Below are 72089 nucleotides of genomic sequence, written 5' to 3'. Positions count from 1 at the left end.
AAAACATCTTCCAGTGGGGACCCACAGAAAAGGGTCACAAACAACCAGACAAGCCCGGAAGGAAAAGAGCAAAATCAACATCAAGATAAAAGCTGCCATGGTCACCTCCCCACGGGTCTCACCCACATCTGTGTCACCCAGTCCACGACCAAAAGACAAGCGCAGTTTCTTCACGTGTCTCTAGGCTCCATGCGCCTCTTCCAGGTCTCCTGGCTCCATCCTGCTTCCTTCCTCAGTCTCTTCCTGCAGCTTCTTCTCTTGCTGCTCAGCTCCACCCTCCCTTGGGTGGGGCAGGGAACCTCCCCCTTTCCTGGGACCACCCTGTTACACCACCAGGGGAGGCCCTCCAAATAGCTTTTGTCTGCACAATATGAATTTTTAAAAGAAAAGGTACGTTTATAAATACCTCCCAACATTTAAAGTTTCTGAAAATAACCTAGTTGATTTTGATACCAAATGCCAGCCTCAGTTTCCCTCAGACATTAAAAAGAAACAGAGTTTGGGACGATGGAAAGTAATTTGATTTGTCAACAGACTGAGGAGGGCAGCAGACTTATGTCTGAAAGACTACGGTCCTTCTCTTTGGCAGAAGGCAGGGGTATTTATACAAAGGAGTGGAGAAAAAGGGAAGATGGGCAAATGTCGCTTGTCCTTTTGATGCGGGTGATGTCGTTTTTGGAGTTGTTGGGTTTGGAGAGCGGGGTCCTTGGGTTTACTCTGGGAAAGCTTTCACCAGAGCTCCCCTTTCACCAGCATTGGTGAGTTCCCAGGCAAGTTTCTCCACGACACAGAGACGTTCGGTATATTCAAAAGGGCAGGTTTATTATGAAAGGGGAGAAAAGAATAAAGGACACTTACATAGACACAAACAAAAAGGGCTGCCCCTAAAGGGACAGGTTTACTAAGGGAGATGCCTGCATGGTCACAGGTGGGCGGCCTTGAGGAGAGCTGCCTCTGCTGAGGGGGTGGTCAGTGAGGAGAAGCCGCAGCATGGTACACAGGTCATGGGCAGGCAGGAAGGCTGCTGCCCTGCAGAGGGACAGAGTTGGTAAAAAGAAGCACCTGCATAGGCACAGGCGGGCAGAGGACTGCTGCCCTTGGCAGAGATTGCACTGATATAGCCTTCTCTTTGGGAGGGGCTCACTCCTTCCAGGAGTGATTTGTTTGTTGTTGACTTTGAATAAACTATGTAGAGTTTGAAAGGGGCCAGATTTCTACAATGGCCCTCAATCTCCATGTCTTCACCTTTAGATCTGTGCTCCTGACACCTCCTACAGCAGTCTGACACCTGCTTGGGTCTTGTGCTTTGTGATCTAGGCACTGGCACCTAAGGATCTTAGTTCCTGTAACTGGGTTAATGGTTATGTTAATCCCTTCTACCCCTACCTCCAGCTCTTGGCATTGTGTGAGCCAGGTTTCTGACCCTGTGGCGCCTCCTTTCCAGTTTTTCTATCCTTATCCTCCATCACAGGCTTCCGGGGTATATGGAGATTGCAGGTGGGCCCGTTTGCTTTGTTAACACCTGCTGTTGAAGATAAACTTGTTAAATGCAAAAGATAGGAATGCATATCTGGTGGTGCAGGAGGAGAGACCTGTCCTGTTGTCACTGCATCAACTTATGAAATTATCATAAACTACTACCAAAATCTTAAAACAACAATAACAAACATTTTACTAGTTCCCTTTATAAGTAAAGCTATAAAACTTCAAATAAAATGTTCACAAATCATGTGCATTGATGTACAAGTTCTTTGAGTCATGACAGAATCAAGTTAATTCTAGGAATATAAATAGTATTGTTAGGGGGAAAAGGATGTCCTAAAGCTAATTCCATGCAGGCTTTGTGGACTCCACCCCCACCCCAGGCTAAAGCCAAAGACACTGGGAACTGCAAATCCTATCACCACCAAAGGGAAGGTGGCTGGGACCTGAGGGTGTGGTTAAGCAGTCAAGTGAGTATAAAGACAGATACGTGGGCTTTGGGGGGGGTCCCCCATTTTGGCTCTCCACCAGCTAGAAGCGTCCGGCCAGCTCTAAGAGTGCCTTTGGGTTTCCAGATCGGCGGATCGGGTAGGACGCATCAAAGACTTTATTTCCCTATTTTCTCCCTGAGTTGTACATTTTCCTTATTTCCTTTTCCCTTGTAAATAAACCTTTCATTAACCTTTTGTGTGTGTCTGTAGTGGAGTAGTAATAAGTCCCTTTTAAGCGCGCGGGTGAGGACCCACAGCCAGGCAACCTGTTCAATATCAGGGCTGTCCTATAACAGCATTACTATTAAGAATCCACTGATAAAAAAAATGACACAGACCGATGGAAAGCATTTGCTTACGTCAACATACTTTGAAATTGGCTAGTAAGTTTTTTAAACTTACTATGATCGAAACTTTTAGAAAACAAGATTAGGAGGATGCTTCCTGAATATTATAAAGATAATGTATCTTGAATCAAGAACCAAGTCAGAGTTAAACATTAAACCCTGAAGGCATTCAACTTAAAGGGGGTGGTGAGGGGAGGACTCAGTGAGTTCTGGAAGTTCTGGACAATTTAATTAGAATTAAATAGGCTTGGGCCTCCCCAGTGGCGCAGCGGTTGAGCGCTGGGTTGTGAAGCTGCCCGCGGCCTCCGCGGTACCGGTTCGATCCCCGGCTGCTCCCCGGCCACCAGAGGAGGGTCCCACATGGCGCGCAGACCTCTCCTGCAGCCCGCTGCTCCCCTCAGCAGTGTACTTCGGTCCTTCTGTAACAGGGTGGTCCCCAGGAAAGGGGGAGGTTCCCTACCCCTCCCAAGGGAGGGTGGAGCTGAGCAGGAAGAGGAGAAGCTGCAGAAGAGACTGAGGAAGGAAGGAAGCAGGATGGAGCCAGGAGACCTGGAGGAGGCGCATGGAGCCTAGAGACACGTGAAGAAACTGCACTTGTCTTTTGGTCGTGGACTGGGTGACACAGATGTGGGTGAGACCCATGGGGAGGTGACAATGGCAGTTTTTATCTTGATGTTGATTTTGCTCTTTTCCTTCCGGGCTTGTCTGGTTATTTCTGACCCTTTGCTGTGGGTCCCCACTGGAAGATGCTTTAGACTTGTGGCAGGCTTTGGGGCTTTGCTCTGGGCCAATCCCATTTGGATGGACTTTTACCCACGAGGGGACGGGTAACTTTGGGTGCTTCATTTAGAAACTACACTTGATCTTAGCCAAAAGGCCGAGAAGCGATTCATTTAGAAACTAGACTCTTTGCCTTACCTGTATTGTTTCCTAGTTTTATTAAAGTTCCTTCCCATTAAAGTCTTATATGTTTTGTGTTGATGCGGCGGATGGCAGAACCCATTTAGAATAGGCAGGTTTGCGGGGCTTGGGCTACCACTCTCCCTGTCCTATAACACTTCTGCCTGCTCCGCTCCCCGCTCTGGCTCTGGTGAATTCTCTCACCCTCCTGCGCTTCTGACTGTACCCAGTGCATGTATAAACAAAAACAAACAAACAAACAAACAGACAAATAAATAAATAAAACATGCCTCTATGAAAAAAAAATTATAAAAAAAAAGAATTAAATAGGCTTTTAGTCTTTTCTTCAGTTGATACAATAGAATATTTTCTGTATGTATTAATACATCACAGGTATTTTCATTTTAAATTTTCAGTATTTTTTTCTACTACTTAATGTCATCATTTTTTTATCACACAAAATTCTTTTTCTTTTTTTATTCCAGCAATGGTACTGCATACAGAACTACAAATTCAGAGAAATTCATGAGGTGCTAAGTTCATACGGTACAATTCTGTTAAATGACCTATTTGCAAACATTAACTCTATGGCTCATGGTTCAAATTTGAGTTTCAGAGGGCCTCCCTGGTGGCTTAGGGGTTAAGTCTCAGTGCCACTGTTATAGGGCAGGGAGAACTGTTACAGGGCACTGTTATAGGGCACCCCAGAACCCCCAAACCTCCCTGCTCTAAATAGCTCTAAATAGGTCCAGCCATCTGCCACATCAAGACAAAACGTATAAGACCTTTAATGGAAAGGAACTTTAGTACAATTAGTAAACAGTACAGAAAAGACAAAGAATGTAGTTCTAAATCAAGCACCCAAAATTACCCATCCCCTCGTGGGTAAAAGTCCACCCAAATGGGATTGGCTCAGAGCAAGGCCCAAAAGCCTGTCACAGGTCTAAAACAGCTCCCATAGAAAAGGATAAGAATCGGGGCCTCCCCGGTGGCGCAGCGGTTGAGCACTGGGTTGCGAAGCTGCCCGCTGCCTCTGCAGCGCCGGTTCGATCCCCGGCTGCTCCCCGGCCACCAGAGGAGGGTCCCACATGGCGCGCAGACCTCTCCTGCCGCCCGCTGCTCCCCTCAGCAGTGTGCTTCGGTCCTTCTGCCTGCTCTGCTCCCCGCTCTGGCTCTGGTGAATTCTCTCACCCTCCCGCGCTTCTGACTGTACCCAGTGCTTGTATAAATCAATTAATCAATCAACCTTGTATAAATAAATAAATAAATCTTTAAAAAAAAAAAAAAAAAAAGAAAAGGATAAGAATCAGCCAGACAAGTCTGGGAGAAAAAGAGCAGAATCAAAATCAAGATAAAAGCTGCCATTGTTAACCATCCCAAGGGTCTCTCAAATTCACCTAGTCCAGGACCAAGAAGAAAGTGCAGCTTCTTCACATGTCTTTCTGCTCCATGTGCCTCCTTCAGGTCTCCCTCTTGCTTTCCATCCTGCTTCCTTTCTTCTCCAGTTTCCTCTCCAGCTTCTCCTCCCTACTCAGCTCCATCCTCTTTTGAGTGGGGCAGGGAACCTGGAATCTCCCCTTTTCCTGAGCACCACCCTGTGATACTACCACCATCACAGTCTGCCACCATAGCATGAGTTCTGTCCCTGGCCAGGGAGTTAACCCACATGGTGCAGCAGACCTCTCCTGTCTTACGTGCTGCTCCCCTCAACAGTGTATTTCAGCATATCTGCCTGTTCTGCTCTCCACTGTCTCTGGTGAATCCTTCTACCCCCTGCATCTCTGGTCTATACCCAAGTTTTTGTATGCAAAATAAATAAAAATAACACAATAAAGGAATAATTCTTTTTTAAAAATTGGAATTTTAGAAACATTATATGTAGCAATAATTCTTGAATATTTGGTCTATTTTACAGACCATAAATATGAAGAATGTTAAAGAACATCAATACCCATTTTATTATCTTTGTGATCATAAAATAGTAAACATCATTTTAAAATATACTTCTGAATACATTGTATATGTAATAAATATTTACATGTGGATTTTAATTGTCTATGTGTGTTAAAAAAAACTCTGAAAGTCTTCAACAAATTTAAATCTCTGGTCTATCCGGATATCCCCCAAGAAAATCAAGGAGTAGTGTTTAATGAGAATTTTTCCTAGTTACTCAAGACGCTCTTCCCATTACACTTGTGATACAAAATATCTTCTAGTACATCATTTTCTGTAAACCTGCACTTTATGCTAGTCCACTCCTAAGTGTTTAGTATTTAAAGGACCTGAACAGTATCAGTGAAACTAAAATTTTCTACGAAATTCTTCCTAGCTTTGGAAGATACCAAATTATAGAATATAATTCTGCATTCCATTCTTGGCAAAATTCATTCTGGAGTCAACTGCTCATGCAATAGTGGCTTTGCTAAAAAAAATCATGAAATACAATTGCAGACTGTTGATGCATGACGACAGGACCCTCTTGCTGTGCCTGTAGATAAGTGTCCCTATCTTTTGCCTAACAAATTTGTTTGTTGAACAAGTTTGTCTTCCTGCATTCCAAGGAAAAGAAAGGACATCCCTAAAAAGATAATATAGAAATTAAACAGCAGGGCGTTAGCAAAGCAGAGCAGGTGCCCACCTTGCCAATCTCCCCAGATGCCTGCTTCAAAAGGACCTTCAGACCCTTGCCCCGTCTTTCCCCACCCTTTTATTTTTTACTCCCTTGTGTAAATACCCCTGCCCTCTGCCAAAGAGCAGGACAGATAGGAGTCTGCTGCCCTCACATTGTCGACAAATTAAACTACTTTCCTTCTCCTTTTATTGGCTGAGGGAAACGGAGGCTGGCGTTCAGTATCACTATTACATCTCTATTTTCAGATATACATTTTAAATCTTCAAAAGTGTTTGCAAAAAAACTGATTCAATTACTCAGAGTTAGTCAGATGGGATCACTTGTGTATCATGCTTATGTTGGTTTTCTTTTCTACACAATCAGTTCAAGTTTCTCAGCTCAGAAGTTCAGCTTTTATTCACAAGCAAGGACTCTGAATAACAGTCTTTGAGAGTGACATGTAAAAACATTATTCTATTGGTGAGGCAGACCTCTCCTGTCTTGCCCGCTGCTCCCCTCAGCAGTGTATTTCACTCAGACTGTCTATTCTGCTCCCCACTCTGTCTCTGATGAATCCTCCCACCCCCCACCCCGCATCTTTGGCCTGTACCCCAGCTCTTGTATGCATAAATAAATAAATCTTTAAAAAAAATATTATTCTATTGTAAAACATCATGGATTTGGGGAGAAAATGGTCAATTTTAAAAGTTCAAGGGATTCTAATGAGAAAGCAGCCCGACTGATTTCCATTATTTTTATATTACTACTAATAATAGTTAACATTTATTGAAGGCCACCATATCACAAGCATGGAATACCTACCATGTCTGCATGATCTCATTTATTCCTAACCAACACCCCTTTTCTTCAGCTTACAAAAAATCTAAACACAGCTAAATAAATAGCGGAAATAAGCTCTTGATATACAGTAGATATGTCTGGCTTCAACTCAATACACATAACACTGCTATGCCTGAGGCTTATTGAGCAATATTAGTATTGACCTGACTTAAACTGAGTTTGGGTTTTAAAACTAAGCAGTGTATAATCTCTGGCAAATCTCTTTTTTTTTTTATTATTTCACTTTTTCTTCTGGCATGTAAAAATTTATGCTATCATGCTTTCACCATCTAAATTTATGATTTTGATCTTTCCGTCTTGCTTTTGTATAGGGCCAAAAGAGAGACATTGGCTACTTTGACAACCTTAAATCAGACTCCAGGAATGTCTCCAACAGCGTAACTTTCAGCCAAAACTAGCAGCCAGAATGTCATCCTTTTACTCAGAAAAATTCAAACAACCACTACTGGGTACAAAGGCTATGATTTTTCCTGTTCTTGATCAGCTGGACTCTAACACACTCTGGATGGCAGAATTTGGCTGCTTGCCTTCAATTCCAGTTTTCCAGCACAATTCCCTTTGCATGGGAAGCGTCTCCAAAAGGATTGGCTAAATGGGCTTTCTTATACTGTTTTGCAGGCCACTGTTTATTTGTACTATTTATCGGTGGTTTCTGAGCTTCCTGGCAGTAGAAAGACTGTAGTACTTCTGGCAAGTGTCTATCATCACGTCCTCTCCTTCTACAGCAGTTTATTGGAGAGATCAAACCCATGATCCTATAAAAATCTTAGAGAAAATATTTTAAATTAAAACATGGTAAATTATTTAATAAACTTAATCAAATAATCAATTTAACACTTGCTTTATTTTAAATATTGCTTGCTATGTAAATATCTGAAATGATAGCAAAAGTGAAATAATAACCAAGTAACCTTTTCTTTGACAGAAGGAAAAATTAATGACGGTACTTAATTGTCTTGAAAAAGTATAAAAAAATACTATCTTCTTCATGAATAAAATATACATTATCCAGTATAAGTTTCTGTGAGTTTCTTTTTTAATGTTGCTGGGAAAAAGAACTGGAATAATTATTGAAAACAATGAGAGCAAAGAAACAATCTGAACACTACCTGATATTAAAGTGGTAGAAGTTGAATAATAGATGGTGAGCATTTTGAACAGGATCTTAGAGAATCAAATCATAATTTATATAAGAATTAATAAGCAATAAAATGCATTATAAAGCATAAGAGGAGTGTGGATTGTTCACTGTATAACATTGGTGCTTTTAGTTCAGAGTCTGGAGGAAAAAAAGATAAATTTTGACCCACATCACTCACCTAAATCTCATCTGGGTAGCTTTTTTTTTTTACTTAATTACTTTTAAAAGATACAATTTTGGGCCTCCCTGGTGGTGCAGCAGGTTGAGTGCAGCGCTGTGAAGCTGTCTGCAGCCTTTGCAGCACTTGGTTCGATTCCCGGCTGGCCAGGGAGATAACTACATGGCGTGGCAGACCTCACCTGTCTCGCCCACTATTCCCCTCAGCACTGTTTTCGGTCAGTCTACCTGTTCTGCTCCCCACTCTGCTTCTGGTGAATCCTCTGTCCCTCCTGTGCCTCTGGCTTGTATCCCAGCTCTTGTATAAACAAATAAAATCTATAACACAAAAAAATTAAAAAGATAACAATTTTTAAAATCCAGATAAAAGTTAAGTACCGTCCAGCTTATAAACCATAAAAAATAAACACACAAAAGCCAATAATAAGCTGGGATTTAGTCAATATTATAAAAAAGTTAATGCTTTTAATGTATTATGAGGTTATATACATGAAAATTTTAAAAACTAAGGTTCTTCTAGAAAGGAAAAGGGCAAGAAATATTAGTCTCCTCCAGCATAAACAGGCAACCCAGAGAGGTTGCAAAAAGAAGGAATGTTCACAACAGCATTTTTATAATAAAATCAGTGCAAATATAAAAAAATGCTTCATAATAAAGGACTGCCTGAACACTTTGCATAATAAGTAGAACAGAGCTAATATTGAGCTCACAATTGAGGTCTACTCATGAAATACGTAATATGTAATAACTGACAGGCGACATAGGTTGAGCTCAGAATTGAGATCCACGTGAACACCACTGTTAAAACTGTAACAGAATTCACGTTACTTGAGCTCACCGAATTCTATATGAACACCATCAGTATTAACCATTGCAGAGCTGACTGTACTTCAGCTCGCAATTAAGTTCTACAAGAGCACCATGAGTAATAACAGAGTTGATGTTCATGAAGGTCACCGAGTTCTACATGAGCACCATGCATTGTAATAATAATAAAGCGCTGAAGGTACTTGAGCTCACAACTGAGTTCTCCATAGCACCATCGGTAGTAACTATAACACAGTTGACATTCATTGAGATCCCTGAGTTCTACATGAGCATGATGAGTTATAACTATAAGAGAGTTCACATTGAGATCACCAAGTTGTATCTAGCACCATGAGTAATAAGTGTAACAGAAGTAATGCTAAATGAGATGCAATGGAGTTCTACATGAACCCTGCCCTGGGACTAGGTGGGGGCTTCCCTGGCCAAATGGGTGGCCCTACAAGGCATCCCAGGGGCAGTTTCCCCACCCTGGGACTGGATTAAAACCGAATGCTATGAGTAGCAGGTTGCAGGGAGCTGTCAGGTGGGGTCTGATTTCCCTCCATTTGTTCAGTTTGGGAATTGGAAAAGCTGCTCTCTCCTTCCCAGAACCAGTGTTGACTGAGTTCTGTTTTCACAGAACAAGTGCCAAAACTGCTCATAAATAACACTTCCTAGTCATAATACTCTTTTAAAAATAATGTATTCTTCATTGTAGAAACTGATGGGAGGGCCTCCCTGGTGGCGCAAGAGGGTTAAGTCACAACACTGAAATCATAGGCAGCCACTGCAGCACTAGATGGATCCCAGGCCAGGGAGCTACCCACATGGCACAACAGACCTCTCAGACTGTCTCCCCCGCTGCTCGTCTCAGCAGTGCGTATCAGTCAGTCTGCCTGTTCTCCTCACTCTGTCTGGTGAATCTTCTCAACCGCTATGCCTCTGTCTTGCATCCCAGGTCTTCTATGCATAAATAAATGAAATAAATCTTAAAAAAAAGAAACTGATGGGAGATACTCGTACAACAATAAAATAATAGGGATTAGTGAAAAAGAGTAAAAGGAACTTGTGAAATTTCAGTCCTTTTTAATTTTACATGAAATTGACACATTTTCCTGGGAAAATTCAAATTTTCTTTTTTTTTTTTTAAAGATTTATTTATTTATTTATTTATGCAAGCACTGGGTACAGTCAGAAGCACGGGAGGGTGAGAGAATTCACCAGAACCAGAGCGGGGAGCAGAGCAGGCAGAAGGACCGAAGTACACTGCTGAGGGGAGCAGCGGGTGGCAGGAGAGGTCTGCGCGCCAAGTGGGACCCTCCTCCGGTGGCCGGGGAGCAGCCGGGGATCGAACCGGTGCTGCAGAGGCTGCGGGCAGCTTCGCAACCCAGAACTCAACCGCTGCGCCACCAGGGGAGGCCCAAAATTCAAATTTTCTCCTGTAAATTCAGAGAAGCAAGTCTTCTTTACATGCAGTGGACCTTACTGCCTGAGAAGGATTGGGCAGCGCTGCTGGGGAGGAACTGTGGCACCACCATCATTCAAGATAGTCAATGAGTGACATTGGCAACACAGACCTTGGCGACTAAGAAGGTGATTTGCAACAGTGCTTCATCCCCTACTTGATTAAGTCTTTACACCAGCTCCTTCCCCACAGTGACATTTATGCTCCACAGCCACTGAAAGGGGGAAAGAAGAATAGTGGTATATTTTTATTTCAAATGATTACTGAAAGGACAAGAATCCATCATTTTTTGATCTAGACAAGACCTTCAAGCCATGTGCAAACCCGCCTCCACATGCTTGTGTATATATTCTTGTCAGGAAACTGATAACTTAGTGTGGAGATTAATCGCAAGGAATGTTCAATGCTCCTAAGAGAAAGAGATGACTGCATCTAGCAAAATTGCCACCAGATTAAATAATATTCCCGCCTAATGGGGCCTCAAGAAACCTAATCACATTGACGAAAAGTCTTGCTTTTTAGCTTTTCCCTAACCAGCAAAACTGTCCTTCACATATAACACCGATCAAGGTTGTATGCATGTGGATTACTGTAAAAGCACTCTCGGTTGGTGTAGCCACTGTGAACTGAATCTCCTTGTATAAATATGTACAAATATATTTGTAGCTACTAGGACAATGACTAATCCTTTTTATTTATGGAAGCACTGATGGTCTTCGGTCACAGATAAATAGTCACTTTTTTATGCATGGACCTCTTCTGCTCCGGCCCCAAAAGCTGTTTTCTTCCTAAACGAGAAGATATTCACTCTACGGAGAGGAAAGAGCGCCCCCTAGTGAAACAATGCCCTCAACCAGTTTTCATCTGTTTTTCTTGCAAAGAATTTCGTTGGCAGAATGACAGGCTTTGAGAGGTCGAGGCTCAGGATCTAAGACATATGAGCTTTGCAAGGGCCAATATAATTATTTGAGAGCTAAGAAAAATCTATCGGCTCCAATTCGTTTTAATTTCCAAATTGAAGTTGATATTTGATTAAAAGTCTACAAAATGTGATGTAGGAACTAGTCACAAGCAATTCAACTATTACATAAAAATTATATTTAATGTGGGTAGTGGGTTTATTTTAATATAGTCTATGGTAAGGGACAAGGCCTATTAAAATAAGAGTTAAATGCCTATTTCCATAGAATTGACAACTGATAGGCTACACCTAAGTCTTGAGATACATTCTGCTTGGTAACTGTTTACATATATGCCTATTCAACTCATTTAAACTTTACAATAGTAAATCAGGAAAGAATGAATTTAAATTTTTGGATAGGTGGTTTTTCTTCTGTTTTTGTTTTTTTGCCAAAGTTTAAAATATTACAGATTTTGAAGAAAAAACGTTTTTAAATTACCATCAAAATAGATAACAAGAAGAGTTTAAAGGAAAACAAACTAGTTATTAGAAATGGCATATTTAAACCTTTAGTGGGCAATAATGCAAATATGTACCTCCAGAACCAGATACACTGAATACTTGATCTGGAACAAGGTACTTAACCTTTCTGTGCTTCAGTATCCCCAACTATAAAATGGAGGTAAGAGTACTTCCTTCACAGGTCTGTTGTTTAAGTGAGTGCTTCTTTGAATAGTGTTAGGTACATAGCAAGAGTTCAACAACTGCTAGCAATTAACAATTACTCAAACGATATTATTTTTTTTAAAGATTTATTTATTTATTTGTACAAGCACTGGGTACAGTCAGAAGCATGGGAGGGTGAGAGAATTCACCAGAGCCAGAGTGGAGAGCAGAACAGGCAGACTGACGAAGTACACTGCTGAGGGGAGCAGCGGGCGGCAGGAGAGGTCTGCCCTCCATGTGGGACCCTCCTCCGGTGGCAGGGGAGCAGCCGGGGATCGAACCGGCGCTGCAGAGACTGCAGGCAGCTTCGCAATCCAGCGATCAACTGCTGCGCCACTGGGGAGGCCCCGATATTAATTTTTGACTCTCAAAAGTAGAACACTTTGGGATTTGGGACAAGTTAACCCTCCACCAAACAACTTAAAACATCCACAAAAATGGTCACTCATCTTATATTCTGAAACTTTTTTCGGGAAATAAGTTCAAATTTTAAAAAGTTACAAAAATAAAAGTAGCACAAGGAATATTCATGTACTCTTTACTTAAATTTATTTGCTTTTGTTAACACTTCATTCATTTCCTTTATCATTTGCACTGCAAATCAGTGTCCCTACTTAATATTCATAATTTATGATATACTAATTTTCTACTTTTGAGTAACAAATTACCACTAGTGGCTTAGAATAATACCTATTTATAAGATCACAGTTCTATAAGTTGGAAATCTAGACATAATGTGACTGAATTCTCTGCAAGGGCTTACAAGGTTGCAATCAAGGTATTGACCAGGCTGGGTTCCTTTCTGGATGCTTCTGGGAAGAATTCCAACTTTAGTCCTGTTGCTGACTAAATAAATTTTCTTGGAACTATAGGAGTGAGGGCTCACTGTCACACATGAGTTGTTCTCAGCCTCCACGTTACCCACCTTCCTTGCAAAAAGGCTCCATCTATCTCTAAAGCTAGCTATGAAGAATCTCCCCCATAGCACATCCTTCTCAGGCTTTGAATCTTCTTCCAAAGAAAAAGTCCAGTTCCTTTTAAGAGCTCACCTGATGAGGTCAGGCTCACCCAGCCTGACCACTTTTTAAGTCCACTGACTTGGGACCTTAATTTGGCCCACAAATTCCTTCACAGCAGCAGCTGTGTTTGAATAACTGGGTGCGAATGTGTCTACGTCACAGGTTGGAAATTTGGGGGCACCTGAGAATTCCACCTGGCACATATAAGATACTTTGTAAGTCTATGCATTTTTCTGCTAGGGCTGCCATAGCAAAATATCACAAAGTGGGTGACTTATAGAACAGAAATGTATCTCCTTACAGTTCTGAAGCTGCAAATCCAAGATCAAGCGTCAGCAGACTTGGATTCCTGAGGCCTGTCACCTTGGCTTGCAGATGGCCACCTTCTCAGTGCATCTCAAATTGCCTTTTTATCTGTGTACACACGTACTTGGTGTTTCTCTTCTTATAAAGACAATAGTCTTATTAGGACATTGACACCACTTCTCGCAGGCTGTCACTTTACAGAAACCATTAGCTGAGGACCTCCCTGGTGACGCAAGTGGTTAAGAGGCAACCTATGAAGCTGACCGCAGCCACTGCAGCATGAGTTTGATACCTGACCAGGGAGCTACCCACATGGTGCAGCAGACATCTCCTGACTTGCCCATTGCTTCCCTCAGCAGTGTGTTTCAGTCAATCTGCCTGTTCTGTTCCCCACTCTGTCACTGGTGAATCCTCTCACCTCCCACACCTCTGGCCTGTACCCCCGTTCTTGTATGCATAAATAAATGTTTAAAAAAAATTTAAATAATGAAAAAGAAACCACTAGCTGAGGTATCATTATAAACCATTATTATAACTCCACCTTTATCAAAATCTTTCCTATATCATTGGTTAGGTTTCTATTGTGAGTTCTATTCTTAGAGCAATTTGTCTCTATGTTCCCCATGCTGCATTCTGAGGACAGTTGTATTCACCAATCAAGTTTTTTTTTTTTTTTTTTTTAATAGAGGCATGCTTTATTTATTTATTTATTTGTTTGTTTGTTTTGTTTATACATGCACTGGGTACAGTCAGAAGCACGGGAGGGTGAGAGAATTCACCAGAGCCAGAGCGGGGAGCAGAGCAGGCAGAAGGACCAAAGTACACTGCTGAGGGGAGCAGCGGGCGGCAGGAGAGGTCTGCGCGCCATGTGGGACCCTCCTCTGGTGGCCGGGGAGCAGCCAGGGATCGAACCGGCGCCGCAGAGGCTGCGGGCAGCTTCGCAACCCAGCGCTCAACCGCTGCGCCACCAGGGAGACCCTCACCAATCAAGTTTTATTGATCACCTGTGAGCTTGCTATGAAACAGGAAGAGGAGTAATCAAGTTCCCGCTCTCAGTGGATACAGTCTATTAGGAAAGATACATATTGTGTGTCTCTCAATGCACACCTTTACCCAATGTACTTCAGACTGACTCCTCTGTGACTGGAGAAAAACCACCTGGGATTTGAAGCTGGGACATAATCCTAATATAAAAGTACTACACCTGACTAGGTAAGGCACCTCAAATTCTACTCGTTCTGCTTAAGAGAAGGAAAAAAATCCTTTATTTCTTCATTGCCCAACGCGTTCTCTTTTTACGCTTCTAAACTGAAATTTTATTTTGTGGAGGGAAAGCAGGCATTTGCAGATGCTGAAGGAAATCCACAGAGTTGCAAGAGCAGGTTGCTTCTCAGGTGCCCCAGAGCGCGGTGATTGCACCCTAGCAAGGAGCCCTTCTCGCCAGCCTCGTTGCACCCTCTCCTCTCTTCCCCTCACGCTCAGTCCTACTCTTCCTAGTGGCCTGTGGGTTTGCTGTTAATTTTTGCGTGCCCCACCTTGGCTCATCACCTCATCCGCAAGGTCTGCGGGAGCAGGAGTGCGCCAAGGCTGAGGCTCCCGCACCGCCCCCCACCCGTGTCCGGCCTGGGCCCCGCCCCGCCGCGTGCGGCCAGCCTGATAACTGGCTTCAGTGCTCGGCGCGCCCACTCAGGCTTCACAGCAGCTCTACGCAACGCAAGCGCGGACCGCCTTACCCGCTCCCACACCCCCAATAGGCGACCGACTGTCTCCATGAAGGAGGAGGAAAGGTACCTGGAGCTGTACCTGGATCAGTGCACCACCCAGGTGAGCCTGGAAGTCGCAGCCGCAGGCACAGAGCGTCAGGGCCTGCGTCCCAGGGCGCTACCCGTGGCTGAGCGCTAGGACCTGTTCGCTAGGGACTCTGTTTTCGTTATCTCTTGCACAGCTCTGAGTTAAAGAGATGGGTCTGATCAGCCCCGCCTTTCACTTGAAACACAGAAGCTTCGAGAAATGCAATAACTGGCCGAAGGTTGCCAACCAGAACTCGTGACTGGTCTGTGTGAATCCAGAGGCTTTACTCAGTCGCCAGATTAGATAGCCCCGTCCCAGTTCTGAAGACACACTGAAAAGTTGGCTTTTGTGTTTCCTGTAGAGACTTCTGGTGTCACAGCCCCTCTGCTTTGCTGTGCAGGGGTGGTTTGCACTGTCACGGGGTTGCAGCCTTAGATGCCAATGACAGGCCTCAAGACCTGCTAAACCAAGACTCTCTGGTGGCTACAGGTGCAGCTGGAGATCACGGATGGGTGGGAGGCGGGCCTAAAATGTGAATTGGAGACACCTGTGGCTACTTTAGATTTGTAATTCTTTTTTTAAAAAAGATTTATTTATTTATGCATACAAGAGCTGGGGTGTAGGCCAGAGGTGGGGTGGGGTGTGTGTGTGTATAAGAGAGAGAGAGAGAGAGAGAGAGAGAGAGAGGGAGAGAAGGAGAGAATTCACCAGAGACAGAGTGGGGAGCAGAACAGGCAGATTGACTGAAATACACTGCTGGGGGGAGCGTAGCGGTAGGAGAGACAGGAGAGGTCTGCTGTGCCATGTGGGTTAGCTCCCTGGCTGGGGATCGAACTCATGTCGCATGGCTGCCTATAGCTTCATAGTGCTGAGATTTAACCCCTTGTGCCACCAGGGAGGCCCCTCAATTTGTAATTCCTTTTTTTGTAAGATTATGCATACAAGAACTGGGGTACAGGCCAGAGGTGTGGGGGACGAGAGGATTCACCAAAGACAGAGTGGGGAACAGAACAGGCAGATAGACTGAAGTACACTGCTGAGGGGATCAGCGGGTAAGTCAGGAGGGGTCTACCACACCATGTGGATAGCTCCCTGGCCAGGGATCAAACTCGTGCTGCAGAGGCTGCAGACAGCTTCACAGCACTGCACTCAACCTCTTGCGCCACTAGAGAGGCCCCCTCGATTTGTAATTCTTAAAGTTTTTTTTGGTAAGTTTTAGAGTCAAGTATTACAGAAAACAAAGGAATATTTAAAAATAAAAACAAGTGAACAACCTTGAGAGGATGATTTTAAAATAGACAATAGTGCCAAGGTACAAGTGGTGACTCCCATATATGGTTTGAGTAGCAAAGACAGCCCAGCAGGAAAGTTCCTGGGAAACAGGAGTTGACCGCTGGCCCAAGACAGTGTGGCAGCACGTTTCTTCCTAGAAGGCCAAGGATGCAGTGAGTCCACTGTAAGCACTTCCTGCCAGCTGTGTCCTGGCTGGTGAACACAGAAGGGGGCTGTCAGGGCTGCTTTGTCATCAGACAGTTCCTTCAATAGCTTGTTACCATTGCCTTTAATTCCTTAATTCTCACCAGAGCTTTGTCCTCTGCTAAATGCCATGATGAGAAGAGGGAGTTATCTTTGCAGGTATTAGACTGGTGAGATCCCTTCCAGGTAGGACAGGAGGGGGCAAGGAAACAATTGAGGGGAACCAGCTCTCAGTGTCCAACCTCACTTCTCTTAGGGTCAGTCTGTGGGATGAGGGTAGATGGAGCTGAGTGCTAATTACATAAGTCAAAATGAAAGAAAAAGGTCCAAAATCTTACCTTAGGAGAATAACTACGTTCTTTAAGTATTTTCTTTGACTAGTTAGTGGCGCCTGCCCTCTGCTGGACGTTGGCAGTAGAACAAGTCAATAGGATGGAGCCAGACATGTTACCTGAGCTAGAGTAACTGCCAGAGACAGAATGCATTTGAAGGCATTTGTGACTATTCATTTAGAAGTAAGGTCTTCTAAGGGATAAGGCTATACTGCAAGCAGTGTCAAGACCTCGAATCTAAGCCTGCAACTTGGGCAAAGCAGGTGGTAAGATATGTGCCAAAGTAATTGATTTTTTTCTGTAACAAAATCTATGAATTTTACATTACGTGCTTTCCTCAATTTCATACCTCATTCCCTGGGCTGATGGTAATGGGAGTCGAGCAACCTTCCCAGGACTGGAAATACAGTACATTGATTTAAACTATTCTTGCCATTTAAATTTCAATAATTTTTTTCTCTTTCATAAATTCATATAACTAGAATTTTTTTATCGCTCATTTGACTAGAAGGAACAGCAGGAATAATGGGCCTTTAGTGAAGTCTTGATTAGCACTCAAGACTAAATCTTAAGCTTTACGTATTCTTTAAAATAGGAATGAAAAATTCTCAAATTTTTAAATCAACCGAAGCTTATAATCAACTTAGGGCACACAGAAAATCTATTCTCTTCAAAGCATACACAATTTAAAGCCTGGTTGCACAATTGCTTCTATTATAAAATTGGACTAGGGCCTCCCCGGTGGCGCAGCGGTTGAGCGCTGGGTTGCGAAGCTGCCCGCAGCCTCTGCAGCGCCGGTTCGATCCCCAGCTGCTCCCCGGCCACCGGAGGAGGGTCCCACATGGCGCGCAGACCTCTCCTGCCGCCCGCTGCTCCCCTCAGCAGTGTACTTCGGTCCTTCTGCCTGCTCTGCTCCCCGCTCTGGCTCTGGTGAATTCTCTCACCCTCCCGCAATTCTGACTGTACCCAGTGCTTGTATAAACAAAACAAACAAACAAACAAACAAACAAAGAAAACATGCCTCTATATAAAAAAAAAAAAAAATTGGGCTAGAGTAGCAACTTACTATGGAGCTGACTAAAGTAGGAAAAACATTTTATGAAAAATGCTCTTTCTGCACTTTAAGCTATACCTTCACTATACCTTCTTGTTTCTATATAAAAACAGCATATTACTATGCTGTAACCCCATGTTAGAACTCCCATGATACTTTGTGGAAAGAAGCAGAATTTGGACCTAAACTATCTTGAATTGCCTCTCCCACTTAATTAGAGTAAGTTGCATCACCTACCCGCCATGGCACCTTCCTTTTGGTGTGACATGCTTTTCTATTTGTTGTGTTTTCTGTCGGTTTTGGGAACAACCTAGGATGACCTCAACCCACTGGGATCACCCCTGCTCAGCCCTTACGATGTGTACATACCTAGCCCATTCAATCCAGAGACTGTATTTACTTCACATCTCGAAGTTCAGCAAACACCAGGCGATTTCTCATCTGTGGATCTTAGCTTCCTACCAGATGAACTTACCCAAGAAAATAAAGGCCAGTCTGTCATTAGAAGTGAGAATGAAATTGAAGAAAATTGTAAATCTCGAAGTCAGCCAACTGGGGAGCCGTTACTCGGCCAACAGGATGTTGGTTTGGGCTTAAACAGCAACAGTCTGTCAAATTCCCTTGCACATCTGCACCGGGGTCATGCCGACTCAGTGCAGTTCTCTCCTGAGAAACCAAACGCTTTGCCTCTGACGTCCATAACTCCCATGACACCCGTGACCCCTGTTTCAGAATGTTCTGGAATTGTGCCTCAATTACAGTAAGTTGAGGTTTTCTGTTTTGTTTTCTTTTTAAATGGCTAATTCTTATGGGTATACATTCTCTATCTCTGTGTGTGATAACAAATTTCAGGGTACTATTGATAGTATAGGGAAGAGAATTTCAGATTTCATCATTTTTGTTTGTTTTATCAGTTCTTAATAAATTATGACTTGAGTCAGTTTGGTTATTTGTAAAATGAAGCATTAATTCTTGATCTCTACAGATGGAGTTAAGAGTTAGTATACACATTTTTTTTTGAAGATTTATTTATGCACACAGGAGCTGGGATGTAAACAAGAGGTGCAGGGTAGGGTGAGAGGACTCACCAGAGACAGAGTGGAGAGCAGAACAGGCTGAGAGGAGCAGGGGGCCAGACAGGAGAGGTCTGCTGTGTCATGTGGATCAGCTCCCTGGCCAGGGATTGAACTCATGCTTCAGTGGCTGTGGATAGCTTCACAGTGCTCAAACTTAACCCCTTGTACCACCAGGGAGACCCAGTATACACATTTTTGAGTATTGTATTGTTTATACTAAAACACTCTAATTGCTGAAAATTGTGGTTGGGGTTGGATACACACAAAGAATATAAAGATGGAAAATTAAAATCACTTTGCAAATTGATTGGGAATTGTGCTTTCTATTTTAGACATAGTTTTGAAAAAGATTTAAAACTTAATTTTAGTCAGCGAGTCACAAAATTTTAGAAAGTTATTTTAATACTCCACTTTGGGATTTTTACAAGGGACCATTTGTTATGTGTTTCATGTTTAGAATAAATCTCTCCCTGGGAATTTGCTAATACACAATCTACAAAATGAGGAAGGTAATAAATTTTAATTCTTTTTACTTTTTATAGCTGATATAATTTTCTAAGTTGACTTATTTCTTCAGGAATATAGTTTCTACTGTAAACCTGGCCTGTAAATTGGATCTGAAGAAAATAGCATTGCATGCCAAAAATGCAGAATATAACCCAAAGGTGAGATTTCTCAGTATTTCTCTCAACAGTTAGCTTCTATTTAGATTTACCTTGCTTCATGTGATTGTGATATTGACATATTTTTGTTTATAAAAAGAAAAAAAAACTGCAAAAAGCTTTTGGCAACTCAAAAAGTTTATTATGTCATTCTGTTTTGAAGTTATAAAAAAAAAACCCACCTCATTCTCTGTGCTGAATAAAACAGTGGTTAAGTAGTTCCTAAAAGTTAAGGTCTTTCCCTTGTCATTCAAAAAGATTATTTTCAGCCTCATTTTATGGGGTTGCTTTTTTAAAAGGCCATGTTGTTGGAAATAATTTTTTCGAAATGTTTCACCTGACTGACACTGGTGTGTTTTTCTACTTAGAGTTTCTCTTGTTTGAGAAAGCTAAATTGTTTCAAGTATAAAGTTCAAGCTTCTACTTACCAATGTAAGATTCAAGGACTTTCTCTCTCAAGTCTAACAAACTCTTTCCTCTCTGTGTTCTGCCAAGATCAGGCATTCCATTTTCTATGTCCTATTTATACGTAAAGTGGATTTGTTAACTTGACCAACCTTAAATGAGTTGGTAAGCTCTTTACTTAGAGCAAAAATGAGTGTGATCTTATCCTCACTGGGAAAAGTCACTCTATTGCCTGGTGGAGGATTTATGGAGTGAAATGGAAAAGGCCATACTAGTAGGATTCCAGAGGACTTTGCCATCATCAACTCATTCCAGATTAAGCATTTGTTTTCTGTAGCGGCAGTGTTGTTGCTGACACCTGGATGTCACTGTTTCCTAAAGTTAACCCAAATGCAATGTAACTTTTTATATTTCATGTACCTGGCTATAATAAGGACAGAAACATGGTAATGAGCTAAGATCTTGTAGCTGCAGCAATGCAGCAATGATTGACTACCCTGTTGAGCAATCAGCATTTCAAATATTTTTTTAAAGATTTATTTATTTATGCATACAAGAGCTGGGGTGCAGGCAGATCTACTGAAATACACTGCTGAAGGAAGCAGTGGGTGAGTCAGGAGAGGTCTGCTGTGCCATGTGAGTAACCTCCCTGGCCAGGGATTGAATTTGTGCTGCAGTGGATGTGGATAGCTTCATATTGCTGCATCTTAACCGCTTGAGCCACCAGGGAGGCCCCCATTTCAAATGTATTTTATTCTCTACCATTCTTAACTCTCCCCTCATTTTATTTCAGTGTAGATGATCTGTGTAAACTTGGACCAACAGCCCAAGAAATTTTGGCTTGTGACTTAAGCCATCTTAAGAATTTAACAAAATGAATCAGCTAAGAGCGCTACCATTTTAGTAAACACCTGAAAAACATTAATAGAACGTGATCAACTTGGTATAGTGCTGATTCAGGGTTCTCTGACTCTGTTAAACCTTCAGATCTGAAATTGCCAGTCCAGCCTTGGTCCTGTGGAGTAGCTCCAACCCACAGAACTTGTGGGCTGGCAATCATGTTTTAGCTTTTTTGTTGTTATTCATAATCTGTTATTTCTAAGTACATTTTAGAATCATGGTCATTTTTGTTGGTGAGTCTTAATGAGTAGGAATACACCCAGATATCTTTTAGTTTTCACATCCAATTTCAGTTTATTTGAGAGAGCGTTCTGTCTGACACTGCCTTTCCATTGGAGTAAGGTTAACTCTGGCATGGGCTAATTCTCCGTTTGGCTTCTGTGTACAGAGGTTTGCTGCTGTCATAATGAGGATCCGAGAGCCCAGGACAACTGCCCTCATATTTAGCTCTGGGAAAATGGTCTGCACAGGAGCAAAAAGGTATGAAGACCACCCCCTGCTCCCAGCAGACAAATCATTCAGTGTATAAAACAAGGAAGGAGGCCATTAATGTAAAAAGCACACTAGAACAAATACTCTAAAGTCAAGCTAAATTCATGAAATGTCAAATTTTGTGTGGAAAACATTTAGCCTCATAATACTAACTTATATTCCACTTAACAGTTCCTCCTGTTAAACTGCAGGGACTTAACTGGGCTGTTAGAACTTGTTTTTTAAGGTGTGTTTATTAAAAAGCCTATTGTAGTGAGAAAGTATGTTCTAAGCCCGGGGAAGTAGATACTGTGTATTTTCTTCTTTGTAGATAAATGGATCAAGTTATTTAAAGGAGGGAAATTAGACATTTCTTAACCATTAGCTTAGGACGCAGAAACCTTATCTTTCCTGGACCATGCAGGGGAAGACCTGTACTGATGTAATCCTGTCTCCATAATACTAGTGGAGAGTGACTCTTCCCTGTGAGCATTAAAATATGAATAGTAAATTGTGCTCCTGAAAGGTTGTAACAGTTTCTGCTCCTTCTAGAGGTATGTTGGACTCAAGATCTCAGACCTACAGGTCATAGTATACATTAAAAGATAAACGTGGTACAAATGGTGAAAACAGAGAAATGTGTGAAGACCTCCCAAGTAGTGTAGAGGACATAGTGATTAAGACCTGTGTAAACACATTTGCCCCTCTCCAGTGAAGAACAGTCTCGACTCGCAGCGAGAAAGTACGCCCGGGTGGTGCAGAAACTTGGCTTCCCTGCCAGATTCCTTGATTTTAAAATCCAGAACATGGTTGCGAGCTGTGATGTGAGATTTTCAATCAGGCTGGAAGGTTTGGTGCTAACCCATCAGCAGTTCTGTAGGTATGATTTTATATAATCTTACTTAACTTTGAATTTACCAAGATATTAAAGTTGCATTATAGGCAGCTTTTATAATATATCTTTCAGAGAAAAAAATTTTTTTTTTTTTAAGATTTTTTTATTTTATTTTATTTATTTATTTGTTTGTTTGTTTGTACAAGCACTGGGTACAGTCAGAAGCGCGGGAGGAGAGAATTCACCAGAGCCAGAGCGGGGAGCAGAGCAGGCAGAAGGACCAAAGTACACTGCTGAGGGGAGCAGCGGGCGGCAGGAGAGGTCTGCGCGCCATGTGGGACCCTCCTCTGGTGGCCGGGGAGCAGCTGGGGATCGAACCGGCGCCGCAGAGGCCGCGGGCAGCTACGCAACCCAGCGCTCAACTGCTGCGCCACCGGGGAGGCCCAGAAAAAAATTTTTTTTTGAGAAAGTAGAGGGAGAGGGCTAAGATGCTGTACCAAAGTCCTAATACTGGTTACCACAGGTGTCTAATCTTTGAAATAGAGGTTCTCAAATTAAATTGCAGAGTAATCACCAGGACAGCTTATTAAAACACACTCCTGCTTGGGCTGCCTCACCAGAGATTGCACTTGAATTTGCAGTTCCAGCAAGCTCACATGTGATGACAGTGCCAACCAGAGCCCCCCTGGTTTGTAGGTTTCTGCCATGGGCATACTTAACATGGGGTGATGGCTGGAAGAGAAGTTGTGAGATGGATCGGGCAAGTTGAAAGGGGCTGACAGCTGGTGAGGGGAGAAAGGAGTGTTGAGAGGAGTGATGAAGGATGGCACTGTCCCTGCAGGCAGTCCCAACTAATTATGGTCCTGGTCAGTGTGAGGATTTTCTTGGGGTGTGTGTAGTTGCAACTCCCACCTTAATTTGTCCCTTAGCGTATTCATTGTCCTTGGGGAAGCTCTCTAACCTGCCTGACCTATTCAAATGTAGCTTCCTGTCTCAACAGTGAATGCTGCTCCTCTTCCTGCTTTGGAGTCTCTCTGGTCCAGCTCAGGTCCTCAGAGCAGTGGTGGAGGCTGACTGGTCATAGCAGATCCCTCCACCATGGACACACATTCGGACCAAGGCATTTGAACTGGCTGAGGACCACAGATGTGCTCAAGTTCCTCGATCTGGCTTGAACTTAAAATTCTTTCACTCCAAGACTTCTCTGCCCCTTTGCCATTGAGCAATCACTCTGTTTAATAGGCAGACAGGGATCATGATGAGGTGCTTTCTCTAACATTACCAGCTTTGGTTTATGGCATGATCTGAACAGAAGTTTAAAATTGCTTTGTTTTTCCCTACCTTTAAAGAGAGTGTTTTTTATTTTTTTATTTTTTTTTATAGAGGCATGCTTTATTTATTTGTTTGCTGGTTTGTTTGTTTGTTTTGTTTATACAAGCACTGGGTACAGTCAGAAGTGCGGGAGGGCGAGAGAATTCACCAGAGCCAGAGCGGGGAGCAGAGCAGGCAGAAGGACCGAAGTACACTGCTGAGGGAGCAGCGGGCGGCAGGAGAGGTCTGCGCGCCATGTGGGACCCTCCTCTGGTGGCCGGGGAACAGCCGGGGATCGAACCGGGGCCGCAGAGGCCGCGCGCAGCTTCGCAACCCAGCGCTCAACCGCTGCGCCACCGGGGAGGCCCTGTTTTTCCCTACCTTTAAAAATAGACTTCACCTTTATGATATTCTTCAGGCAAAGTTTTTATTTTCCCTTGATTTTTTTCTTTTTTTTTTCCTTTATTTTTAAAAATATATGCGTATTGAGTGCCTAGGGCGTATCTATTGATGTGAAGCTCCCCCATACAAGACATAGTGCCTCTTCACGCATGTCTTCAGTCTTGGGAAGAGCTGTAGATTCGTAGTTAAACCTTCATTATTAAGGATGTCTCCACACGTGAGCCAGATTCCCAAGTCCTGGATTCTAGCCTGTCTTTTTCTGAACATATTAAAGATCTTTTCCTGAATTCTAAAGTACATGCCTATTAGACTTGGCTTTCCCTTTTCTGACCATTTAGGGATCTAAAATGATGTGTGCAATTCCACCCAAGTTTCCTTTCTTTTACCAACATTGTCTTCTTTGTAGACCAAATTTAAGCCTCAAGAAGGAGGCTGCTACGGCTGCCTTCTGAAAGAGAAAATTGCCAGCAGGGGAATCAGAATTCATCAGATGCACTGATTTTAGCCACTGAGAGAGGGCCACTCACTATTCTAGCTCCCTTCAGAGCCAGTTTTCTAATTGAATCCATCATTTTTTTCTTTTTAATTTGGCCAGGCAGCTTGCTTTAAATCCCCACACCTATCTCATTCTAGGCTCATAATTGCCTTCCCTAAATGTTCTCTATCTGACTTCCATCCTTAGGTGATGGATGACAACTCTAGTGTGTGTTCTTGACATTGGGGCATTAAAACACCTCTTTCCTAACCAGTTTGTATCTTTAAAATGAGATCTGTTTTAATTGCTTGTAGCCCTGTGGGGGAACAATGGCACACATCAGTTATAATTATCAGGTCAAGTCTGTCTTATGTTAAAGCCTCAAGTTTATTGAAATGCCCAGGTTCAACAGATTTATACATTAGCATCTGATCATACAAATATCTCCTTTGTTACCAGGCACCTTCTTCATCAATCTTTATATGTTGTAATTGCTTTCAGTTTTCCTTGGGTATTTCTCTCCCTTTCAATATTTAAATCAAAGATATCCTGATAGAATTTCTTACATGAATAAAATTTGGCTACTATGTAGCAGATGCTACCATGATGGTGACTGTCAATACAGCCATGATCCCTTGCCCTTAGGAGCTCACCGTTGAAAAGCCCAAAATAATAGTGAACTATGGCAGCTGTGCAAGTGAACACTCCTTGAAGTACTACAAATGATCAAACATAATTGTTAATATAGCTGGGATATGTGGAGGTCAAAAAGGCTTCATTTAAGCTGAGACTGGAACAATGGAGTTGCAAATTAAACACTGACTTAAAACTAAGAGATTAGCAGGTGAATCTTATTCTTCATTCTGAAGAAATATTTGTCATCCCTAACCAAAATTTTTTTCTGCCTCAATCTTCTTCCATAACCTTCAGAAGTGTCACCTCAACGCTGTGGTTCTCTTTTGAGGAACTGCATGAGGCTTCACATCTGCTGTGTGGGTCTATTCTTGCAGAACCAAGTGGAGTTTTCCTGATGACCTGGAGTCACCTTTTTTTGTGCAAAGATTGATTTGTGTTAGTACAGTGTTCCTTTCCCACGTTAATTTTTTCTCTATAGCTCTTCTCAGTTAGCCATTGCTTTTAGGATAGTTTTATTTCATAAGCTTCCTCTTAACTCCTGACTTTTTGTGGACACAAGTTTTCTAGGATTCTCTCCTATTCTCTCAACTGGGAAGAAGTAGCACTTAGCCCTTTGACCTTTATTCCATAGAGAAGCCAACTTACTTTTAGTAGTGAATACAAGTGAGCTACTACATATACGAACAAATTCTGAATTTAAAAAAAAAATATATTTTTTTAATACAGCATCTGTGAAGAGAAGAAACAGTGGCCTAGAAAAATTTTAGGTTCTATCTGCTAAAAGTGTTTAACTTCAGCAATTAATAAATGCACATGAAATGTGTTTGTTATCGGGGAATTTGGAAAAGCTAGAAAACTTGTTATGCACTTTTATTGATAGACTTTATGGAAACATGGAGAATGTTTAGCATCAAGATCTAATGAAATCTGATGCTCTAAATTACCTTAATTGCTAACATTTTACAATGATTTACAATTAAAAATCGTGACTGAAAAAATTCTGTTCTTAACTGGACAAAAAATTGCTCAAGACACTCAAAATGTTTTTGGTAAAATAGCTTTAATATGCAGCTTTAATACATTAGGTCTCAAATATTATAGGGAAGCAGTTGAACAGTGCTGTTTTAACTTTTTACTTTTATATCTTAACAGTTATGAACCTGAACTGTTTCCTGGTCTTATCTATAGAATGGTAAAACCAAGAATTGTGTTGCTTATCTTTGTATCTGGAAAAGTTGTGTTGACAGGTATGTTCTAATATTATTTTCTTATTTTCATAAAATTCAGTAGCTGGGCAACTTCTTTGCTTTTTTACTAGCTTTGTAAACCATTTTACAGTAATCCTTACTATTACAGAACACCTGGAAAGTGATCTGAAAAAATGAAAAGTAGAAAAGAATATAATATCACCCATCTATCTCAATACCCAAACAATATAACTTGTTCATGTTTTTGTCATTTTGATATGTAGATGAATATACATAGCCTGTCTTTTGATTAATCTTTATAACCCATGCAGCTTAACTTATTAAAAGCCTGTCATGAATGCTTTTAATGGTTGCACAGTGTTCTAATACAGGGGTCAGGAAATCTTTTTCTGTCAAGTGCTAAATATTTTAGGTTTCCTGGGTCTTTGTTGAAACACCATGTGGTATGAAAATAGCTGTAGACATTTCATGAAAGATGGAGCTCTGAAATAGGGATTTCATATAATCATATCATTTACATGTGTCGCATATACTTTTATTTCCCTCCAACCATTTAAAAATATAAAAGCCATTCTTAGCTCACAGTTATATAAAAACAGGTAGCAGGTTAGATTTGGCCAGCAGGCCTGTTTCCTGCCCCTGTTCCCACATGTGATTGCAACAAAGTTATTCTCCCATTGTCAGATATTTAAATACTGTTCTTTGTTTCTTTGTTGGAAAACAAAGAACATATGCAAACAAATTTGACACAAATTACTAGTGCAGAGAAATGAAACTTTTGCTTAAGGATATGACTGTATTTAAGGTTCTTAGTAGAAATCGCCAAATTATTTTTTTTATTGTGGTAACATTGGCTTATAACACTGTTATTTTCAGGAAAGAAGGTTTATAACTCAACAAATGTATGATTGCGCACTATACCCACCACCAAAAGTCTACCTATACTCCATTGCATCCAGTCACCACCCTCCCACACCTGCTTCCCCCACACCCTAACTTCTTCACTTCCAGTAACCTCCATTCTCTTGTCAGATTCTAAGGGTTTGTTTTTGTTTTGTTCATTTGCTTTGTTTCTTTCAATTTTACATATGAGAGAAATCGTACAGTTTTTGTCTTTCTCTTTATGAGTTATTTCACTTAGCAAACCCCCCTCAAGGTCAATCCATGTTGTAGCAAATGGCAAGATTTCATCTTATTTTCTTTAATAATTGAGTAGTATTCTATTGTGTACATGCACCACATCTTCTTTATTCACTCATCTGTCGGTGGGCAGGTAGGTTGTTTCCAAATCTTTTCTAATTGTGAATAGTGCTGCAGTGAATACAGGGGTGCATTTCTTTTCCAATAAGCATTTTTATATTCTTTGAGTAGATATCTAGAAGTAGAATTTCTGGTTCATATTGTATTCAAATTTTTGAGGAATTTTCATAGTTTTCCATAGTGTCTGCACCAGTTTACATTCTTAACAACAGTGTATAAGAGTTTGTTTTTTTTCCACATCCTCACCTACACTTGTTGTATCTTGTCTTTTTGAGATAGGCCATTCTCACAGGTGTGCGATGATATCTCATTGTGGCTTTAATTTGCATTTTCCTAATAACTGATAATGAACACATTTTCATGTGACTATTCTCATCGGTATGTCCTCTTTGAAGAAATGTCTGTTCAGATCCTCTGGCAATTTTTTTATTGTTTTTCTGTTGTTGAATTGTATGAATTCTTTATATATTTTGAATATTAATTCCTGTCAGAGGTGCCAGTTGAAAATATCTTCTCCAGTCGGTAAGTTGCCGTTTTGTGTTTATGATAGTTTCTTTCACTGTACTGATTCCTCAGTAGAAAAGAATTCTCAGTAAAACTTTAATTCTCAGTAAAGTTTTGTAGGTTGCTTTTCTCTAAGAATCACTGTATTTTCAAAATCTGGACTCCTAGAGACTCACATGCTCTTGTCCTACCATAGCAAGACCAAATATTCCACAGAGCCATTTTCAAAAGAAGGTCTGAACAAGGGTAAATAACTTTTGCCTAAAAAGTGTTAGAGTTTTTTTTTTTATTAATTTTTTTTTCTTTTTTTTTATAGAGGCATGTTTTTTATTTATTTATTTGTTTGTTTGTTTGTTTGTTCATTCATTTATACATGCACTGGGTACAGTCAGAAGCGCGGGAGGGTGAGAGAATTCACCAGAGCCAGAGCAGGGAGCAGAGCAGGCAGAAGGACCGAAGTACACTGCTGAGGGGAGCAGCGGGCGGCAGGAGAGGTCTGCGCGCCACGCGGGACCCTCCCCCGGTGGCCGGGGAGCAGCCGGGGATCGAACCAGCGCCGCAGAGGCCGCGGGCAGCTTCGCAACCCAGCGCTCAACCGCTGCGCCACCGGGGAGGCCCAAAAAGTGTTAGAGTTTTGAAATTACAAATGCATTTTGAATTTGACCGTAGAAAATGATGGCTCCTAGCTCTTCCCTAGGTAGGTATTGTAAAACAATGCACATAATATAATTAAGTGGCAATTTGAACCCACTGTCTTACTCCCCTTGTGGTGCTAAAGTTGTAGCCACTATGTCCAATTCTACATCTGAATGTTCTAATCAAAGTTAAGTGCACTGAAGACAAAGAGGCCCTGCTATCCAGCTTTGTCATGATCCCTGACAGCAAAAAGCAGTGGGAATTGGGCCAACTTCAACATCTTTTTCCCAGTTCTCTGCTTCTTTTCTGTGACTTGTGTCATGTCTGTGACCCTTGTTTTTCCTTTTTGAAAGATTTATTTATTTATGCATATAAGAACTAGGGTATAGGCCAGAGGCGCAGGGGATAAGAGGATTCACCAGAGACAGAGTGGGGAACAGAACAGGCAGACTGACAGAAATACACTGCTGAGGGGAGAAGCGGGCCAGACAGGAGAGGCCTGCTGAGCCATGTGGGTTGCTCCCTGGCCAGCCAGGATCAAACTTGTGCTGCAGAGACTGCAGATAGCTTCATGGTGCTGTGCTTAATTCCTTGTGCCACCAGAGAGGCCCCTCTTGTTTTTCCTTATACTACAATAAAATTTGTCCAGCAAGGACCAGCTGGAATAATATACAATGACCAACAACTATGTCAGCTTTTACTTAAAAGAGCAGAAATGATAGTTAACATCTGCTAGGCACTATGCTAACCACTTTTACATGTTAATTCTGAGGTTGTACTTAGTATCTGTTTCCTTCCTTGTAAAATGATGACAACAGAGAGGTTAAGTAACCTTAACAGTGGCAAACAGCTGTACACACAGTAGCCAGGTAGGAACTTAAGCAGCCTGGCTGGGGAGCTTGCCATCCTCTGTACTAACTTAGCCCCCGGCTCTTCAGATGTCTTTGGAAAAACCTGTGTGATCTTTTGTGCATGTGCTAATCCTCCTAGTGATCCAAAGCAATGATAAAAGCAGTTGACCCTTAAATAACATGGGTTTGAACTGCACAGGTCCACATATAAGTGGATTGTTTTTGGTCTGGGGGTTCTGAATTCATAAATTCAATCATGGATCCAACTGACTGGTTGAACCCATAGATGTGGGCCCCGTGCATATGGAAGATGTCTATAAGGGAGTTGCGCGTCTTTAGACTTGGGTATGGGAATGGGGCAAGAGGTCCTGAAATCAATCCCCCACTGATACCAAGGGGCAATGATAGTTAAGTTTGGGGAGAGTCAAATGTTACACTTGGATTTCTGTATACCCCCAGCCCCCGAGTTGTTCAGCAGTCATTTGGTACTCTAAGCAGCGAGAGAGTGGTGTGAAGGAAGGACCGTGTAGTCAGTTGTCCAGTGTGAATCCATGCTTTGCATTTGTTGTATGAACTTGGGACTTCTGAGTTCTCCACATAGGTAAAATGCTGGTGAACATAGAAACCACCCATTAAATGTTGTGTAGTCACAAATGTATGGTAAACATGGCATCAATGTTAGCTATTAATTATCTTGGTGATTGCCCACCTCCTTGCTTTTTCCTTGTCACTGAAAAGGACTGAAAATTTTCTGTGATTATCTTACCCAGATGATAGGAATATGAAGTTTAAAGAGGCTTCAGTAAAATGCTTCACATTTACTTTATTCCCTCCAGCATAAGGGACTAAAAAGCTGGCTCTCTGTTGCTAAGAGTCACTCAATCAGAAATTAGTTGTGCTTGCAAATGAGTAGGTCAGAAGGCAGCATAAAAACGGCAAGATTACTGCTGAGTGAGCCAGAGAGGTAACAGACACCCCTGTCAGTCATTATTGGTAAACCTCCGCTGAGAGCAAGTTAGTATATACTGTCAAACACATAGCTTGAGGGTTTAACACTTTTTTTAATTTTCAAAACTTCACTTGTGTGCACACACACATGGTATCATTTGGGAAAATAAGATTGCAGATATGACTTGTCATAAGAATAATAGAACTGCAAATCCAAGTAGTACTGGAAATTTATATTTGTGTGGTTGAGGAGTAGGATTAATTTACAGATCTTACTGATGGGTGATGTTTAATAAACTGGGCACCTATCAGGTGCACCTACTGTTTAAGGTGCTGAAGATACAAAAGCAAATATTTCACACCCCCTGGCTGGCAGCAATCCAGCCCTGGTGAAGAGGCAGACATAAACACAACACATGATAATGGCTCTTACAGAACCAGACAGTAAGCCTGTGTCCCTGGGCCAGTCAACCCAACACCCCTAATCCTGAAGAACTTTGTGTGAGGACTATGAAAATGGCTTAGATCTTGTAAAAGTTATGCTTGACAAAGGACTTGTTCCAAACATTGCTCATGTAACTCTTCTAGCAAACCCATGAGTAAGCTCTTGTACTTATTTTACAGGTAAGGAAGCTGAAACTCACAGTCTAAACAATTTGCCTGTGTTTTCAAACCTAGTTAGTGGTAGGGCTGGAATTTGAGACCATGCTGTTTGATCTCAAAGCCATTCCCACCTCCAGTGCACCAGTCAGTTTCTATCCCCAGCACTAAAATTAGTAATGGTGATGGTCATTATAATCTGAATAAAAGCACTGCAAATTTTGTTTGAAAGGTGACATTCACCTAGTTAGAGTCTGGTGCTACAAATTGAGATTTTTGATGATTGTTGTTAGCAGGCCTATGGGGCCAATTTAGTTCTCTTGAAGTTTTGATGTTAATATTTCAGTGAGGAGATATGGCAAATTGACCAATCCTTTCACTTCAGCACCCATTTACAAATCCTGACAATGTTTATTTGATGACTTTTGTTGTAAAGGAAGGATGCCCCATAGCAGCTGTTCATGACTCCGTGATGACTTCAGCTTCTTGGGCCTCAGTTTTTTCTCATGTGAAATGAATGAATTATACCAGGGAATTTCCCCAGAGCCTTTTTGTGTCTAACATTGTGTTTCTATAATATAAAATGATTACCCTCACTGTTCATCCCCTCTTGGGTGAATGGTATTTTCTGAGGCCCAGAGGATATCATACTGCTATACAGTTGACCCTCGGTATCCACAGGGGATTGATTTGCAGGACTCCCTCAGATACCAAATCCTCACACACTCAAGTCCCTTATGTAAAATGGTGTATTTGTATGTAACTTAAGCACAGCCTCCTGTACACTTTAAATCATTTCGAATACACAATGTCAATGCTATTCCAGTAGTTGCTGTACTATATTGCTTAGGGACTACTGACAAGGAAAGTGTCTGTTTAGTGTAGGTGCAGCTGTCCTCGGTTGGCTATATTTGAGGATGCAGAAGGTAGGCTATATTTTCTGGGCTTTTAGGTATGCTTTATTTTTTTTTTTTAAGATTTATTTATTTGTGCATACAAGAACTGGGGTATAGGCCAGAGGTGTGTGTGGAGGGGGTGAGAGGATTCACCAGAGACAGAGTGGGGAACAGAACAGGCAAGACTCACTGAAATACACTGCTGAGGGGAGCAGAGGGCGAGTCAGGAGAGGTCTGCTGAGCCATATGGGTAGCTCCCTGGCTGGGGATCAAACTTGCGCTGCAGCGACTACAGTCAGCTTCATAAGTTGCGTCTTAACTCCTTGCACCACCAGGGAGGCCCCTGCTTTATTTTTTAAGGGTCATAGAAAAATGCTACTAAAAAATGCTGAACCTAAACACTCTGTTTTTCAAATGTCAAGAGTCTTGTTTGGGGTGTGGGTGTGCGTGTGCGTGTGCATGTGTGTATGCATGTATGCATGTTTACTATACCTATTATGCTCCACTATTTTCCTATCAAGGAAGCTGTTCCATTCAAATGTATCCAGAAGCTGAAGAGTCCATCAAACCAGAGACAAGAGGCAGAGTTTTTTCCCCAAATAATGTTGTCATCATTTTCTTTAGATACTAAAATTTTCTTCCTGTGATTAAAATCTGAGACCAAAGGTGTTTTTTTTTCCCTACCAAAAGGGAGAGTTTTTCTTACCCTTGCCAGTAATTTATCCTTCTCCCCATCCCTCATCTTCGAGAGTGGAGATTCAGAGATAGTAAACTGTTTGGCAGTGAATAATTAACTTTTTGCTCTTGCTTCTCAACAAAATTTGAGCTTATTACATTCTTTTTTAAAAATGTTCAATTTATTGAGGTGAAATTTGCATAACAAACTTAAGCATTTAAAAGAGAATGATTCAGTAACATTCAGAACATTTACAATGCTGTATGACCAACACCTCTATCTAGTCCCAAAATAATTTCTGTAACTCCAAAATAAAATCATTAAGCAGTTTCTTTCGAGTTGTTCTGGAAACCACCAATCTGCATTCTGTCTCTGGATTTACCTCTTCTGAATATTTCATATAAATGGTATCACACAGTATGTGCCCTTTTGTGTCTGGCTTCTTTCACTTAATGTTTTTGAGTTTCATCCTCACTGTAGTCTGTATCACTACTTAATGCCTTTTTATAGCCTAATAAGAATCCATTGCGTTGATATACTACCCTTTGTTTATCCATTTATCTCCTGATTGACATTTTTATTGTTTCCACTTTCGGGCCCTTGTGGATAGTGCTCCAATGAGCTTACATGTCTACACATATAATTTGAGTACCTGTTTTCAGTTGGGGCTGGGGAGCATATACCTAGGAGGTACTAGATTATTTGGTAATTCTTATTTTAATTTTTTTGAGGAACCACAAACTCTTGTCTTTGGTGACTAGTAGAACCATTTTACATTCTCACCAGCATTGTATGAGGGTCCCAATTTCTCTATATCCTTGTTAATGTTTGCTCTTTTTCATTTTTATAAATTTAGCTCATCTTGGATTCTAAATCCTTATTTCTCCCTACTTCTTAAATCTGGCACTCTTTTTGGTAATATCCTCTCAGTCCAGTAATTAAATCGGATATCCACATCTCAGTTCCACTGTTGTTCACATGGAACCCTTTTCTACTTCAGCCTTCAAAATTCTCATTTGAATATATGTTACTACCCTCTAGGGCCATACCAATCTGGATGTTGCCAATCTTGTCTGAATATTTGCTGCTACCACCAAGATCTCCACCATTGAGAGGTTATACCTGCTCTTACGGAAACTTCCTCTAACTTTATAGCTCTCAAGAACAGTCTTTTATCAAATTAAACTATGATTCATTTCTCTTCATACTAACAGTTTTTATGTTCCTTTCATTAATCTCCTTGCTTTGACCATAACAACATACATAAGTTTCCTGATTAGCTGACAGCTCCATATAACCATAAATCATACCAGTCCATAATCCTTAGTACAGTGTACCTGCATAGCTTTGAAAATGGAAGTAGTGGTGGTGATGAGAGATGAATAGAGAGCCAATGGCTGATAAAATTTCTTGAGGGTGGGAGCCATGTCTAACTCGTGTTTTTATCCCTTTAACTCCTAGAGCAGTTGTGCGATAATTAAAGGTCCTTGAAACTTAAGACTGTAAGGATGACAGTGGTGCAATTTTACCCTCTATAATCCCCATTCATACACTGAAATTTAAAACTTTAGAATAGCTCCAGTTTGCCCCACTGTTACTCCACATTTGGGAATCAAAATGTTAACTAGAAATGAATAAATCAAAGGAAATTCCTTTTGCTAGTAGCTAAGTGCCCATAGGTGCTGCTGAAGGTCACTGAAGAGCACTCCTATTTCCTACTGTGCCCTGTGAGGCTAGAGGTGAGCTGTTACACCCACACAAAGGAAGTACTAGAAAACTGCTCTAGGGTTTATGTGTGGGAATGTGACTGTAATCACCAAATTCTTTTGCCTTTTTCCAGAACACCATGCTTCAGTTGCATCTAAAGAGATGTCATCACATTAAAAGTAATTGGGGGGTTAACGATGAAATAGTAGTCTTAAGAAAATTTTGTGATCATTTTATATTGAAGATTATATAAACTTGGATTTCTTTATAGGTGCCAAAGAACGTTCTGGGATTTATGAAGCATTCGAAAACATCTATCCTATTCTAAGAGGTTTTAAAAAAGCCTAAGTCTATCAACAGCTCATGGAATATTGTTTTGAGTATGTGTGTATAAAACTAGCACAGAAACAGCTGGGTTTTTCTATCTCTGTAGATGTTCCCTGCACATTTTTTTTTTTACTTTGCTTATTAAGGGCTGATTATTTAAGTAACCAGTCCTAGGAAATGAAATTGCTTTTCAAAATAACCTTGTTACTGTTAAAACTGAACTAGTAATTTTATTTCAGAATTTGAGAAATTTAAAGTCTTGCTAGAATGATATTGTAGCATTAAAATTTAATGCTCTGCTGATGTTAAAGATGAAGTACATTAACGTGTTCTCTGAAAATATATAGCAATATATAGAAATTTCAAATAAATATAGAATAGATAATATCTGTAATATCTAATGGAGTAGAAATTAATGATCAATTATTTTGCTTTTAAAAAAAACTGAGATGGTCCTAGGGATAACGTATAGGCACAGTGAAGGATCCTGTTAGAATATAACTAAAACATAATAGTCTGAAACCTTATGCAAAATTAAACATTTTTTTGTTTGAAATGATCAGAGAAAACTATCACTTAATCTTAAATTTTCAGATTTAGTATAAAGTCTATTTTGAAAACAGTATAAGGAGTTTTTGCTTTTTGTATATTTTATAATCTTATTGTGATTGTATTAAAATTGGCCAGTGAAGACTAAGAGGGAGTAAAAAGTTCAGCTTCAAGGCCCAATTAGGTTGTGGAATCATCCACATTCCGTGGAGCCCTGGAGGTTAACAGGGAGAAACGGGGCTTATATGCCTCATGGTCCCAGCTGTTGAGTCCTTCTCCAAGGTAAGGAAATCTTGGTTGAAAAACCTGGAAACCCCCCAAGGTTTGCGGGGTATCAGAGTTCAGTTTTCAACATGCTGAATTTGTGGTGACCACCCGACATCATTCCATGCCTAGTAGGCAGTTGTGACTCTTTGGGAATGGAACTTGGGTGAGAATTGCGGACAGTCATTATTGACAGCCCGCTAGGCGCCTCCTTGAGAACCACTGGTCTAGATAGATAATGCCCTATACGCCCACTTTTCTCTTTTCATTTTGTAGTTAGGCTTATTCAAACACTAACTACTGAGATTATCCTCTTATCCATCCTATTTTACTTCCACACTAAGAAACTTGGAGTAATTCTGTCTTGCTTAAATTCTACTTCAAATTCTTTCTTAGAGCTTCAAGGCCACAGTAAGGGCGGAATGTTGGCCATTACTTTAACTAAAATCCTCTTTTCACAACTGCCTTTGATGTCCACGTCCATTACGGTTGTTTGCACTGGCTAACTATTATTGGTAAAATATTAGATCACTGAAACACATTTGCTTATTAATCCTCACGACGTTATTTAGGTGGGTACAGTAATTACCTCCATATAACAGAAAACAGGCACATTTGCCCTAAATTACAGCTATTTTCAGTAGGTGGGTAAGCCAAAATTCAATCTTTCCAAGACCCAGACCCCTCACCCAATTTTACTATATACTGATAGGCAAATTTAAAAGGCATCCATAGCGATTCTAGGAATTCCTTTATTTTGTTCCCAATCCGTTTTCACCCAGCCCTGAGGGCGTCGTATGACTAGTTCTTGCCCAAGTCTGAGGCGTTCACCTGTAGCCTTGGCACGATCCAGCCCAAGATGACATTTTCTTGGCCTACTGGCCCTCTAACAGGCCTCCCCGCTCCCAGACCTGCTGTCCCTCCCGGACTCTCAGGCCACAGCGCCCCCACCCTCCTCTCGGGTTCTGGGAGCGGGGCGCGGGCCAGGGGCGGACCCCCTCCCGGCCCCGCCCCCAAGCCCTCGCCAGACCCCTCCTCCGACCCCACCTCCCGCCCAGGATGCACCTCGTTGAAAACAAAATCCCACGTGACTGACTCTGCTCGCAGGCCATCATGGCGTCTCCCAGTGGGAAGGGAGTCCGGGCGCCGGAGGCTCCTGGCTGCGGGCCCCGGCCGCTCGCCCGGGACCTGGTGGACTCGGTGGACGACGCAGAGGGGCTGTATGTGGCGGTCGAGCGATGCCCGCTGTGCAACACCACCCGCCGGCGGCTGACCTGCGCCAAGTGCGTCCAGAGCGGCGATTTCGTCTACTTCGACGGCCGCGATCGTGAGAGGTACGGCGGCCGTCACAGCCCTGTTTCTTCTCAGGGAGTCTCCTCCGGCTCGGCGTCCGCAGCCTAGAGCTTGGGGCTGGGGCCGGGCGAGAGGAGAGGGAGGTAGGGAGGTGGTTGATTTGCGCCGGCGCCTTGCTCTCAGGGGACGGGAGCGGGAGCGGGGGCGGGAGCCGCAGCCCGAGAGGGTTGCAGGTGAGGGAAGGTCTCTGTTTACCCACCACCCACGGGAGCGGAGTCTGACACCTCGGTGCTTCTGGATACTCGAAAGAAGGATAGATGGTGACTCTGGAGAAGACTTCCCCTGTTGCTGCCATACAGTTGGATTCTCGGCTCTTTGCTACACTCTCATTCAAAAGCTTGGTTTAACCTTTTTCCATCTTCGGAGGCACATTCATTCACTAGAGAAGAGACCAGAGGAGAACCAGATACTGTAACTGATTAAGAGGGATTCGGGCCCTGGAAGCCTGTGTTACAGATGGACCTTGTTATCAGACACTCTTACTCGAATGTGTGAACTCGAACTAGCTAGTCGTTCCCTTTCCCCCTCTCTGCCTCCAAAGATTGTTTCGGATGCGGAGGAGTTTGCGCATGTGTTTTGACTTTGTTTTAAAATCCAGTCTGGGAGCTGCAAACTCTTAGTTAACAGAATTGAATTTAGGAGCACATTTTGACCTTGTTTTGAAATCTAAACAGAGCTACAAGTCCTTGGTTAATATCATTGAAAAATCAGTACGATTAGTTGCAATCTCTCCCAACTTTTGTTTCAAGAATTTAGTGTCAGTGATAGTAAGATCACTTACTTTCTGATCACAAAAGTTCAATAATTAATTCATTTACAACAAGCCAGTAAGTTATTTCTCCCAATTTACTGTTGAGGAGCCTGCACAGTAAGTCCTTTTTCACTCAGGTAATCGTTGTAGTGTGAGTTCCTGGTGTTACTCTGATCATGAATAGAGTTCATTTTTTTACCTTTTGAAATGTGTGAGATATGATCTCTTTAGTTCCTGTGTCTCATTGATGCACTTAATGTCTAGAAATGGTTGCTGTAATGAGTGATAGGTTTAAAAATTAAACCAGTTTTACAGTAAGAGTACTAGGGATGAGATGGAAATGTTCAATGGAATTTGTCAAAAGATCTGTTCTGGGCCCTGTTCTCTGTACCTTTTCCTAGATCCATTTCCATGATTTAAATGCCATCTGTATGTTGAAGCCTCCTGGATCTCCATTCTAGACTTCTCTGAAACACACACACACACACACACACACACAAATAGTTTGTACACAACACTTGTGTTTAAACTTGTAATAAGAATCACCATCTTAATATGACAAACTGAACTCATGATTTTCCTCGATAAATCTGTTACCCCTATTCTCATCCCGATCCTCAATCTTCCTTTGGTAAAGGCCAAAGCACCTTCCACTTGCCTTGCCTTTTCCACTTCTTAACTCCACCATATCAAATCCCTTATACAGATCCCATCTGCTCTTCAAAACCTATCCCAAATCTCATCTTTTCATCACCTTTCATCCACCACAGGGTTATTGCCTCTGCTTCCACACATACTCCTTTGTAGTGTAAATTCCATATTGTTGCCAGAGAAACATCACTCCATTCCTCTGTTCAGATTTTCTACAGGTTTCCTATTTTACTCAAAGTAAAAGCCAAAGTTCTTAATCAGAGTTCTGTCAGTATATTGCCTCTTACATTCTCTAATATGCTATTATTTCATTCCTTACCTACTCTGCTGTACTCACTGGCCTCCATGTCTGTCCTTAAACATATCAAACACTTCTGCCACAGGGCCTTTGCAGCCTCTTTCAGATAGATGTATCTTTACATAGTAGAAACTGCCTAAGGATTTGTTGAATGAGTGAATCTACACCTTCCCACACTTTCCATTATTATCCATTATTTTCCATCATGAACCACTTGATGCTAAAGCCAGATACCTGAGAGTTGTCTTTTCCTTTTTTCTTATTGGAGATATCCAAATCATTGGCATGTCTCATTTGACCTGTTCCAAAATGAATCTTGAGTCTATCTACTTCTGTTTACTTGTCTGTTTCCTTTTTTTAATCCATCCAACTTCACCTCAGCACCCTCTGGCAGCCACAGTAGAAATGTAAATCAGGTAATGTCACTGTTTTGGTTAATCCTTTGAGTGACTTTCATGCATTTAAAATAAGTCAAGCTCCTCACCAGACATATGAAGTTCCATGTGATTTAGTTATTGCTTACCTCTATGGCTACTAAGCTTGAGTTTAAATGTGAGTTTTGAATTCATGCTGCTTTGTATTGAATCCAAGCTCCACCACTTGCTATGTGATTTTTGAACAAGTTTCTTAATCTTTCCTATGCTTGTTTATTTCATTTTGAAAATGGTGGGGGTGTCTATACCTTAGGTAGTGATTATATAAGAGTATTTAGCATGGTATTTAGTATATTTTAAGCACTCAAAAAATAAAGTCATGCCTTGCTCCATTATAGTCACTATTCCATAGTAAGAGACCTTTCAAATCCTTTCTTTCCTACCACAGGGCCATTTCCCTTTCTCTACCCTCCTCCTGGAACACTTTTGGTTAGTAAAAGTGTTTTGGTTAGTAATTTGGCACCTTGTCTTTCCTGTCTCAATTTAAATGTCCTTTAGAGAGGCCTTGCTTTCACTAAGATGGCTTCCCCATTATTTTCTTCGCATTACTGAATTCTTCATGGTACTGTGCATGATGTGCAGTGTTATTTATTTGAGAAAGATATGTGTGTCCAGTATGTATTTCTATGAAGGCATGAATTTTGTTTATGTTAAGTCAAATCATCAGATCTTAGTTTCACAACATCATTTAAAAAAACCTTTGATTTTTTTTTTTTTTTTTCAGTAAATTAGCCAGATTAACTGTGCCTGTGTGGGCCGTGAATGTGATAATGCATATCAAAGTTATTGAAAATGTCAGTGTATTTTTTCAGGTTTCATTAATAGACTAGCTGAATATATAGACTTTAGTGGTTTAGCAGTTCTAGGAAAATAAAGAATAATTTATTCTTTTACAGACTATATCTTGCAATATAATTATTCCTTTGACTGCTAATACTGGAACTGGTCTTTATGTAATTTTGTGGATAATATGAGTTTGGTTGTTAGAGTGTAGTAGCTACACTTATTACTTACTAGTTGTTCAGTGCTAAGACTTCCTTATCATCTTGGTATCCTCACCAACGCTGTCCTTTCCTCATCTCCCACCTTGGCCCCAGGCCTAAAATGTTACTTACTTTCTTCTCTGCTTTTTCCTCTGCCCTTTAGCTTGTGTGCTTCTTTATGAAATGAAGAAGAGGAATGACATAAAGATATATTCCCAGTACAGTCATCTTTGGATACTGTACTAGTGAACATGGTAAAATTACAGTTCTTTTAATAGGAAAATACTCTTCTGGGTTACACATTTATCTGATACAAAAAATAGCACTGTTACTCCATAGAAATTGCAATGTTGAAGTAACCTTTCCATTTAAACTTGTAAGGAATTGTTTACCAGTTTATGATAAGTGTAGGAATAGGACAAGAAGCACAATCTGAGGATACCCAGAGTCTGCAGCACCCAGAAAGTCTGCCTTCTGATTTAAAACAAGTTGAAGTGTGGATTAAAAAGAAAGATAAGTTCTATGAGCTTGTAGGTAGTACTCTTTAAAGTAGGTTTTCTGAAGCGCTGCAGCATTAACTTCACATAAGAGTTTTAGGAATATATGATTACTTTTTACCAGTAGACAGAAATATGGGCATTAAACAAATTGAGAGGTAAGGTAAAAAAGACAAGCAGAAAATTTAGAAAGTACCAAAGATTGCAAAGGGAAGGCATGCTAATACAAAAAAAGAAAATTACTCTTTAGTTATTTCTGTTCTTCTCTGATGTCATTTTGGTTGTTAGCCACTTAGCCTATAAAAATCCGTTGTCTTGAGATTTCAATTCTGGGGTCGCATTTGTATACCCCACTCCACAGAACAGAAGCTTTACAGGTAGGCAGCTCCATCTTTGGACAAGAGTTTATTAGTTTCATTGCTGTTTGATTATGCCCTTCAGGTAGAGTCTTGGTCCCACCCAATACCACCTACTGTGTTTAACCACTAAAGCTGGATCTCAGAAAATAGAACTCTTTTAAAAGCATAAAAGTGTGGGCCTCTCCAGTGGCGCAGCGGTTGAGCGCTGGGTTGCGAAGCCTCCCGTGGCCTCTGCGGCGCTGGTTCGATCCCCGACTGCTCCCCGGCCACCGGAGGAGGGTCCCACATGGCGCGCAGACCTCTCCTGCTGCCCGCTGCTCCCCTCAGCAGTGTGCTTCGGTCCTTCTGCCTGCTCTGCTCCCCGCTCTGGCTCTGGTGAATTCTCTCACCCTCCCGCGCTTCTGACTGTACCCAGTGCATGTACAAACAAAAAAAATAAATAAATAAAATAAAAGCATAAAAGTGTGCTTTTACTGTATTATCTCATCCTAAATATTCTTAAATAAGAGCCAGCCTGATAGGACCTTTTTTTTTTTTTCATGCTGCATTTGTTCATAAACAACTCCTTGTATGCTTAAAGAACTTAAGGGAGAAAAAATTGGTTAGTAATTTTTCCTTTGTTAATATCCTAACTCAAGAAGTTTTTAGTTCTTTAACCATCTCTACTTAAATAATGGACATGGCTGAGCGTTCTTCCCCAGGCACATCTCTGCTCTCACTTGCTTACCTGACAAACCTCACTGTTTTATTTCTAGAGCCAGAAATGATCATAACCCTTCCACCTTAACCTGTCCAAATCAAAGATTCCCTGCCGCTGACCTAAAACTGTTAGTGCTCATTCTCCCTTAGGTTTAAGGGGCCCAAAGAATATAATCTGCCTCAAGGGACCTAAGAATGTTAGATTCTTTAGGGGATTTTACATATATATGTACACATGTATTTGTATATATTTTTTAATAGTAAATGTAATCCTCAAAGCAAGTGCGTGAAAAATTTTAATGGATTGAATAGTATCTTTTCTCCCTCCATTTATAAAATATGATCATTGCAGAAAACTTTTGTAGTTTCATTCCTAAAGAAGGAAACAAATTTTATCCATATTTTCACAGCTTTGTTAACATTTTTTTCTATTTCCTCCTTTCAGCCTTGTTTCTGTATATCATTTTATGCTTGTAAACATGTTTTTTTATTTTTTATTTGGGTTTATACACTATGTATATAGGTGGTTATTCTGCCTTTTTTCTTTTTTTCAGCTGTTTCATAAACATTCATGTCTTTGTCTATAAAAATATTTTAATGTCCTTTATGGCAACATAGTGTCATTTGATTACTCATTCTCTTATTGGACATTAAAGTTGTTTCCAGTTTTTGCTATTATGACTGATTTCATGATTGGCACCATCAAATACAAATCCTCCTCTGATCTTTTTTTCCTTGAACTACAATATTGGATTGAAAGGGTGTGAATAATTTTAAGGCCCTCATTTGCATATTTGAAAAGTTGAAAAGTGTGTTACACTTTTCTTCTCTGGACACAAAGTAAATTTATACCCCTACCCTGAGGGAAGGGACTGGGCAGGCAATAGAGCGATTAGAGTTGTTTATGAAAGGTGCTGTGTCTGGGACAGAGTAAGTGTTCAGTGAGTCAGGGGTGTTATCACCTAGCACAGAATTAATAATAATATGGATGCCCCGTAGAGTACCTGCCCTGGTGCTGTTTTTCTGGTAGTGGGAACCAATGTATGTGACTAGCCCAGTCTGTGGTTTGGTAGACACAAATGTGTGTGGTCATGGGACTGTGGAATAATGAGGCTCACATTCTTATCTGACACTTCATGCTTCATTAGCCATACACTCCATTGCTGTTATTCCACTTGGCATGTTGAAATGAATTTGCCCAAAGCAAGTGAATTTTTTTGGCTTGTGAAACAACAGATTTCCTCTGCCTATAATGTCTTCCTTTCCTTAAAAGGGCCAAATCTAACTGATCCTCAGGTATCGTCAAGTCTCAGCCCAGACAGGCATGACTCCCAGGAAGCTCCCTTGAAGCCCAAGCCGTGTTGGGAGCGAGTTCTTGTCCTTGCGGGTCACCGTGTGACCACCCGCTCTTAGTTCTCATCAATCTCCATCACAGGAGGACTGTTTGAGTCATTTTAAGGGGGTACTTTTTTAGGGGAAAAAAACATATATGAGTATGGGGGAATTTGGTAGATAAGGTTATTATTTTCAAATTGGAAGAGAAAATACAAGACCTAGTATTGTGAAAGCGTGGTCACAGTGCAAGGTCACAGACATTTTCAGTAAACAACATAGACTAGGGAGGTTCAATAACAGCAACAGGATGGCAAAGGTAGCTGCATAAAAGCCTAGAAGGATCTATACAGCAAAAACGTAAGTAGGCAGACAATAGATTGAAAAAAAAAATTTCAAAAATATATGAAAGAAAAATGGCTGATTTCCCTATCAGTAACCCTTTCAGGAAAAATATAAAAAATGGACAAAGCGCATAGTGAATAAGGTAGGAAAAAGGCTTTTAACGCTTCTGATAATGAAGGCAAATAAATTATAACTACCTCTGGGAAGAAGCAGGTGGGAGACTGAAGAAGGTGGCAAAGACAGCATAAAAAGAAATGGACAACATTTAGGCAGAGTGAAAAGACAGTTTCTGTTATTCACTGTTGGTGCGGGTATAAATTAAATGAAATGATTCAGAGAAAATTTAAAGCTAACTGCCAGAATTTTGCATGTAAATATTGTGTAAGAATTTCTCATGGAGAAACTTAAAAACTTGTAAAGAGTTGTGCACTAGGATTTCATTTACAATATTGCTGATAGTAGTAAAAATTTGTAAGCAGTGGTAATATTCATTGATATAAGTAGGAACTTATATACATAAATTATGATGTCTGTTCAGTGTAATTCTCTGTGCCTATTAAAGAACGAGATAAAGCTGTATGTTCTGAAGATAGAAAAAGATAAAATATATTTTATGTGAAACCCAACTTGAAACACAGCACATAAAGTAGGATGCCCACCTGTTTTTTAAAAGATAAAATATGTATCATTACATCTGGCTTGAATGTGATGACTGTTCATCTTTCTCTACTTCTAGAGAACTATACTGAGAAGGTAGATGATTGTGGAATGAATTTCTTATCTATTTATTTCCTTGAATGTGGGATGGAGAATTCCGGGAGTGGATGAGTGTACTGATGAGTAGTTGAGATGCTGACCAGCACATTACTTGAATCATCTGCTGTTTAGCTTTTTTTTTTTTTTTTTTTTTTTTTTTTTTTATAGAGGCATGCTTTATTTATTTGTTTTGCTGGCTTTGTTTGTTTTGTTATACATGCACTGGGTACAGTCAGAAGCGCGGGAGGGTGAGAGAATTCACCAGAGCCAGAGCGGGGAGCAGAGCAGGCAGAAGGACCGAAGTACACTGCTGAGGGGAGCAGCGGGCGGCAGGAGAGGTCTGCGCGCCATGTGGGACCCTCCTCCGGTGGCCGGGGAGCAGCCGGGGATCGAACCGGCGCCGCAGAGGCCGCGCGCAGCTTCGCAACCCAGCGCTCAACCGCTGCGCCACCGGGGAGGCCCTGCTGTTTAGCTTTGTTATCACCTATTCTGCATTTCCTTCACGAAGGCTAACATTCTTGTGAATATGTTTGATAAGTAGGAATTGTTATCTTCTATTTATTATTCCTGCTATCTGCAGTTTATTTATTTATGCTTAATTTTAAATAAAACCCAAGAGAATCAACCAACTCAATATAAAGCTGGACAGAGCTGTATCCCAGTTTGTTTTAATACAAAGTGACATTTTTACAGCACATCTGGAAGGATAACTTCTGTAGCCTCCAAAAGCAAGGTTTTATCCTCTATGTCAGATTTTTGTTTGCATGGTTTGATGAGCCTTGTGAGTTTTTCGGCTCCTTCAGGTTAATGGAACGTGAATCACCACATTGCCTCAGTGAGGCAGAAGTAAACACCGCATTAGTTTCTCATTTTTTTATACAAAGACAGGGAAGCATACATCAAGTAATATGTCCAAGAATACACAGTCGACTGAAGGATATATAGATTTTTTAATATTCTGGACAATGCTTTGTTATAAGTGGTAGGCATAAAAGTAAATATCTGACAAATTAATTGATGAATCTATGAGTCTGTCTACATTCCACCTTGGGTTCTGAGTTTTCTGATAGTTCCTACCTTACTGGTCATTGCAGTGCTACCCACAGAACTTTCTGCAATGACACTTTGTGCCCCTGCCCAGCAAGGTAGCTGCTACCCAGATGTGTGTTGAAATGTGGTTAGTACAACTGAGGAATTTAAATTTAAATTTTTATTTAATTGTATATTAAAAGTATATGAATCTGTCACATATGATACTACCTAATTTGCTTTTTTGCTTAATAATGTATATTTTCAGTTACCATTTTACATCTTCCATTTAGTAGTACATGCCTTTTGGTATGTATCAAAAATGGAATTACAGAAATACTATTTTAGGGAGGTTTCTCTGGATTATTTTAAGGAACTCATTTTTCGGGCTATTTTGGTTCTGTTCTTTCCATTTAGGCTAGAAATTCAAGAGATAGCTAAAAGCCTGTTCTTAGACTCCATAACATTACAGTAGCATGTGCCGTTACCAGTGTTTGCTTGAAAATAATGTAATGATTTGCTACTGGTGCAATTCAAATCAGTTGCACCATGTTAGCCATACAGTTTTTTTTCCACCCAAATCCTTGCTGACAGCAAGCCACATTTTAGGAACACAGCAGTAGCCATGTGTTGGTGGCTAGCATATTGAACAGCACAGACCTAAAAGATTTGACTGACATTGTTAGCCACCTTCAGCTAGTGATGTTTACAGAACACTAGCCAACAGTTGTAGGACACACTCCTTCAAGTGCACATTGAGATCATTAAGTCACCTAGAAAATTAAACTGTGTTTCTAAATAGCTTATGGGTCAAAGAACTCTTGTGGAAAATTAGAAATTTCAAGGTAATTGGAAATGAAAATATACCATATCAAGAACTTTATGGGTAAACTGAAGCAACATTAAGGAGAATTTACAATGGACTACATGTGTTATCCTCCCTTTTAATAACTTTTACTAAGTAACTTGTTGGCCTGTGATAACCAGCAATAAAATGTATAGTAAGAAAAAATTCTGTACTTTAAAAACTATGAAGAGCCAGTTTATTGGTGAGCAAAGGATTCAATTAAGCTTAATAATGAAAATTATCTTTTATAATGGAAGCCTCAATTTCCTGGAACTCAAATTAACTTTAATACTCTGACACACCTGTTTTGTAAACCCATGAATGAAATTTAAACTGAGAATTTGAAGTTAGTTTTAAATAACCACTGGTAAGCAGCTGTGTGTATCCTGTAGAGAAGATGTGTAGTGCTTACTCTGAGGATGGTGGTATTTCCAGATGTGTCTGAAGACATTATTGGCTCTCAGTAATTTGTGAAATTTTATTGAACTGAAAAAGCATGTTTAAATGAAACATTGATTTTTTTCCTTATAGGTTTAAAGATAAGAAGGAGCGATTAAACCAACTTAAGAGCAAGCAAGAAGAATTTCAAAAAGAGTGAGTTTTTATTTTGCTTTTTAATATGTGAAGGTTACCTAGTCACCACATGGTTTGGTTCAGTGCTGTGATGTGCAGCTATATGGATTGTTAAATTGCTGAATATAAGATGCAGTCTCAAAGTATGTAAGAGAAGTACATCTAGGAGAAGCAAAAGAGGAGTCTCAAATTTCTAAAACAGAATCAGACTTGGTACCTTGTATACAATTGCCACTCAGTGACTGGATGGGTGTATCAGACTCCTGGCCCTGATGATTAATATGTGACATATTGACCCAGGACAGTAGTCATATTGGACTCAAATTAATGACTCCTATGGTGGCTGCTATAGGACATTTCTGCTTCCATTCACCTTTCTTCTGTACCAGAGGTCTGCAGATCATCTACATCATAACTCATTAGCTGAGGTAATGGTTAAAAATACAGACTCTTCAGATGCTGTTCTTAGATATTCTGAATCACTGGGTCTTGGAGGTGCCCCAACAATCTGAGTTATTAACAAGCATCCTGATGAATTGTTCTAGATTTAAGAATTGTCGTAAAGATTTAAGAATTGTCCTATAGAACCTGTGTCCTGAGCTGACCCAATCTCTGTTCTACAAAATTATCTCAAGTCTGATTAACACATTCACTAGCAGATTAAATCTTCTGAGATAGCGTGCATTAAAGAAGTATGTTTGGATTTATTTAACTTGAGTCATTTCTCTAACTTAATCACAGAACCTTTTTTTTTCATAGAATACTTTAATAGATAAGTTTTTATAGGGGCTGGCTTGCACCATCTCTTTGGAAACTGATTATTGCACTTTAGATCATGAATTCTCTTGTAACTCTAAGAATAGTAATCAAGGGGAATTATTGATTATGAATGAAGACAAAGGCTGTGGTTATTGGAGAGGTTTATTATGAACATTTATAGAAGGACTCTGGGAATTATTAAAAGTACAAATGAGAGAAAAATTGCAGAGAACTGGGAATTTGGGAGATACTTTTAAATACCTAAGTTCCACTTTAGTATTTCTTTTTTTTTTTTTTTTAAAGATTTATTTTTATTTATTTATTTAATTTATTTATACAAGCACTGGGTACAGTCAGAAGCGCAGGAGGGTGAGAGAATTCACCAGAGCCAGAGCGGGGAGCAGAGCAGGCAGAAGGACCGAAGTACACTGCTGAGGGGAGCAGCGGGCGGCAGGAGAGGTCTGCGCGCCATGTGGGACCCTCCTCCAGTGGCCAGGGAGCAGCCAGGGATCGAACCGGCGCTGCAGAGGCTGCGGGCAGCTTTGCAACCCAGCACTCAACCGCTGCGCCACCGGGGAGGCCCACCACTTTAGTATTTCTAACCACTCCTAAAAACTTATTTTAAAAAGTTACTGATTTTACACTTTTGAATTTCACAAAATTTTGCTGTTTAAGAACTTAATTTCCTATGTCTTTTCTCTATACAGAGTATTAAAAGCTATGGAAGGAAAATGGATAACAGATCAGTTGGTAAGCTATAAGAAGTATTTAAATATTCTTTGTATTTGAGATTATATGTTTTAAGTTAATAGAACTTAAAAAATCATTTCCATTTAAATTTATTATTTGGGCAGTCCTTTGTTTGAATTTATTTGTAAATGTGGTTGCTTCATATTTCATCTGGGTACCAAAAACCAGAATATTGGCAGATAATTCTGGATAATTATGAAATCTGGTAATTACCGAAATATAAGAACAATGGGCTGTCCTTTTTGGAAAAATGTACTCATCACAAAATAAACATACATATGCACTCTCCGTGTGGGTTAATGAGTACATGTGAAAAGTAAACTTAAAAACATTAAAAGAAAATATGAGAGAATGTGTAATTTGGGAGTAAGGGGACTTTTCTAAACCATAAAGAAAAACATTTTGGTAGATTATGTTAAAAAAGTTTGTATATGTTAAGTACTCTAAACAAAATGAAACTGGGAAAAAAATGAGTACCACATTTGAAAATGAGTTTGATTGATAATATAGGTGGACAATTTGGTTGTCTTGTTGTTTTTCTTAAATGCTCTTCAAGTAGGGTGAGATAAATTACTGTGTAGCTGTTAAAAAAGAATGTGATCAATCTACATGTCAATACATGGAATGTATTGGAATGGCATCCAAGCAAGATATATTTTTAATGAAAAAGCAAGCAAGGAGTAGACTAGGGTAAAGTGTGATTTCATTTGTTTTGAGCTTGTGTTTTATTTTTTTATTTTTTTTTTTTAATAGAGGCATGTTTTTTATTTATTTGTTTGTTTGTTTGTTTGTTTTTGTTTATACAAGCACTGGGTACAGTCAGAAGCACGGGAGGGTGAGAGAATTCACCAGAGCCAGAGCGGGGAGCAGAGCAGGCAGAAGGACCGAAGCACACTGCTGAGGGGAGCAGCGGGCGGCAGGAGAGGTCTGCTCGCCATGCGGGACCCTCCTCCAGTGGCCGGGGAGCAGCCGGGGATTGAACTGGCGCCGCAGAGGCCGCAGAGGCCGTGGGCAGCTTCGCAACCCAGCGCCCAACTGCTGCGCCACCAGGGAGGCCCTGAGCTTGTGTTTTAAATATCAAGTTAGTATTTAAAAATATCTGAAAAAGGGCCTTGCTGGTGGCGCAAGGGATTAAGCACTGCACTATGAAGCAATCAGAAGCCTCTGCCACATGAATTCGATCCCCAGCCAGCCAGGGAGCAACCCACATGGCACAGCAGACCTCTCCTGATGCTCCCACTGCTCCCCTCCGCAGTGTGCTTCGGTTCATCTGCCTGTTCTGCTCCCCACTCTGTCTCTGGTGAATCCTCTCACCCCTCGCACCTCTGGCCTATACCTCAGCTCTTGTATAAATAAATAGATTTTTTAAAAAATAAAATAAAATAAAAATATCTGGAAAAAAAAATACATCAAACTTTGAGATTACCCCCAAAGAATGGAGTCACACTAGCAGTCTCTTTACTCTCATCTGTGATATTTGTTTTTCACAATAATAAGCATTATTCATAATTTTAAAATAGTACAGACTATTTATAATACAGTGAATTTTGCTTACACTCTGAATATTATAGTAAAAAATACATTGTATGGAAAAAAATCATAGATGATGATAAGGAATTCCATCCTCATCTTTCTAAATTCACTGTACTGATTTCCTATCAAATTGTCAATACTGAATCTTAAAAACTAATACCTTTTAACAGTGAAGACATCTCATTGCCATTCACTCCTGAATCCATGACTAGGACTGGATTTCAAATGTCTTTCTAGCATCTTTTGGAAAGGCTAGAGTTTCACCCACTGGAATATCTCTGTCATCTGTTGTGTATCTTGTACCATCATACTCCTCAGGCACTACTGTAAAACTCTATAAACATTGAACATTGTTTTAAGCTTTTAATTATCTACATTTATGGAGGTGTTATAGGTCAGATAATCATCCTTTTCAATAACTACTAGGTTGTCTTTTTACAATCCTTTTTTCACTTTGGAGGAAGCTACACCTGAATCCTCTTAATGTAAACATGTAATTTTATGTTTGATATAATTATCTGAGGCTTTTGGGCACTCTGACATGATCTATACACTTTTTTAAAAAACATGCTTTATTGCAGTTTTTATTGTTTTGCAAGCAATATTTGCTTACTGCATCAGTGAGATCAGACAGGGATGTTAATGGTCTCCATAACCAGCACTAATGTAGACCATCAATAGAACTTCTGTGATGATACACATGTTCAGTAGCTACAGTGACTAACATGGTAGCCATTAGTCACAGTGCTGTTGATCACTCAAAATGTTGGTAATGGAAGGAACTGAACTTTTTACTATAATTTTAATTGACTTTTAAATAGTCACAGTGTGACCAGTAGGCATATATTGGACATAGCCTGCTAAGAGAATACTCTTTCAACAGTTTTTTTATGTTCATTAACACATGTACAAGAACTATGTGACTTTATCTCTGTAAATTTCCTAGCAGCCTCTGCATTGAACTAAAGTAACAGATTTTTCTTTTTTGTATTTTGCCATTGTTACAAAAGCTATGATAGATATAATTTTTATATATATATAATTTTTCCTTCATTATGTCTTTTAAGCTATATCTAGAAATAAGTGGTGATCCTAGGTGTTCATAATATAAGGGACCACTATTTCTCATTATTTATTGCATTCTTTTTTTTAAGAGATGGAAAATAATGTCCTGCAAGATGAGGATTGAACAGTTGAAACAAACTATATGTAAAGGAAATGAAGAAATGAAGAAAAGTAAGTAATTTGCCTCCCTCCAGCCCTAATAAAGGGTTCATGTGGAATTATCCTGGGATTAATAAATTAGAAAAAGAGAAAGATAGAGAAGAGGGTTGGGAGACAGTGACAGTCTAGAATAGTTTACTATTTGCCTTCCTTTCCGTACAAAACATTTTGTAAGGAAGTTACACACACACACACACACACACACACACACTTTAAGACCTTTAAAAACTTGCTGCCTTTTTCAATTTAAAGAGTTAAGAAATGTGTGTTTCCCACTAGGTAACAGGAGATTCAGAATGTAACTTGGTACTTATACCAGAGGAAAAGAATATTGACTTTTTCTCCCAGAGTGACTCTCATACTTCTGTATTAATTTATATTATATTTTACAGTTTATACTTTATCATAGGTGGTTGTCAAAATTTAAAAGATTCCTCCTAAAAATCCTGGATCCTTTGAAACACTCCCTGTATTTCTGAAGATCAGTCTTTAAAGTTTAGAATTAGTCACCATCATGCCTTGTGAATCCCTTTCTAGTGTACTCATTGCTTTCAGAGCAAATATTTTATAGAGCTATGAAATGGTATACAGCTGCCTTTGAAAATGTGTGTCCTATTCTAGCACTCACCTGGTGTTTCATAGGATCACTGAGTGAGAAGCAGGGCAGCAGGTGAGGAGGGGCTCAAATTGCACACACCACAATTAGCACCAAGTTTTGCATGCAGTAACAGCACAAAAGTGCTTTGACATTTAGGGGGAGATGGCACAGAGAGAAGGACAAATTAAACTCCAAGCACTGAGCTTGTAATAGTGCAGCTGGGTGACTTATGGTTTCCTGCCACCTCTGAGGGATCATGATGTTATATTGGAAACTGTCCTTAAAAATCTGACCATCATGTTACTCATGGCCATGACTCAGATGATTCATTTGAACTCCTGTAAAGAGCTCAGTGGAGATCATGAAAATGAATGGGCTTTCTGGAAAGTGTGTTAAGAAACCAGAGACTTAACCTTTAGGACATTCACAATTAGAAGGAATGGTAAAGAGATGCACCCAAGGAGAAATAAATCTAAGAAACCTTATGCCTGCAACAAGTGGGGACCATTTATCAGACATTTAGTAGATGCTTGTTATATCTAGTCAGGACACAGCAAGGCTTCTGTTGCACCTGCCATAAGGAATTCAGCTATGTGCCATAGATGAATGAGTTGCCATCATTGTATGCACAGCCTTACTGTAGAGCTCTGAAGAGCCTAGGGGTCCAGGAGATTAATGGAAGAGAGATTTCGCTGAATCGAATGAGTACAATGTGGGTATTTGGAATACAGGAGCAAATAAGCATTTCTAGAGAGATGTTGATTTGAACAACAGGATAGGGATGAGTATTTAGGGACTGATGACTGGCTCAGCTGTAAATCCACGTATTCATTTATGCATTTAATAGTTCCATCTTGTGGAAGGATTTGACAAATCTAGTAATTGAGCAAGGCTAGAGTGAAGGGTGTGCATAAGGGAACGGAACAGTGGTGTGCTTACCAGTTTGGGGTGATCTTGAGGCTGAGGAGTTTGGTCTGTATTTGATGGGCAGTAGAAAACAGCTGAGCGTTGACCGCAAGCTAGTGAAAAAGCATGATATCAGGGAGCGGAGAACATTTACTGTGGAATGAAAAGAAAGCCCTAGATTTTAAGAACTGTAGGACAGCTTGTAGAATTCACCACCAGGGAGTCATTTAGGCAATAGACAAGTCAAAATAACCAAGTAGAGAACCTAGCTTACAATGTAATTAAGAGGAGGCTTTTCCTGGAAGAATAATGAGCTTAATTTTGAATTTGTTTGAACCTCCTGAGATGTTCCCAGGTGTCTGAAATTTCCCACTAGTTTTTGCTATTCTGGTGAAGTTTAGCGACACCCTATCATGCCTAGCAGGTCTTGGGATCCATAATCTGACAGAGCTCCATAAAATGGACATCAGTTGGACAAAATGTTTTTCTCTCTTCTTGGTTGTCTTGCCCTTGCAGTGCTTACAGTGCTGATATACCGTAGGTTCTTAGCATGTAGGTGCTGCCCCCTTGCTTGCTAGATGCTGCAGCACTCCACTGTAGCTTTTCAAGCTTTCAGGCTGTTTCTTTGCTTCATGAATACCTGCTCTGATGCTCTCCATGGGGTGTCTTAGTGTGTAACCCACAGCACACATAAGAGGTTTCTGTAGAAATCAGATAGCCAGTAAGTTTTTCAAACTTGATTTAGACATCTGTTCTGCCTAACATGTCATTCTCAGCATTAAGAAAGTTGGTACCTCCTGGGCTAAACTTAAACTTGGTAGTCTTTGAGTGATTCTTACGAATGGTGATCACAAATGGAGATCCAGAGTCATTTTGGTGGTGGTGGTCTCCTTTGCTTTATGAGTAAAATCTACTTGGCCTAAACTCTCAGTTTCCACTTTGTGAACATTATCTAGTTAATTTTAACGAAGTTTTGCTTTCCGTTTAGACTACAGAAAGACACTTATGCTTGTTGGAGTTCTGTACTACCCAGGAACTATTTGTAGAGATAATTGTTAGTTGTGATTTATTTTAGATTCTGAAGGCCTTCTCAAAACCAAGGAAAAGAATCAGAAACTTTACACTCGAGCACAACGACATCAAGAGAAAAAGGAGAAGATTCAGAGGCACAATCGCAGACTCGGCGACATGGTAGAAAAAAAAACCATTGACTTAAAAAGTCATTATGAACGTCTGGCAAACCTTCGGCGATCTCATATATTAGAGCTCACCTCTGTCATTTTTCCAATTGAGGAAGTAAAGACTGGTATGAGGTACAGTGAGTCTTTAACTCTGGGAATAGATCAAGTCCTGAAACAAGTATTTTCTACCTCTGTCATTTGGGGGGATTCATTCTGGGGTCATCATTTTTTCTGGCAATGAAACATAAGTCTTAACTGTTTCGGTAAACAGTACACACTGCATGAAGCTGGGGAGGCAGCCAGGATGAAGGGCGGTGGCCCTCCGAGAAGTGGGACCCAGGCATGTGTGTTCTCACAGAGCTTCCCGATGAGGTGCTGACTCACTCCTGATAAGAATTCTTTCATAGCTGCTGTCAGCTGTGCTCCCAGCTGGGCCACTTACTGGTTGTATGCTGGGAGGCACATTTTTGAGCCTTGAGCTATTTCCTTATCTCTTGGTTGGGCATAACAAATGCCTACTTCACTGAGAAATGCGCTAAAGTGAAGGAAAGCACTTGGTGCTCAGGGTTTCTTACATAGTAGGCACGATGTGTTGACTTAGCCTTTTCCTAGAAATGAACTGCTGTTGAGCACTGGACACTGAGTTCAGTCAGACTGTAATACAGAGTTACCCCCAGGAGTCAGTGGGTGGACTAGATAGCGGTTCCCCATCCGCCTGTTTCGTAGAGCCACTGAGTAGCTTTGGAAAATAACAGGCTTTGGAGAAAATTCCTCCAACCACCCAGTCTATCTTTAATACTTTATTATTTTTTTTTGTTTGTTTGTTTGTTCTGTTTACACATGCACTGGGTACAGTCAGAAGCGCGGGAGGGTGAGAGAATTCACCAGAGCCAGAGCGGGGAGCAGAGCAGGCAGAAGGACCGAAGTACACTGCTGAGGGGAGCAGCGGGCGGCAGGAGAGGTCTGCGCGCCATGTGGGACCCTCCTCCGGTGGCCGGGGAGCAGCCGGGGATCGAACCGGCGCCGCAGAGGCCGCGGGCAGCTTCGTAACCCAGCGCTCAACCGCTGCGCCACTGGGGAGGCCCGTATCTTTAATACTTTAATTTAAACTTTTCCAGATGATACCTAGCGGTCATCAGCCAGGTTTGGAAACTACCACTGAAATTTTGTTAGCTTTCTCATGACCACCAGCCTGTTCCTGTTGAGGATTTTCCTATCTTTTGTGGTTGCTCTCACTTTCTGGCACCTTTCCCTGGAATTTGACAGTCAGTGGAGCACTGGTAGCAGTGTAACTATTCTTTGCTACCTCTATTTCAGTCTGTGCTTTTGTCTGTTACCAGACTTGGCTTTCTGAAAGCCTACAAGTCTTATCAGTGCTTCTGGTTTGAAACCTGCTCTCTGACTCTTAACAAGACATTTCTCACTGGGAGTAGTTGGCAAATAAAAGAGCAGAATCAAGATGGAGGAGTATAGGAAGTTCAAAATAGACAATAAAATGGCACTTTGGGTAAGTGGGGGAAAGTTGAGTTACCCAAAAATTGGTATAAAGGCAGCTAGACAGGCCTTTGGGGGAGGAAAATGCTGACAAAACACAAACATTATGCCAAGTTAAATCCTGATGGGTCAGAATCTCAAGGTCAAAACATGTTACAGTAAACAGAGACTTCGACCCTGTTCCAAATTTCAGGGGACTAAGGAGACTGACAAGCAAGTAACAGAGTATGATCCAGGACTGAATCCTAGAACCTAAAAGGCCTAAAACAGGACAATTGGAGAAAATTGAGGAAGGTCTATACACTAGTTAATAGTGTCATGGCAGTATTAATTACCTGATTTTGATCGTTATATTTTCCTGAATGAAGAATTTGGGAAAGTTGGGTGAAGTGTGTACACTTTAATATTCTTACACCTTTCCTGTAAGGCTGAAATATTTTTTTCAAAATGAAAATTTAAGAAAACTTTCATATATGCATATATATATGAAATAGTAGATCAGAAATCATGGAGGAAAAAAGCTCTCCTTTGTACCTGTACTATTTAAATCTTTTCTGTTGGTATATATCATTACATATTCTCAGTGTATTTGATAGTTTTGAAATTGTTTCTATAGAAGATTCTTTCTTTGGTCACATTTCTCAAACTTCCTTGAGTGGGAGAAGGAAGTAGAATTACAATTTGGAATTGGTCATAATACTCTTGTCTTATACATAACAGCTAACAGGAGTTACCTTACATGTATGTTGTCATAGAAGGGAAAAGGATTTAGACTATCTGGTCAAAGAGAACAGAAGACCCTTCCCAGTCTGCCAGCTTCCCCCTGCTTTACCAGCACCGTCTCCTGGACATCCAGCACACAACCACGCTGCACATCCTTGTTCTCCAAACAACTGTGTCCTTCCCCTGCCATGCATTTGTGACTTCTCGTGGTGGACTCCCAACCCACTCTTTAAGCCAGCAGTTCCTAAAGTATGGTCCATGGACATTTGTGGGTCCCCAAGACTCTCTCGAGGGACCTGTCCAGTGATCTATTTTTATAATAATACACTTTCTTTTTTCACTGTGGTGACATTGTACTGCTGGCTTAAAAGCCATGGTGGGCTGACACCACCATGTTTCAAGGCAGTGAGATCAAACTGTAATGGTAGTCATGTAGTCCACCCTGTATTTGCGCTTCAAGCAAACAAAAAGCCAGTTTCATACCAAGAATGTACTTGGTCAAGCAGAAGAAATTATCAACTTTATGTAAATGTATTAAATCTTACCCTTAAATATGCATCTTTTAAATATACCTTATGATAAAATGGAAGTTGGAAAGCAGAAAGCACTTTCGCTGAAGATTGGAATACCATGATTGGCACGAGGGAAAGCACTCAAGTGACTGTGTCACAAGTAAAACTAACTGCTTTTGCTCATGGGTCTCTCCTTACTTGACAGAACAACTAAAAGTCTCAAGAATGTAAACAGTGCAACACTTCACTATTTTTTTGTTTTGAAAATTACAAATTTTTTCCTAAAAATGTGTTAAACACATGTAATGAATTTGTTATTTTCAAATGAATTATTAAAATTTTTCGGTTTTAATTTCTAATACACTAAGTGTCGGGGCCTCCCCGGTGGTGCAGTGGTTGAGCGCTGGGTTGTGAAGCTGCCCGCAGCCTCTGCAGTGCCAGTTTGATCCCCGGCTGCTCCCCGGCCACCGGAGGAAGGTCCCACATGGTGCACAGACCTCTCCTGCCGCCTGCTGCTCCCCTCTGCAGTGTGCTTTGGTCCTTCTGCCTGCTCTGCTCCCCGCTCTGGCTCTGGTGAATTCTCTCACCCTCCCACACTTCTGACTGTACCCAGTGCTTGTATAAATAAATAAACAAATCTTTAAAAAAGAAAAAAAAATTTCTAATACACTAAGTATCAATAAATTTTTTTAAGGTTTATTTTCTTTATGCATACAAAAGCTGGGGTGGAGGGGTGAGAGGATTCACCAAGACAGGGGAGTGGATTGACTGAAAACACTGCTGAGGGGAGCAGCAGGTGAGACAGGAGAGGTAGGTATCAATAGATTTAACCCACAAACAACAAAGCTCTTTGGAGTCCTCAAAAATTTTAACCAGGGTCTCCCTAGTGGCACAAGGCATTAAGCACAGCATTGTGAAGCTATCCATAGCCTCTGCAGCACAAGTTCGATCACCTGCCAGCCAGGGAACTACCCACATGGCACAGCAGACCTCTCTTGTCTTGCCCGCTGCTCCCCTCAGCAGTGTGTTTCAGTTAGTCTGCCTGTTCTGTTCCCCACTATGTCGCTGGTGAACCTCTCACCCCCCGCACCTTTGGCCTGTACCCCAGTTCTTGCATGCATAAATAAATCTTAAAAAAAATTTTTTTTAACCAAATTTGGTTTTAGTTTTGAAACCAACTAACTTGAGACACTAGCTCATGGTTTTACCTTCTTCATACTGGAAGAAGTTTCTGTGCTTCAGCTGGTTTGAACTTCTTCTCTGATAGCAGTTATCTCTCTGTTCCAGTTAAATTCCTAGCCCTATGTGTGTCTTTCCAGTGATGTAGGTACCTGTCATGTGTATTGTGTGCCCTTTACAAAACTGTTCTCATTAAACCATGTGCAACTTCTGATTTTTAGAGATCCCGCAGACGTGTCTTCAGAGAGTGATAGTGCCATGAGCTCCAGCACTGTGAGCAAGCTCGCCGAAGCCCGGAGGACAACCTACCTGTCTGGGAGATGGGTCTGTGACGACCACAACGGGGACACCAGCATCAGCATTACCGGGACTTGGATCAGCCTTCCTAACAATGGGGACTACTCTGCCTACTACAATTGGGTGGAAGAGAAGAAAACCACTCAGGGGCCTGGTGAGAAGCAAAATTGTCTTTGAAAATTTTTATGATTTATATATACTTTTTAATTGAGGTAAAATTTACATGACCAAATGGACAGTTTAGTGGCATTTAGGACATTCACAGCGTTGTGCAACCACTACCTCTCTAGTGCCAAAACCTTTTCATCTCCCCAAAGGGAAACTCCACAGCATGAAGCAATTGCTCTCCATCCCTGCCCTCCTCCCAGCCCTCGGCAACCATTAATCTGTTTTCTATCTCTAGATTTGCTGTTTGGGATATTCCATACAAATGGAATCAGACAACATGGTCTTTTGTGTCTGGCTTATTTCATTTACAATAAGGTTTTTAGGATTTATACCCCTTACAGCATGTATCAGCATTTCATTCCTTCTTCTGATTAAAGAATATTCCATTTGTGCATAATACCATGTTTTGCTTGTCCATTCATCATTTGATAGATTGAAAACCTGAATCTCTTAGCTGTTTCACCCTTTGGGGTTAATATTGCTTTATGTATAGCAGTGTATTTGCCATGTTGGGTCCCATTTTTAATATCTACCTTTGCATAAAGCTTGCTTAGCAGTCCTAAATAAGGATCAAAATAACCAACAGAAAACCCCTGTATTTTCTCTTTGTGGAAAAGGATTTTTCACTTAGTCATTTAGCAGGTACTTAGTGAGTATGTGCTTATGTCATACACAGTGCTGGGTACTGGTGATACAGAGGTGATGTCACTGAGACTGTAGAGGCTCTTGGCCACCCTGAGTGTGTGCTATGAAAGGAACTGGCAGTGTCACGGGCAGGCCACAGAGGAAGGATGCTGCCACGGGCATTCGGGCACCTCTCCGAGGAGGTGATGTTTAAGTCAGGCATTAGTTGTTCTGACAATACATTGTTGGGGCCAAACCATTTAGACTTTGGTTTTATTTCTGCCTGGCTCATTTACTTATTAGGTTACATTTCATTCAGCAAAAAACATAATGTTTATAAACAAACAATTTCTGGCCATGGACCTTGTATTAGTAAAGAATAAAAACAGTCATGAATAATTATCAATAAAATTAAAATGATAAAATCAAGGATCATAACTTTTTCTTGAAATTAAAGTTTTGTGTATGTCTGTTGTTTTTATGCACTAGACATGGAGCACAATAACCCCGCCTACACGATCAGTGCTGCCTTGTGCTATGCCACTCAGCTCGTCAACATTTTGTCCCATATACTCGACATAAATCTTCCTAAAAAGCTGTGCAACAGGCAAGTAATGGAAGGGGGTGATGTCATTTTAGCCTGGACCTCACGTTCCGATGGTGGTCTTATTTTTTCTAGTTAAACCAAAACCACGGATGTAAGTATTATCAAGACAGAAAGTCTGACCATGGAATATTGTTTTCAACATTAACTTCAAAAGCCTCATATGCAGCTTTGTTCCATTATCTTAACAACTGCACATGAAATCTTTTAGAAGACCACAGAGAATAGAAGGAAAAAAACCCAGGGTATATAGAGGCTGTGTTCATGCATATGAACTGAGTAAATTGTAGCACTTGAATATTTGATATATATTTTTTAATACAATACATGAGCTAGGAAAATTTTTTTTTAAAGATTTATTCATTTATGCATACAAGAGCTGGGGTATAGGCCAGAGATGGGGGTGAGAGGATTCACCAGAAGAGTGGGGAACAGAACAGGCAGACTAACTGAAATACACTGCTGAGGGAAGCAGTGGCGAGTCAGGAGAGGTCTGCTGTGCCATGTGGGTTGCTTCCTGGTGGCCGGGGATCGAACTCGTGCTGCAGAGGCTGCGGATTGCTTCATAGTGTGGTGCTTAACCCCTTGCGCCACCAGGGAGGCCCTATCTATGAAATTTTTTAAAAATTGCAAAGATTTATAGTCTACCCAGTTTCTATCAAGACTTTCCTACTCCCCTCCAATTAGCCTTCCCTTTCAAACAAATATAAATAGTATTATTGACATCACTTGATTACAAAGTGATGTTGAGCGTTTTTTTTTTTTTCCTCTTTGGAGAAGTGTCCTTTTTTTTAGCTCTTCTGCCCATCTTTTGACTGGGTTGTTTATTTTGTTTTAGTTGTGTTGTGTAAGCTCTTTGTAGAGCTTTGATGTAAGTCCCTTATGTCAATAATATATAAATAGCATACCCCAAAGGTATGCTATATTAAAGTGTTTTGCATCTTGCTTTTTTTAAAATTATATTTGTTTTTTAACATCGTCGTTCATTTTTGTATAATGTTTGATTTCTCCTTTCAGTTGTAGTCCCCATAAAATTCCCACTACCAAACCCACCTATGAACCATCACCATAGTCTCCTGTGCTTTTACCTCCCATTTTGATCCCTCTCACTCCCCATTCCCTACTGTATGTCTCCGATTTATAGTTTGACTGCTAGTTTTGTCTTTTTTTTTTCTTTTTTGGGTTTCCCTGATTTTCTCCTATAAGTGCAACCATTCGATACTTTTCTTTTTCCTTCTGACTTATTTCACTGAGCACAGTCCATTCCAGCTCCATCTATATTGCTGTGAATGGCATAAGTTTATCTTTTTTAATTGCTGAGTAGTATTCCATTGTGTATATGTACCACATCATCTTGATCCAGTCATCTGTTTTTGGGCAATTAGGTTGTTTCCATATCTTAGCTATTATAAATAGTGCTGCAGTGAACATAGGAGTGCAGATTTCCTTCTGAATTAATATTTTTGTATCCTTTGGGTAATTTTCTAGGAGTGGAATTGCTGGTAGATCCATTTTTAATAGTTTGAGGGTCCTCCACACAGCCTTCCTTAGTGGATGGACCAGTTTAGCATTCCCACTTGCAGCGTAAGCATCTTCCTCTACATCCTCAACAGCATTTGTTGTCAGTTTTTTAAATGTGGGCCATTCTTAACTGATGTAAGGTGGAATCTCATAGTGATTTTGATTTTTTGATTTGTATTTCCTTGATTACAAAGTGATGTTGAGCGTTTTTTGTTTTTTGTTTTTCTTATGCCTGTTGGCCATTTGCATTTCCTCTTTGGAGAAGTGTCCTTTTTTTTAGCTCTTCTGCCCATCTTTTGACTGGGTGGTTTATTTTGTTTTAGTTGTGTTGTGTAAGCTCTTTGTAGAGCTTTGATGTAAGTCCCTTATCAGTCATATGGAGTGCAAATATTTTCTCCCAATCTGTAGGGTGTCTCTTCATTTTGGTTACTGTCTCTTTGCTGTATGGAAGCGTTTTAGTTTGATGTAGTCCCAACTGTTTATCTTCTCCTTCATTTTCTTTGCTTTAGGGGATGAGACTTCAAAGATGTTTCTGAGACATATGTCATTGAGTGTTATGTTCTATATATTTTATTGTTTCAAATCTTAGATTCAGGTCTTTTATCCATTATGAGTTGGCTTTTGTGTATGTTATGAGGTAGTAGTCTTGTTTCATTCTTTTGCTTTTAAAGTTTTTATTTAACAATTACTGTTCTAGGAATGGGGGCTGCGGGTATAGTGGTGAAAAAAGCGTAATTTCTGCCACCTTGGCACTACATTTTAATGGAGGGGTAGATCATCAACATGTAAACAGTGCAGCAAATGGTGAACACTGTGCTGTGGAGAATGTTGAAGCAGGTGAGGAGAGGTATAGGGCAGGGAAGGGCTTGCTGTGTTTGAACAGCAGGAATGTGACCCCCAGGGCATCTAAGGGAGGAAGGGAGCAAGCCAGGGGGGTCTCTAGGAAAGGAGGCTGCAGCAGAAAGAATGGTGAGCCCCTGCCCTGGGGAGTGAGGGCCACAGGGAAGATAGGGGTATAGGGGTAGGGGGCTTTGTGTGCTGGCATTCTGCCTAAGGTGGACAGTTGGAGATTGCCTTTGTATAAATGTTCCAAGATCTTTCTTGTCTCCTGTTGTTGCTTCAATGAATAAACTTACACTCATTTCACTGGTGTGCAAGTATTTGTGTAGAATAAATTTTCAGAAGTGGCAATTGTTGGTCCAAAAAATACATGCATTTGTAATTTTTATAAATGTAGTAAAGTTGCTGTCCATGAGGGCAGTAGTGCATTCTTAGTATCTGGGAACAATTTTGAGTTAAAGGACACAGGTATGTTTTATATGGAACTGCAGTGTGAAGCACACTCTTGGGAATGAACATTTCAACATAGAATTTCCTCAGAATAGCACCACACTACAAATTGTGTGTTTCTGTTGCAGTGAATTTTGTGGGGAAAATCTCAGCCGACAGAAATTTACTCGAGCAGTGAAGAAACTGAACACAAATATTCTCTATCTTTGCTTTTCTCAGGTATGGAAAACAGACTGTGAATTCATTTTTGTTTTGTTGCTTGGTTGAAGATATTAATCAATTCTTTGCTTTTCCTAGCATGTAAATCTAGATCAGTTACAACCACTGCATACCCTCAGGAATCTCCTGTACCTAGTCAGCCCGAGCTCGGAGCACCTGGGCAGGTAAGAAGGACTTTGTTCCTCTTCAGTGACTGGTGGTAGTGTGATACTTTAACTGGCCTTTCAAATGTTGGCAGATTGCAGGAATCTGATGCCAGCTCCAAACTCTCCCCACAACGACAAAAATAATGCAACCCTGTAGAGCAGGAAGCAGTAGATAATCATATTTGAACTTTATGGTCCTTACATAATCAGTTCTCAGAGAAAATTCACATCACATATTCCTTACATCTAAAACAGAATAGAAGAATACAGCTGTCCCGGGGGAAGACCAAAGCTGTTTCTTTGAATCGTGGCTGTTGCTTCTCTAGCCCTGTCGGTATCTCCTGTGCCTGGTGCATTGTTCTGTGGTGCCTGTTCTTTCCCTCCCACCAACAGTCCTTCACAGTTTTCTTTTGCCACTGAATGAGTCAGCCTTGCCACAGTTTGCTGGAGATAGTGGGTGTTAGAAATTGATGATGTGAACTGGATTGAGATATACTAACTTAAAAATCAGAGTCAGTAACAAAAGAGACTAACCAGATGGGTTTGTGGCATCCTTCTTAGTCACTGAGCCCATTGACATGTGACCTAGATGGGACTTAACGTTAGTATCATCCGTGCACCCCTCCTCTGGGTGCTTAGCTTTTTCCCTTAGCAGTCTGTCCGTACTTTTCTGCAGAAAAGTAGCATTTTGTGCTATACCCAGCATTTTGTGCCGTTTTATAGGGAGCGAGTTCATATCCCATCTGTTAATTGACATGACACAGAAAACTCAAAGTTAGAAATCCACCCCAGTTTCAAAGGTGTTGATTTTTAGGGCTGCTCTCTGTACCTCATTTGTGAATGGCTCAAAATTTGTGAATGGCTCAACATTAGGACATATATCTTTGAGAAAAGCTAATATTTAGTGATACTGTTTTTATGATTGTACTGAGACATTATACATGCCTTAAGTTATGTAGGATTCTTACTCTCACTCTAGAGAGGGGGATAGCTGAGGCTTAGCTTAAGCTAAGTAACTTATGCCCACGGCCACAGACCCAGTAAAAACAGTGGAGTGAGGGTCCCAACACACGACTGGCTGTGACTCCAAAACAGTAGGTACTCGTGCTCCTAACCAGTGAACATTATTACTTCATCACATTAACAGATTAAAGAAGAAAAAAAACATAAGATCAACTTGATGAATGCCAGAAAATAATTGAATAAAGTTCAGTTTCTATTAATAATTAAAAAAAGCTATTAGCAAATTAAAAATAGGTTATTTATAAAGACTACCGTAAACCTACAACGAAAACAGCACTTCACATAGCTTTTTAGTGGAAGCAATCACCCCTAGTGGGGAATAAACCAGCCTGCTGTCACTGCTATGTGAATGTTGCTTTGGAGGCCTAATCGAGACAGAACATTTTCACAGAGAAGTACGGTGTAGTCATACTGAAAGAAACAAACTCAGTTGACATTATTATAGATGGTATGATTATTGAACTAGCTAGCCAAGAAAACTGAGAAAGTAATAGAAATGATAGTTCAGAATGGTAACTAGATACGAGATCAGTATTCAGAAAGCAGTTGCTTTCTTACCTGTTAGCAACCAAGTAGAGGGTGTAGCAGAAAGGGTCCCTTCCAACAGAAACTGTACATTACATCGCCATGTATTTGAGTGTCTGCCAGGCACTGTGTGACTTGTGTGGGACTGAATGGAAGAAGGCCTGAGGCAGGGAAGTCCCTTTGCTGATCAGAATTTCAACAAATACTTTGTGGAACTTTAACAAGCTGATGCCAAAGTTTAACTAAAGGCACAGTCTGCAAAGAAATTTTGAAAAAGAATTATTATGAATGGACTTGGCCCCTTTTAAAACATAGTATAAAGGTCATTAAAACTGGGTACTGTCAGCATGCAGATAGGTGGAGCAATTAAAGGAAAAGAATAAAGAGTCCAGAAACAGACCCGATGTGCATGGACTGATCCGTGATGGGGTGGCATCAGATCATAGCAGCTCAGCGGTGGTGGGCCAGTTAGGTATTCATGTAGGGGAAAAGTTGGATTCATACCACATTCCATATACAAAAATATGTTCTAGATGATCTATAGACTATTTTTTAAACTATAAAATTATTATGAGAAAAGACAGTGTTTTATAACCATAGGGTAAGGAGGGAATTATGAGCAAGCCACAAAGCCCAAAAAACCATAAAGGAGTTACACATTTTACTGTGTACAAGCTCACAATGTCTCTGGTAGAAGATAACATAAACAAAATTAAAAGACAAGCAACAGATCTGTTTTGCAACCTGTATAACAGACAACAAATTGATACCTAGTTCACCTTTTTTGAATCAACACATTAAAGATGACAACCTAGTGGAAAATAGACAAAGGATTCAAGCAGGCAGTTCAGAGAGAAGAAATGAATGAAATTTTTAAATGAGTGAAATTTTTAGCCCCAATCAAGAATAAAGAGATGTAATTCCAAACAGGTTTTCTTAAAAGGTTGCTGATATCCAGAGTTGGTGGTTTAGGAAAACAGGCAGTCTTCTCCTAGAGGTGGATTTCTTTAGAGGGCTTGAAGATGTCTATGGATTTGCCCTTTAGTCAGCTGTCCATTTAGGTGGCTCTGCCCTGCAGAAGTACACACACCTCTCTGCAGGCTATGATCACGTCCACGTTCGTGGCCGGGAGCCGGAAGGTTAGGAGGTAGGCATCAGAGGGCTCCTCTGCCTCAGTCAGAAGCAGGGCTTACAGTGACTACTGACAGCCTGGCTGAGACTTCCTGTTTCCATTGAGAACAGCTCAACTGGGGACACCATCTTGAACCCAGCATAAACTTTTTCTTTTCAATTCAGACTTTTAGAAAAATTACATTAAATTACTATTAAAATAGTACAACAGACACATATATCCTTTACCCAGATTCACCTATTGTTAATATTTTACCCCATTCATTGTATCACTTATATCACTTATGTGATCTGTCTCCATAAATACATACACACATTTTTTTCCTGAATCCTATGAAAATAAAATGCATCATGACTCTTGACCTTAAATACGTCAATGTGTATTTCCTAAAAATAAGGATACTTATTTAACTATAGTACACTTACCAGCATCAGCCAGGTAAGCAGTAATGCAATATTTTTATTTAATCTGCCCATATGCTTATGTTGTCAGTGGACCAGATAGTGTCCTTTATATCATTTGTTTCCCTTTCAGTACAGGATCCAGTCTAGAGTCTGGTGTTGCATTTAGTGATGTCTCTTTAACCTCCTTTAAATTGGGAACATTTTCACAGCCTATTTTGTCTTGTACAACATTCACGTATTTTTATTAGAACTTTTGTTTCCTTGCAATGAGATTCAGGTCATACATTCTAGGCTGAAACACTGCCTGAGTGGGAGTGTCCCCTGGATATCACACCTGCAGGTACACTGTGGCCATCTGTCCCTCACTGGTGATGTTAATCAAGATCTTCCCAAAATCTCCATGGTGTAATTCCTATATTAAACTGCAGTAACTAAATAAGCAGTCTTTGGGGAGACACTGTCAGACCATGTGGTTATCTTTCTCACCAGTTTCCCCCTGGATTAGTGTCTGGATGATTCTACTCAATTCAGCCTTTACTGTGATCACACCTACATGAACACAGCTAATCGTGCAGCGATAATCATGTACATTAGGGTTTGCTATACATTTTGTACTTTCTATCAAAAATGATTTTTTGTAATTTTTACTCCTCAAAGACATTAAGTGAAAAAGAGTTAATCCTTTTGCTAGTTAATTCTGTGTGATGTGTCTGTAGCTCAGGGAGTGCCAGGCAGATAATACACTAAGTTGTAAGTGATGGGAGAAGCATAGAATAGAAAAACATCCCAGCGGCTTCCCTCAGTTCTCAGAAACAGAGGTTTACTCATTGGCACCAAAATTATTCCCACTGGCCACTTTGGGAGTCATCCACCATTTGTTTTTCATTTGAAATTCTTAACTGAGCATTCTGCTCCCTGCCAAGTGGATTTTGCCCTGCAGGACTCCATGCAGAGAACTGGGGTCCAGCTGCTTCCACGGGGAGCTCTCCGCCTGGTGGAAGTGACATTTTCTCCCCATATTACTCCTGCTTATCTCCTGGAATAGCCTTTCAAGAAGGGGTCTGAGGACGAAAGCTGTCTCATGCCAAGAAGGCCCCAAGATAGATAAGGCCACATCAAAGAGGGACAGAAAGTAGGCCGAGCTTCCAAGCTCAAAGGAGGAAAGCAGCAGCAATGGCAGAGAGCTGACCTGGGCCTGCCAGGAGCCTGGGGGAGTAGGGAGACTTAACCTGTGGTAACTGCTGAGGCCCCTTGGACAACAAAGCCAAGCAGAACAGAAGCAGAGAGCCCTGTATTTGGAAAGGCGGGTTTGGGCTCTGATGTTGTTTGTGAACAATTTTAGTAGGCAAAAGCTCTGAGGCAGCTCTGGCAAGCTCAGGCTGGGCGTAAGGCAGATGCTAACAGGACACTGGCTAGGAGGTGGCAGTGGAACAGTGAGGACCCGAGCTGGGGGACACTATTTGGGGGAAAGGGGGCTTGTTTGGTGATCAGGTAGGAGTCCCAGCAGCTCAGATACCTGAGATGAGTCCCTCAAAGGGAGCACCAGCAGGCGGAATGGGGTTTGAGATGGAGCTAGATGGAGAAGAATGGGGAAGATAGCTTTGGACTACACACCTGTTTGCCAAGGAAAAGGGACAAGAGAAATGACTGTAGGAAGAACCTTAAAGGAGACAGAAAGGGGATGCACAGAGCTAAGCTTTGAGTTGCTGGGTTACTGGTTGGCTGGTTTGTGGGGATGACCTCTCTCCATTCTGCTCCCTTCACACTTCTCAAAATCAGGATTTCTGGGCAGGATGGGGCTGGTAAATGTAGAAGTCCCTAGTCTGGGGGGTTTTTTGGAATGTAAGTTGCTCCCTGAGCACCAAGGAGGCACCCCTGCAGCGCACTTCCAATTTAACAAATTCTGTGAAGCCCTAAAAGCAGTGCCTGGGACAAAGATGCTAACGGTGATGGTTGGTGTGTTCCAGCTGGGAAGTGGGGTTGTCTGGGAAGAATGGCGCTGCAGGATTTGGGTGGGGCAAGTCTGGGGGAGGTGCTTTGAGGCGGCTACCATCAAAGCGTTTTAGCCCAGAGATGTAAATGACAGGCTGTGCACTTCTAGGCTGTTTCTCTTTTCTGTTTTTGTCAACCCCTGCCATTTCAGGGAATTTGAACCAAAGCATCTTGTCGTTATCTTGGGGCAGCAGCAGACAGATAGTAGCTGCTGGAGCCACTTGGTCCTACCTGATAGCTTGCTGCAGGGAGAGCCCTTGGAGGGACAGTGGGTGGGGACTAGCCTGGGTCCCCTGAGGCAGGTGCTGCTGTGCCCATGAAAGGGTGCAAGGGTGAAGGCGGCCTATATGGGCTTTGCTGCCAGCTCTACAGTGCTGCTGAGGCGCCATCATGGGTGGCAGGGAGGGAAGGGCCCGAGGTGGGGGGAGTCAGGCCAGAGAAAAGTCACTGGATTTGGAGGTGAGGATATTAGGAAGCTTGAAGCTTTGGAAGGTAAAAGTCATTTTCTCCTGAAATGCAGTGCAGAAATATGTTCTATTGCAGATGAGTAGATTCTAAATAGTTGTAGGTCATTCTATGCTTTGTGACCCTAGAATATTTTGTGGTGACATCTTAAAATGTGGGCAGGAAGTACTGCTGACACCCACCCAAGGAAGCTTTGCTAACCTGCATACAACCATTTCACTTAGCTCTCTTGAATCGAATAATGAGGCGCTTCCATAAGGCAGAGAGCATCTTTATAGTTTTCTCTGGATACCATTTACTACTTGTTCCACTAACATGCCACAGCATCATGCAGTGACTGATTCTGTCACAGTTGCTTCAGTGAAACGCATAGCGATTGCAGTGGTTAAAAAAGGAAATGATCCTGGGCCTCCCCGGTGGCGCAGCGGTTGAGCGCTGGGTTGCGAAGCTGCCCGCAGCCTCTGCAGCGCCGGTTCGATCCCAGGCTGCTCCCAGGCCACTGGAGGAGGGTCCCACATGGCGCGCAGACCTCTCCTGCCGCCCGCTGCTCCCCTCAGCAGTGTACTTCGGTCCTTCTGCCTGCTCTGCTCCCCGCTCTGGCTCTGGTGAATTCTCTCACCCTCCCGCGCTTCTGACTGTACCCAGTGCATGTATAAATAAATAAAATGAAATAAATAAATAAATCTTTAAAAAAAAAAAAAAAGGAAATGATCCTTGGAGCCAGCGTGGGTAGTCTCCATGCATGAGTTTTCTTTTCCATCCAGGGTCTTCACAACTAGAGGAGAGAGAATTGAGGGAACCCGTGGCATCATAGTTTTGGTCATGACTCAGGTGGCAGTTACTATTTAGGTAAAGAAAACTCAATTAAGGAGCAATAGTGGTGCAGGGTAGGACAGCAATGGGCGCGGGGGTGGTTTGGGTCTCCTCATGTCCTGTCGCGTGTTGGGAGAACGGCAGTTGTCTTACAGAGGCCCATCACTGTCTGCACACAGGTCAGGACCCTTTGAAGTGCGTGCAGACCTTGAGGAGTCCATGGAATTTGTGGATACTGGTGTCGCTGGAGAATCAGATGAGAGCGGAGACGAGCACATAAGTGATGAGGAAACTGACCTGGGCATGGACTGGGAGAACCTGCCGAGCCCCCGCTTTTGTGATATCCCCTCCCAGCCCGTGGAAGTGTCCCAGAGCCAGAGCACCCAGGCGTCCCCGCCCATCGCCAGCAGCAGTGCCGGTGGGATGATCTCCTCCGCCGCAGCCTCAGTGACCTCCTGGTTCAAAGCTTACACCGGACACCGCTAGAGGAGCATGGACCCAAACATGCCACGTTTGTATCGAGAAAGTTCTACTTGCTCCAGTAAAATTTAAGTGTTTAGTTTAAATAGTGCCTGGAACAAAGAGAGTGTAAACTTTTGTTTTTTCAGTAGGGAGACGAGCATTTCTGTCAGATGGCCAAGGGTGATGGCCAACATCCTTACGATGATGTAACAGAGGGATCAGTGGTTCTTCTCCCCAAACCTGTTGGTGGAATAAGGACTTGTGCACGTGGACACCTCTGTTGAGGCAGAAATTCCTTTGAGTTCCCTCTGCTCACAGGCCACAGGCCCCGCAGATACGGGCTTACTTGTTGGTCCTGTGATGCTGTTCCTGAACATGTTGGTTTTAGAGGTTGAATCACAGGGAAGTGATTCTTGATGATTAGGACTTGAAAGATAAAAAATTTGAGTTTGTTTTTATGCCATCTGTTTTTTGTACAGAGAGTCAGAGGGCAGTATGAAATACCAATTTCTCTATAATTTGGTCATATTTGACTTTTAGGTAAAGGATTTTGGTTTTGTTTGCAAGGGGTGGTCTTTTGGGGGGAAGGGTTAGATTAGAAACTATTCATTTGTGCTGCTCTGTTGTAGCATGTTGGACATTCCTGTTTTTCTTTCTACCCACACACCAAAGAAACTAAGATCTTGTTTTCTTTAGGACCATATCCATGAACAGAAGAAATCCTCGCTGCAATAATGTCCTAGAGATTTTTTAAACCATTTTCTTGTATTCTGAGGATAATTTAGTTCATTCTTATCTACATTATTGAATTCTTACCTTCTGTACTATGTACATTTTGAAATTGAACTTATTTTGTGTGTGAGTGAAAATTAAGTTATGGAGGTTGTTCCTTTGTAAGCTAAATGCCTCCTGGGGCACAGGTTAAAGGTTACGTCATTGAGGAGCCTCTGGTCATCCTTCCTGTGTCCAGTTTTCTCTAAGGTATTTAGTAGTAAAGGTTTGTTGCTTTTTTTTTTCCTCCAGGGAAAGCATCCTGCTTGTTTCTTTCCTGGAGGTCTCCATTGCTCTAAGGACACTACTTTGGCTCAGAAATGCAGAGCAATCATTATAGCTGATATTACTCTTCTCTATCCTAAGGGAAAGCGCAGACAGAATTTTCCCTCACCCAGCTCATTTTCAGCTAATGTGTGTCATTCTCTTGGTGACAATCTTACAAGAAAACTGTAGAGAGGCATTATGTACAAATATGTAAGTAGATTTTTATTTTTAATACCTGCAAAAAAAGAAAAAAAACCCTATGTTAACAATTACAAAAAGAAATCCTATGAAAAGTTCCTAACAGGCATTACCACCATATCTTGTTAGTGTGATTAGCATGATAGTACCTCAGATAAATCATTTGGAGGTTTGTTCCTTAGCTTCTTTTCTCACTGTAATTACTATAGTTGATAATTTGCCTCCAAATCCGAGGTGCTATATAGCTTTTGCTATTGATATAAGTAGTGTTTGGTAGACTTTTGGGTAGAGCTGCAGGGGGTGTGTATTCCTATCTAGGAGTCCCAAGTTCCTAGGCTATGAATTTTCCACAAAGGGAGGAAACATTGTTTCTCCACATGGGATTTTATACAACTGGTATCTGTTCTAAGTGCTCAGCTTCCTGATGTCTGGGCTGGTGTTGTACCTCTCAAGTCTGTATTCACAGAGAGTGGGTGTAGTGGACTTGAACTTAAAATCCCATGAGGTAAGAGTTGTCCAGGCACTTCAAACCCTCAGAAAGAAGAGCTTAGTCTCAAGAGTTGGAAGTCTGGGATCTGGCGCTTAGGGGTAGAGATTGACTTCAGCATAAAGAGGCATAGAAGTCATAGTTTTTTCCAAGCAAGCCACTTAGGAGACCATGAATGTGAGATGGAGTTAAGGAATTAGAATCCAGAGATCACAAACTCCTATCTAGAGTAACTCAACACAATTTACAAAGATAGGGGAAATTTAGGATATAATAGGGTGTATTTTGTTGTTAATGATATCAGCTAGAGGCACTTTACTTAGGGTAAATGGTCAAACCCTTTAGTGATTTTGAACACCAACATACTGGCTTACACTGCTGAGATGTTTTGGTTTTCATTATTTTGCACTGGATCCACCATGTAAACATTCTTAAAATATACATTTCAACCACTGTTTTTTCTACTCTTTGCTGCTCATTAAATCTTTCATGTAGGTGCCAGAACTATATATAAACAGCTTTTTAAATTGAAACTGGTATTTTTTTAAACAAAAAGCCATAGAATTGGGTCATGTTTTCCATATTAAAATAATCTATTGAAATAAGATAATACTAAAACAACTCATAGGCACCAAATAGGCTGCTTAAAATGGTCTTCTAAAGACTTTTTTTTGTAATGGAATATAAGTTTTGCACATCTGTAAGTTAAGGAGTAAACAATGTCAACATTGGGTGGAGCGCACAGGAGTCATTCAAGGATTCGGGTGTCCATCACTAGGAAAGTGCGTTTGGGGCATGCTGTTAAAGAACTAGTGTCCTAGAATCTCCTCACAGTGTCATGTTGCAGGAATTTCCATTGCTCTGCGACTTCCAAACTAATTTGAGTCATTCAAATGTTTTCTAAACTTTTATTGTATTATTGCAATAAATCTTTTAACAGTACTCTATTAACATGTATGTCTTTTTCAAGCTCTGGTTATTCATTTCCACTGATACATTGAGAAAGCAAGAATGAGATGAAATTGTGTACAGATGGGCTACTTTATATAATTACAGGATAATTCTTTTAAGAATTTTTGCCAGGTAAGAAAAATTCCTGTTAATGCTTTTTCAAAATGATAAATCATGGTGCTAGTAATGATAACAGTTCATTTTTAGTAAGCTGAGGAGCTGGTTGGTGGCCAGTGACATACTTTCCTCAGATACGAGGCAATTGTCCTGCAGTCTTGGTACCTGGCAACATCCCCATAGGCAGGGAGGGATGGGGCCTCTAGATTGCCCATATGGAGCCCGCCCGGGCTTTTTTTTTTTCAGGACAAGAAAGAAATGTTAAAGGGTAGAAGTGACTTGTCCAGCTGAAAGGAAGACTGAATTGTACCCCCTGCATTTTTTGGAAACTAGTTTCTTTCAGATGGATATGCTACACCTT

At 40.9% G+C, this 72089-nt stretch overlaps 2 protein-coding genes and 1 pseudogene across 2 annotated transcripts; 2 read left to right on the top strand and 1 right to left on the bottom strand.

Moving 5' to 3' along the window:
• Positions 1-6967: 6967 nt before the first annotated feature.
• LOC119238105 (40S ribosomal protein S23-like) lies at positions 6968-7397 on the bottom strand (annotated as a pseudogene).
• A 7540-nt stretch (positions 7398-14937) lies between these two features.
• TBPL2 (TATA-box binding protein like 2) lies at positions 14938-34826 on the top strand. Its single transcript, XM_037501967.2, has 7 exons — positions 14938-15058; positions 18202-18647; positions 19541-19628; positions 21319-21410; positions 22114-22281; positions 26213-26307; positions 34618-34826. Exons 1-7 carry the CDS (start codon positions 15005-15007, stop codon positions 34692-34694), a joined length of 1020 nt encoding a protein of 339 aa, XP_037357864.1. The 5' UTR covers positions 14938-15004; the 3' UTR covers positions 34695-34826.
• Positions 34827-36584: 1758 nt separating this feature from the next.
• ATG14 (autophagy related 14) lies at positions 36585-71609 on the top strand. The gene is made up of 10 exons (XM_037503394.2): positions 36585-36820; positions 46352-46414; positions 47860-47902; positions 50590-50671; positions 53239-53476; positions 57474-57703; positions 58831-58948; positions 61885-61975; positions 62054-62139; positions 68655-71609. The coding sequence occupies exons 1-10, from the start codon at positions 36600-36602 to the stop codon at positions 68959-68961; spliced, it is 1479 nt and encodes a 492-aa protein (XP_037359291.1). The 5' UTR covers positions 36585-36599; the 3' UTR covers positions 68962-71609.
• Positions 71610-72089: the final 480 nt, after the last annotated feature.

This window comes from Talpa occidentalis, unplaced genomic scaffold (assembly GCF_014898055.3).
Source record: "Talpa occidentalis isolate TD23 unplaced genomic scaffold, MPIMG_talOcc4v2.1 talOcc4.11, whole genome shotgun sequence".
NCBI lineage: Eukaryota > Metazoa > Chordata > Mammalia > Eulipotyphla > Talpidae > Talpa > Talpa occidentalis.
This window is presented reverse-complemented; position numbering and strand designations above follow the sequence as displayed.

Coding starts and splice junctions, on each gene's coding strand:
- TBPL2 (XM_037501967.2), top strand. CDS start 15,005: ATGAAGGAGGAGGAAAGGTACCTGGAGCTGTACCTGGATCAGTGCACC. Junction 18,648..19,540: donor GGAATTGTGCCTCAATTACA/GTAAGTTGAGGT, acceptor TTATTTCTTCAG/GAATATAGTTTCTACTGTAA. Junction 22,282..26,212: donor ACCCATCAGCAGTTCTGTAG/GTATGATTTTAT, acceptor ATATCTTAACAG/TTATGAACCTGAACTGTTTC.
- ATG14 (XM_037503394.2), top strand. CDS start 36,600: ATGGCGTCTCCCAGTGGGAAGGGAGTCCGGGCGCCGGAGGCTCCTGGC. Junction 36,821..46,351: donor GACGGCCGCGATCGTGAGAG/GTACGGCGGCCG, acceptor TTTTCCTTATAG/GTTTAAAGATAAGAAGGAGC. Junction 46,415..47,859: donor CAAGAAGAATTTCAAAAAGA/GTGAGTTTTTAT, acceptor TTCTCTATACAG/AGTATTAAAAGCTATGGAAG.